The sequence below is a fragment of the Lynx rufus genome, unplaced genomic scaffold (genome assembly GCF_022079265.1).
Source record: "Lynx rufus isolate CCGP_SWC_20201006 ecotype Redwood Valley unplaced genomic scaffold, mLynRuf1.p SCAF_12, whole genome shotgun sequence".
NCBI classification, from domain to species: Eukaryota; Metazoa; Chordata; class Mammalia; order Carnivora; family Felidae; genus Lynx; species Lynx rufus.
In genome coordinates, this window is record NW_025814826.1 from 7,735,310 (window position 1) to 7,807,398 (window position 72,089).

General features: G+C 43.4%; 1 protein-coding gene and 1 pseudogene across 1 annotated transcript; one reads left to right on the top strand and one right to left on the bottom strand.

Annotated features, from left to right (window-relative positions):
* Positions 1-22,149, top strand: part of LOC124507520 (etoposide-induced protein 2.4 homolog) — a 24,282-nt pseudogene extending 2,133 nt beyond the window's left edge.
* A 5,888-nt stretch (positions 22,150-28,037) lies between these two features.
* OPRK1 (opioid receptor kappa 1) lies at positions 28,038-54,896 on the bottom strand. The gene is made up of 3 exons (XM_047073722.1): positions 54,640-54,896; positions 39,265-39,617; positions 28,038-28,570 (listed from the first exon to the last, which is right to left on the bottom strand). Exons 1-3 carry the CDS (start codon positions 54,894-54,896, stop codon positions 28,038-28,040), a joined length of 1,143 nt encoding a protein of 380 aa, XP_046929678.1.
* Between the last annotated feature and the right edge of the window lie 17,193 nt (positions 54,897-72,089).

The following is a 72,089-nucleotide window of genomic DNA, read 5'->3' on the forward strand; positions in this document are numbered from 1 at the left end:
ACCTGTCAGAATGGCTAACATGAACAACTCAGGCAACAACAGATGTTGGCGAGGATGTGGAGAAAGAGGATCTCTTTTGCCTTGTTGGTGGGAATGCAAACTGGTGCAGCCACTCTGGAAACAGTATGGAGGTTCCTCAAAAGATTAAAACTAGAACTACACTACGACCCAGCAATTGCACTACTCGGTATTTATCTGTGGGATACAGGTGTGCTGTTTCAAGGGACACGTGCACCCCAATGTTTATAGCAGCACCATCAACAATAGCCAAAGTATGGAAAGAGCCCCAATGTCCATCGATGGATGAATGGAGAAAGAATAAATGGTATATATATATACAATGGAGTACTACTCAGCAATCAAAAAGAATGAAATCTTGCCATTTGCAGCTACGTGGATGGAACTAGAGGGTATTATGCTAAGTGAAATTAGTCAGAAAAAGACAAATATCACACGACTTCACTCATAGGAGGACTTTAATATACAAAACAGGTGAACATAAGGGAAAGGAAGTGAAAATAATATAAAAACAGGGAGGGGGACAAAACAGAAGAGACGCTTAAATATGGGGAACAAACAGAGGGTTACTGGAAGGGTTGTGGGAGGGGGGAGGGGCTAAATGGGGAAGGGGCACTAAGGCATCTACTCCTGAAATCATTGTTGCACTATATGCTAGCTATGTGTAAATTAAAAAATAAATAAATGTTTTAAAAAACAATCAAAATGCAGCAGATTCCTGAAAAGATTTTTATTTCCTTCTCAACTGCCTCCAGAGAATTTAGGCCAAGGGTTTGCGCCAGGAAGAGAGCGAGGGATACAAGCAGACAAATGTTCACCTTTAGCCCGGAAGGCTGACCTACAGCCTGAATAGCTTCCAAAAGGATCATATACGTGCTGGTTGCTACCTTCTTAAAGGGCCTCACGACTGCCTGTACATCTCACTGATCGTTAACAACAAACTGAACGAGAAATCTTGCAAAAGTATTTTTACGAGTCGAAATTTGCAGGAGACATTTATGATCTAATACTCCTTGTACATCCCCCCTCCCACCCACCTTGAGCACTAGGCATATGACCACCAGCCTCACACAGCAAAAGTGCAGTTGTTTCTGCTCGTGCCACTAAAGTGAACTTACGAAGCGGCACCGTGAAACATCTCAAGAACTCTTTCCTAGCGTTGCAGGCCACAATCCTGCAACTCTGTCACCATAGATAACTGCATTACGGTCTGAACCAGGTAGGCAGCCTGGGGGAACCCAGCAAGGCCTGTTTGGTCAACGTCCTCTGTGTCGTATTGTTGCCAACTGGCCCAGCAAACTTTTGTTTACCACACATTTCCTCTCTTGCACCTGCCACTGAAGCGCTCTCCTTTCCTTTCCTTGAAGTTCCAGACCCCTGCCCCCTTTCTCTTCAGCTCAGAATGACACATACACTTCATTCTGCCTATCTTTCCACCCATAATTTCATATGTACTAGGAATCCACACACACACGAAATTCTGGGTGGATTCCTGGTACCTACGAAATTAAGTTCGGTCTTCTGTTCACCTGTATCAGGTCAATTTGATGCTTAGTTCAGCTAGAAGGACCTTCAGGGGCAGAGGAAATTCTTCTTCTCTGACACTATGAAGTTCATTCACCGGACGTGGGGAGTGAGGAGTATCTCAGTTGTTGCTAGACGTGTGTCACTCAGGTTAGCGTCTGGTCTCCCTTGGTCCACTGGGGCAGGGGTGGGAAGCAGCCCGAAGAAAAGCCTCCTCACAGAGAGATCTGCTAGATTTTGAGGAATGATTTTCTTGCTTCTCCTGGAAGGAGAAAAGGTGTTCTCACTCATGCATTTAGAATTCTCCAATGTCCATCAACTGATGAATGGATAAAGAATGGAATACTACTCGGCCGTGAAAAACAATGAACTCTTGCCATTTGCACCAACGTGGATGTAACTGGAAGGTATTATGCTAAGTGAAATAAGTCAGTCAGAGAAAGACAGATATCATATGTTTCCACTCATATGCGGAAGTTGAGAAACTTAACAGAAGACCATGGGGGAAGGGAAAGAAACAAATATATATAGTTACAAACAAAGAGGGAGGCAAACCATAAGAGATTTTTAAATACAGAGAATAGGGGCACCTGGGTGGCTCAGTCGGTTAAGCGTCTGACTTCAGCTCAGGTCATGATCTCGGGGTTCAGTCCATGGGTTCGAGCCCCGCGTCGGGCTCTGTGCTGACAGCTCAGAGCCTGGAGCCTGTTTCAGATTCTGTGTCTCCTTCTCTCTCTGCCCCTCCTTGGCTCATCCTCTGTCTATCTCCCAAAAATAAATAGACATTAAGAATTTTTTTTTTTACTAATAAAAAATAAAAATGAATACAGAGAACAAACAGGGTGGAAGGGGGTGGGACGGTGGGTGGGTAAATTGGGTGATGGGCATTGAGGAGGGCACTTGTTAGGATGAGCACTGGGTGTTGTATGGAAGCAATGAATCATGGGAATCTACCCCCCGAAACCAAGAACACACCGTATACACTGTATGTTAGCTAACTTCACAATAAATTATATTTAAAAAATTAAAATAAATTAAAATAAATTAAAATCCCCCAGCTTGGGGAAGCACCAATTCTGTACCAGCGTCACTGCACACAGAATGCTCAGAAAAGCTGAACTTTTCCAACGCTGGAAATTGGAAATTAACTGCCAGCCACTGCCAGGTCTATCTGGTATTTCGAAGGAATACTGGGGGCTATAAGTAGAAATTCAAGGAGTAAACTTTTCAAATCCCAAACCTCTGATTGCTTGGTGTTTTCCTTGTCACTTTAAGCAATTAAGCATAGGGGTGAAGGCGGGCAGATATCCAAACAAGTGCATAATTTTAAAACGTCACAATTAAGAGACATCCAGGTGGCTCGGTCGGTTAAGCCAACTGTCCAATCTGGGCTCAGGTCATGATCTCAAGGTTCGTTCGCTTGTGAGTTCAAGCCCCACCTGAAACTCTCTGATCGGTTTCCCTGTGTCTCTGCCCCTCTTCTGCTCACATGTACATTCATGCTCTCTGTCAAAAATACACTTAACATGGGGCGCCTGGGTGGCTCAGTCGGTTGAGCGGCCGACTTCAGCTCAGGTCACGATCTCGCGGTCCGTGAGTTCGAGCCCCGTGACGGGCTCTGGGCTGATGGCTCGGAGCCTGGAGCCTGCTTCCGATTCTGTGTCTCCCTCTCTCTCTGCCCCTCCCTCATTCATGCTCTGTCTCTCTCTGTCTCAAAAATAAATAAAACGTTAAAAAAAATTAAAAAAAAATACACTTAACAAATAAACTTAAAAAAATAAAATGTCACAATTAAACATGAGCGAGTATCCCCTCTACCAAATCCCACAAAAAGCAAGTCTGTTACTAGGTATTAATATAACCTTTGGTAGCTCACTTTATCTAGGGATCTCTGTTGCTCTCTGTGTAAAATGAAGCAAGTAAGCTGATAAAACCCAAGATCTCTTTTTGCTTTGAAATTCTCATCTACCTTTTCTACCTCTACAGGCTGTTCCAGACAGAAAACTTAACTCTAAAGAAGTTCTAAGGTCTTCCAATAATGGTCAACAAAGGTAATTTAAAGACATTAAAACCTTGTAAAAGCACAGCAAACCAATGGCTCTGAGATTTCAAGGTCTAGTTCACTACTTACTGGAAGAAAATTAGAGCAAAAAATAAAGAAGCAAGGATTATGGCTAAAAATAGAAAAAGAGTGGGTGGCAGAATATATAATTGTATAGAAGTTTGAGAAATATAAAGGCTGGCAAATGAACTTAATATTAAAATGTCAAAGAAAGAGTCTGGAAGGGATAATTGAAGGTCAAGAGCAAGCCAGAGAACCTTTGGCTGAAGAAGCCATAAATATACAGAACAGGAAGAAATACAGGAAATAAAAATCTATTTAAAATGTTTATTTAAACAAATGAAGGCTATAAAGCATGTGCCGACTAAAATAAGGAAGAGGAGGGGCGCCTGAGTGGCGCAGTCGGTTAAGCGTCCGACTTCAGCCAGGTCACGATCTCGCGGTCCGGGAGTTCGAGCCCCGCGTCGGGCTCTGGGCTGATGGCTCAGAGCCTGGAGCCTGTTTCCGATTCTGTGTCTCCCTCTCTCTCTGCCCCTCCCCCATTCATGCTCTGTCTCTCTCTGTCCCAAAAATAAATAAACGTTGAAAAAAAAAATTTTTTTAAAAAAATAAAAAAAAAAATAAAGAAGAGGGAAATTAATTCGCATTCACCGAATACCTGTTATGTGTCAGGCATTGGGCCAGGTGGTTTACACAGCCTAGTAATTTAAGAGTTCACTGGAGACTTGAAAAGGGAAACCGGGAGAGTCATGAATAATTACTGTTCATTATGCACAAGCCTGGGGGACTCAAAAGAGTCTTGCTCGGTGGTCCTACATTTCGGTAGGACGTCAGCATAGGCTTGTCATCCGTAGTTTGAGGTTTCTCAGGTGAGCGTGATACATAGCCAGGCTTGAAAATCACATCCTTTACCCTGGCAGGTTCACATTCGATCGGTGAACACAATACATCACTGTCATTGTGCACAAGAGAGTGGAAGATTGCGGGGCTGTGAGGAGACCGTCCCGAGAGCTGGAAAATGGAAGGGAGAGGGGAGATCAAAGCAGCCCCAGGGGCTGGACCAGACCTGACCTACTGAGGAGGTCTCGCTAAGGTGGTGAGGATTTCAACCAGGATGAGACTAGAGAGGAAGATATTGTCATAACTGACTAATCTTCACTGCTGCTCGGGGTAATATCAGTTCCTGGTAAAGCAGGGCTGGAGAGTGACCAGGTCCTTAGGAGAGTCATTGCCAAGTACAAACCACCATAGACCACAGTTCCATCCAGGTTTGTATCCAGGATGCTGTGAGGTGTGCGAACAGGTGCCCCAGGCAGGTGACGGTGTTGAGGTCCCACAGCAACTGGGCAGTACAAGGGCAATTCTTAGATGTGTCACAGGGAGAGGGGACGGAAGTAACACGAATGAAGCAGCTCAACGGGAAGGACCTAAAGTGAGCAAACAGGAAATGAGAGTTTGAACTACAGGGTTTGAAAAGAAGAGAGGATTGAAGTCACACAACAAAGGACAGGTCAAGAGGTCTTGGTGACAGGCTGTGGAGAAGCAAAGGCCCTGTGGAAGCTTCCACAGAGCATTGAAGCCTTGCTGACTGGGGTGTTATGGTAACTGGGCCAGAAATAGGAAGTATTTCTGGAGAGAGGGTTTGGCAAGAAGAAAAGAGTGAGTCAGAGATACTGGGATTTGAAACTACAGAGATGAGTCAAAGCCCCAGGTGGTGTTTGGGGATCCGTCCATAAAAGCCGAGAGAGACGCTCAGGTAGGGGGGCAGGGGGACGGAGACACAGAGAAGCAGCCTTGAGGGGAAGGCCTGCAGGTGGGGGGAGCACACACGGCAAGAAAGAGCAGAATCGGGACTGAGAGGGGGCAGCTCCATGCGGGGAGGGCAGCAGGAACAAGGAAGGGACAAAAAGCCATCAGATCAAGCAGGAAGTAGCTAAGTGGGTGAGCCCGGGTGGGTCCTGAGGATGCCCAGGAGCATCCTCATTGACTGCTGGGGGAAGAAACAGCCTCGCTCAGGCCTTAACCTTCCTCTTCAGTGAAAGGGGAGCTACCAAGTGATCTCTTAGGGCCTTTTGTCCTGTGGCATGCTGTGTGGAACCAGAGTGGTGGGGCAGAAACCAGGCTGTGCAGAATAATAGAGCTCTTTAAATGGAAGGCAGCAGGGGGAACACGGTCTTTTGCAGAATTTTTAAGGTGAAAGGAACTTGTACAAGTAGGGTCAAAGGGGGGGGGCAGGGACGACAGGCGCAGAGTACTGACCTGCGTTCCAGGGGGAAAATAGAGCATGCGAAAACGGTGGGCATGCTAGAATCAAATCAGCAAAAGAATCCAGTGAGGGGTAGCCTTTCTCTCGGGTAGTCTCTGCGAAGCCTTCTGGTTCTTGCAAATCGAATCGAACCCACTAGAGCCTGGAGAGGCAGGAGAGCCAGGACCACGGGGGGTCTTGGAAACCGAGAAAGTCCTTTTTGGAGAGGATAAATACGCATTTAAAGATTTCAAGGTTTTGGTTAACTGCTTATGATTTACCACGGACTAGCAAAAACCTACGTGCTCACATCCATATGCTGCGTGGACCTCGTACTTTACATAAGACTGTTTGCTCCACCACTAATGAAGTCGGCAGGCAACAGTCTCTCGATATATAAAGTGCGTGTGAGATTTCACATTCACAGACCTCAAGGGGAAACGAAGTTTAACTGAGCAATAAAAGCCTAGAATTTCGGCGGTGTGCTGGCAGCGACAAAGCTCACAATTTCTTTATTATCGTGCTCTGTTTCACTATAAAATTGTTCCGGGCAAAACGAACCTTAAGTCTATGGGCCCTACAATGCAGCACACATTTAAGGGCAAACAGTGCAGAAAAATCTCAGCAGGTAATTATCCAGGTCATTTAATGGGCTAGGGCCTTTAACAACGAACAGAAGATTTCTGCACCCCCCCCCACCCCAAAAAAAGATTTTCTCAGAAAAAGAAGATTGCTTTTTCACAGATGATGATGTCATTAAGAAAGTGTTTTGGGTTCAAGAAGGAAAACCTTGGGCTTGACAAAAACTTGTTGAACTGTAGCCCAGAAAATCTGCCCGGATTTTGGTTTAACATTTACCGAGTGTATCTGACATACAGATCAAGACAGATATTGGTAACAGAGCTCAATGCTGTGAGATTAGAGTTTCTGAATTTACCTCTTCCCTTAGGTCACACAGACTTTAGCTGACGCATAGTTTCCTTCCAAAAGGCAGTAATTGGCCCTTGACAGGCTCCTTAATTCACTATAAAACAAAGACAATAGGGAGTCTCAATTTTGGTATTCAGGAAAGTTTCTTGGTTGCTAACCCGTGGACAGTTCACAACAACTGGTTTCTGCTTTTTGGATTTTTTTTTTTTTGTTTGTATAGAGCTTGATTGTTTATAAATCATCTCAATAGAAATCATCTCATTATCTCTTTATAATCATCCTGAGATGTAGTCACTATCCTCATTTTCCAGGGCATTTTCTCCGTCACACAACCCTTTGGCTTGTTCGTTCATTTATTTAACAAACATTTGTCTGTTACAAACAAAGTACAAAGAAAGTACAAAGAAAGGAAATACAAAAAGCATGCCTTGGGCACAACCTAATGAGCTCCTGTACAAATAGTTTGAAAAAAAGAAAAAAAAATGGTTTGAATCTTCTTAGTCATAATCCTCCAAAAATGACTCCTAATATCTCTAGCAAACTAAATGGGAACCTATTGATATGGCATTATAGTTCTGGCCTGGTTTTACTAAGAAACAGAATGAAAATAAATACAAAGTGTCAGTGCGATATTTTCTGGAATACTGAGGTGAACTGGGTGGGAGATGGGATGGAAAGATTCCTAGGGAATGAGAAATTTGGGGAGGAGACAACACGAAGGGAAGGGCAGGAGGTGGGCCGATCGAGTCGGTCTGAACATATGAGATTTCACAATGATTATTCCACCTGGACCCATGTCATGTCAGGAAAAGAGTGACCGCCTCCTCTGAATCTACAAGCATAAGATCTAACCTGAAATTTAAGATGGAGACCCTCTTGGAAATATTCAGAACATGTGGTTGACATAGACATGTAATCGACCCTCCAGAGCTGAATTCAATGTTGAACCCATGGACTGTTAGTTGGTTGGACCTTTAAGATTTCTCCCTGGTCTTTAGACTCACAGGAATTAATATAATGAATCTTGGACCTTTTTTCTGGCTTGTGATTTTAATCTGTTTAAAATTAAAACCATACTAATGTTCTAGAAGAACTGTACATTCTCAAAATTTAAGTGTGCATTCTCTATACTAAAATGATTATAAGAACCACTCCATTTGATTTGTTTATTCAAATAAACAAAGAGAAGTCTTTTGTTTGTTTGTTTGTTTGTTTGTTGTTTTTAGCACCTGCTAAGTACAAGGTGCTTTTCCAGGTTCTAGGGAGAAAATAAAGAGTTTAATTGTTGCTTGTTAACCCTGAAAATATAAATGTAAAGTACTTGTGCCACATAAGACTCTTCATTGAACTTATTTGGGCACTTCGATTTTCCATACCTAATATTTGGTGTATTCATTAAGGCAGAGTAAGCATATTTAATATTCAAGCCACAATGTTTAACATGTCAGTTCAACAAATACTTGTCACACATATTCCATGGATTCTACACCATGCTAGTCTCTGAGATACACAGATGGGTAAACCTCCTCTCATCATTAAACTCATTGAGACCCAGAGCCATTAACACCAACCACACTACAAAATGTCCTGTGGTGCTTTAGAAATACAAGGACCTCTCACTGTATTCCTCCACGTTGATTTCGGAACAGGGCTTGGTATCTATTATTTTTTATGTCTCGTGGAAGATTCCAATACCCAGCCAGTGAAAAGGATCGCTAGCCTCACGGAAATTATTTTGCTTATGATCTATTCTTTATTTTTCAAAGCACCATCTACATGAAGCTTCTCATAAAACTAAACCTACACCAGCCCTATCACCCAGCACTTTTACTCCTTGGGTTACTCAAAACAAATAAATCCACATGTCCACAAAAGGACATGCACAAGAATGTTTATGACAATTCATAATAGTTCACATGCCCAAGAAAAGGAAAATGGAAAAAAAAAAAAAAAAAACAACCTGATATACTCAAACAATGGAATACCCGCTCACCAATACCACTATCAATACACATAAAAACATGAATAAAACTCAAAAAACACTATGCTAAATGAAAGAGGGATTACACAAAAACCTGCCACCGAATCATCCTATTTCTCTGAAGTTCTAGAACATGCAAAAGTAATTTATGGTGGAAAATAAAACAGTGATTGCCTTGAAGGGATTGGAAGTTGAGAAAGGCCAAGAAGGACTCTCTAACACGATAGCAATATTCTATTTATTAACAGAGGTTTGGTTACACTGGGACATGTATTTATCAAAACTCAAAGCATGCTGCCCTTAAGAAAAGGAAAAAAAAAAAAACCTCAAAAGAAAAAAATTGTAAACAGATCTTGAGCTCTTAATGGATGTCATGTATGTTGAAGTATCTAGGGGAGGCATGTACTGAAGCAGCTTATAGTGGTGGACGTAAAAATGAGATTGATGGATGGAGATCAGGACGGATAGATAGATTTAATAAAACAAATAGAATAAATTATTAATGTAGAGCCTACGTGATGGATATAAAACTGGTTCAACTTTTTGTACATTTGAAAATTTTTATAATTATCAGGAAAAATTGTACGTGCACGTCCACAGTGTTTAAGGCGTCTAACATAACTTCAAGCACCTTGTACGTGTTAACCCATGCAATTTGCGTAAGTCATGTGACAGAGGCCAGTTGCGCACCGAATCCACTTTGTCATCTCCCTGTTGGTGCAGATGGTTTCCAACCAAGCATGTGCTTGCCTGTGGTCACATGACTGAGCCTGGCCAATGGACTGGGAGTGGAAGCGATGGCTACCATTAGGAGGCCTGGCCCGTAGGCACCTTTCCCGCATGAGACTGGATGGAAACCTCAGAACCTTGGTGCCTTCTGTTGCGGGTGATGCCCTGACCTATGCTGGCCTATCAGAAATATTTGTCTTGGACTTCTTGTGAGCTCAGAATATACTTCTTATTATATGATAGAGATTGGTGTATTAGTTAGTACTGCCTTAGTTCGTGCCACTCTAACTTGCGTATCATTCTACCGCGTGGGTACTGATAGTGTCCTTATTTAACACATAAGGACACAGCCCACAGGTAAGACAGCTCAGCGGCCACCCTGGGATTCAAAGTCAGGCATTTTGGCTCCAGGGTCTAGACTCCTGAGTATTGCACTAATTCTGCCTCTTCCTTCCTTGGAGTGGAGGTACTGGTAAATAATTGTTTGTTTCTCCTTCAAGCAAGTGATGTAACTCCGCGACAGAGGATCACCTTTCAAAACACAAATTGGTATTCCCAGAAGCAGACTTGTAATCCTGCTCCTTGTCAGCTGGGCCGGGTGTCCAGTGTCTGGGAGGAAGGTCGAAGGGGGCTCAAACATCAGCAGCACTGACCTTTGCACATACTCTATCGCCACTGTTGCTCTAAATAATTAGGAAGGGGGAGGGGTCCCCAATCTGTTGTCTATAGCTCACTGACATCTTTTTTGACCCGAGCTTCCTCTGGCCCCTAAAAACGCATCTCAAAATCGGGAAGATTGAGCTTCCTCCTTGACCTCCACTTGGTCGTAGCTCGTCCGTAGCGATAATAACAGAAAAGAGAGTTGTTCCCCCCAGATCAATACTTGATATATACCATGTGTATTGATTTACTGAACTCCTGGTAAGGAAGCAGGTGCCCACAGGGCCCAAAATGCAAAATGGAGATGCCAGAAGACAGCCTCTGGTATTTTGCTGGACGGAATTTTGATAGGTTCACCATATTGCATAGAAATAACGATGAAAATACAACACGGGTCCTCTACTATGCACAAAGAGGCAGGAAGCGGAAAAATTTACATATAAACCTATTACATTACTGTGGTGTCTCTGGAACTTGTACTAACCAGCAGCCTCCTAATTACCAGATGCCATGCAGCTTGGAGTTACATTTAGGAAATTGTTGAGGTTGCCAGATTCACATTAAAAAAAAATAACAAGGTACCCAGTCATATCAAATAGCCTTGGGAACCAACACAGAAGCACATGAAACTCAGCCATGCCCTTTCTGTTTTCCTGTTTGTTATGCTTTATCAGGTCACTGAATACGAAAATAAATCAATACAGATCTTTACTTTTTTTATGTATAGTCGCAGGCTGCAAGCCAGCAAGCAGTCTGGTGACAGAACTATTGGCGATTGTTTCTGAATATTAGTGGCTAAAAGTCAACAATTTGAAATTCCAAAGTACAATCTTCAAAGATCTCTAGATCTTTCTCAAACTTTACTCCTTCAACTTAACCTTTAAAAATTTTTCACCGCTGGAGCCTGAGTAAGCCAGTGGCATTTTGTGATGGTGTTGACACAGCTCTCAGTGTCTTCCATTCGTGGAAGTTTGCTTTGCAAGCTTTGGTCAGCTGAGTCCTCAGAGATGACCATAATCGCTGACCACAGTCATGGCTCCCAAGGTCTGCTCTCTTGGTCACTGTGACAAAATAGAATTGGATCCTAGACTTTTTGCTCTGCTCTACCACAGAATTCCTGAGGGGTAAATATTTATTTAACCCTCCAACTTCCACATAGTGTCCCCCCAAAACTTCATGTCTACCCATAACACCAGAATATGAAAATGGGGCTTTTGCGTCTTCTTCAATTTCTTTCATAAGCTTTCGATAGTTTTCAGTGTATAGATTTTTTTCACTTCTTTGGTTAGATTTATTCCTAGTTATTTTATGGGTTTTGGTGTAATTGTAAATGGGATCGATTCCTTGATTTCTCTTTCTGTTGCTTCATTGTTGGTGTATAGGAAGGCAACCGATTTCTGTGCATTGATTTTATATCCTGCACCTTTGCTGAATTCATGAATCAGTTCTAGCAGTTTTGTGGCAGAATCTTTTGGGTTTTCCATATAGAGTATCATGTCATCTGAGAAGAGTGAAAGTTTGACCTCCTCCTGGCCGATTTGGATGCCTTTTATTTCTTTGTGTTGTCTGATTGTTGAGGCTAAGACTTCCAATACTATGTTGAATAACAGTGGTGAGAGTGGACATCCCTGTCTTGTTCCTGACCTTAGGGGGAAAGCTCTCAGTTTTTCCCCATTGAGGATGATATTAGTGTTGGGTCTTTCATATATGCAGCAACTTCTCACTCAACACATCTCCAGAGGCAAGGGAAACAAAAGCAAAAATGAACTATTGAGACCTCATCAAAATAAAAAGCTTCTGCACAGTGAAGGAAACAATCAGCAAAACTAAAAGGCAACCGATGGAATGGGAGAAGATATTTGGAAAAGACATGTCAGATAAAGGGTTAGTATCCAAAATCTATAAAGAACTTATCAAACTCAACACCTAAAAAACCAAATAATCCAATGAAGAAATGGCCAAAAGACACGAATAGACACTTCTCCAAAGAAGATACCCAGATGGCCAACAGACACATGAAAAGATGCTCAACATCACTCATCCTCAGGGAAATACAAATCAAAACCGCGAGGAGATACCACCTCACGCTTGTCAGAATAGTGAACATTAACAACTCAGGCAACAACAGATGTTGGCGAGGATGTGGAGAAAGAGGATCTCTCTTGCACTGCCGGTGGAAATGCAAGCTGGTGCAGCCACTCTGGAAAACAGTAGGGAGTTTCCTCAAAAATTAAAAATATAGCTATCCTACAACCCAGCAATTGCACTACTAGGTATTTATTTACGGGTGTGCTGTTTCGAAGGGACACATGCACCCCCATGTTTATAGCAGCACTATCAACAATAGCCAAAGGATGGAAAGAGCCCCAATGTCCATCGATGGATGAATGGATAAAGAAGATATGGTGTATATATATATATACAATGGAGTATTACTCGGCAATCAAAAAGAATGAAATCTTGCCATTTGCAACTCCGTGGATGGAACTGGAGGGTATTATGCTAAGCGAAATGAGTCAGTCAGAGAAAGACAAAAATCATATGACTTCACTCATATGAGGACTTGAAGACAGAACAGATGAACACAAGGGAAGGGAAGCAAAAATAATTTAAAACGGGGGGGGGACAAAAGATAAGAGAGTCTTAAATATGGAGAACAGAGGGTTACTGGAGGGGTTATGGGAAGGGGGATGGGCTAACTGGGTAAGGAGCACTAAGGAATCTACTGAAATCGTTGTGGCACTATATGCTAACTGACTTGGATGTAAATTTAAAAAATAAAATTTAAGTTAAAAAAAGAAAGAAAATAGGGCTTTTGCAGATGCAGTCAAGTTAAGACGAGGCGTAAGTGGATTAGAGTAACCCATGAATCCACTGCGCCTGGTGTTTTTACAAGAGGAGAAAACACAGACAAAATGACACACAGGAGGAAAGCCATGTGATTGTCCTCAATTCAGGGAACACCAAGGATCTCCAGCAGCCACCAAAGGCTAGGAAGAGGCAAGGAGGGAGCCTCCCCTAGCGGCTTCTCCAGAGAGAAGCTTTGGCCATTGGTTCTGCCAGTGCCTTGATTTCAAACTTCTTGTCTCCAAACCTGTGAGACAATAGCCTTTGTTGTTCGAAGCTACTCAGTTTGGGGTTCTTTGTTTGCCAGTCCTAGGGTCTCGTACAGAAAACGCCTGGTAAAGAGATAACGTTTTCGAAGATTTATTACTAAGTATTTGACACCAAATCCACACAGGTACACGATGGGTTCCTCTTTTTGCTCCCAAGCTACCCTCTAAATGCAAAAAGGAGACGACCGTTTTTGCCGAGGCAATAGCTAGTCGACTGCGGGACATTTGTCGCCCTCCACTGCTGTGTCTTAAGACATGAAAGCCTTGCTGTGGTAAAGGGTAGTCAGAGAGTATGACCAGGGCCCTGGGACCTCTTCCTCCAGTGACCAGCAGTGTCTTCTGAGATGGTGCCTGTGACACTGAACCTGAGATCACCCTTGTGGTTTACGGTCTTTTTTTTTTTTTTTTAATTTTTAATGTTTATTTATTTTTTGAGAGAGAGAGAGCGAGCGGGGTAGGGCAGAGAGCGAGGGAGACACAGAATCCGAAGCAGGCTCCAGGCTCTGAGCTGTCAGCACAGAGCCCGATGCGGGGCTCAAATCCACAAGCCGTGAGATCATGACCTGAGCCGAAGTCGGAAGTCAGATGCTTAACCGACTGAGCCACACAGGTGCCCCAGTTTTGTAGCTTTCTGATAGCAGTGACATAAAGGTCATTTGTGCACTATAAGAAGACCTTTTCTTTCACCTACTTGCATTATATATGCAGAGCACTCTTGACCTTTAACTGAGCTTAGAGCCAATATTAAAGGACACATTCAGTAGAGCGGGCGCCAAATTGTCCTCCTACAACACGGGGGCTTTGGATTTCCTCCGCATCTGAACCAGGCTCTTGGGAGGCTGACAGGACATCTCCAGGGCTCAGAAAACTCAAGTATCTTCACTGGCAATTTGATCTGCTCCGTGGTGATGTCTCCTTGGGTTCGTCTTGACTGTTGACAGTCACTCCGGCTTTCATGATTCTGGATGATCCAGACAGTTTTGAGGAGGAGTATTCCTTGGGAATTTTCTAGTGTTCCCGGCTCATCACATCATCAAGAGTGCATACCATCAACATGACATATCATTGATTTTGGCCTCAGTCACCCGGCTGAGGTAGTCAGTGTTTGGCACGTTTCTCTACCGCAAAGTTATGCTTTTTCTCCCTTTCCATTCGGTACCTTCTGGAAGGCAGTCACTGTACCCAGCCTGCACCTAAGGAGTGGGGGGGGTTATGTAGTGCCTCCTTGAGGGGGAAATAGCAACATAAAGTATGTAGCGTCGGTCTCTTCTCTAATACTTTTTTTTTTCTTACGCAAACTCTTCCAGCTTTAGTCACGGGAAGACCACCCAGTCAACCATCAGTGTTCTTTTGAGATCCCCTCGGAATTATGGCTTTATATATTCATTTGGAGCGCATCCTCACTTCCCGGCACTAAGGCTGTACCAGGCCCTTCTTGTATACTCCCCACCTCAGTCCTAGAATCAGCCTTGGTCACTTGGACTTGAGGATACTATTAGAAACCGTGGTCTGGGTACGAGATGTGCTCCTTGCTACCGGGCCTTCCTGTCTTTTGGCCTTTCTCAGTTGACAGAGTGAGGAAATTGATGTCACAGGACAATACAAGTATATCCACATAACGACACTTTTCTATGTGTAACTGTCTCTGTATCTGTATTAACGTAAACATGGGGTTAGGTCGCGGTCTCCATCTCATTGCCACATAGGGTATTCTAGCGTCCTCCCCTTGCTTGTCTGTAAGCTCCCACTCCAACTAAAAAAACTGGGCTCACACCATCGGCCATCCATGCACTTAACTGCTCAACCCCAGTATACATGTGTGGCCCTCTGGGCATTGCTAACTCTTATCCTCTTGGGGAGAAAAAACGTTATCAACCCGAGTTCAGTGCTTACATGCAGTTCCTTTCTCTCTAGTCTTACAGACTCTAGTCATTTCCGACTGGTCAACACCTTTTCCCCCACCCCTTCGGTGAACTTGTTTTATACGTTTGTCATACAGTTAGAGTCTCTTGTCACGGTTTGCATTCCTTCCCGGGACCCCCCAACCTCCTAGGTCATTCTTAAAATTTGTCTACATTAAAGTTCGCTTGTTGTAACGTAAAGTGCTGAGGGTTTTGACATATGCGTGTTATCACACAGCCATCATTACCGTATCAGGGAAATTATTTCACTGCCCTCCAAGTCTCTTGTGCTTTACCCATTTAATCTTCTCTCCTGTCCCTGGAACCCGTAGCAGTTAGCAATCTTCTTATTGCCTCCATAGTCTTGCCTTTTCCAAAATGTCACATAACTGGAGTCACGTACCGTGCAGCTTTTTAAGAAGGCCTTCTTTACCTTGGAACTATACATTTAAGTTTATCCATATCTTTTTCGTGGCTTAATAACTCTTTTTTTATCCCTGAGTATTCCATTATATGTATACACCATAGTTGTTTGTCCATTCACCTGTTGAGGGATAGTTTGCTTGCTTCTGGTTTTCAAATCACTTGGGTACATATCTAGGACTGCGATCGCTGGTTTGTATGGTAACACCGTATTTACCTTCGTGAGAAAGAGGGACTTCTGGCACCAATGTTTTATGATCCTACCAGAAGGTAGCATTAGTTGCATTCTATAGTAACGGTTAATAGTAATAAAATACAAAATATGAATATGGGAATAGTGAACATTAACCAAGGTATACCATATCAGCACCATTCCTCCCCTCCAGAGTATTCCGTGAATTAATACTTTATCTTAACTGGTGTATTTGGGATTAACAACAAATTTACATAGTAAAATACGTGCGGATTGTGACTCCGTCTCAGAGATCGCAAATAAATCAATGTATTTTCATGCTAATAGTCATTAAGAATTCATTTTCTCTTTCAGCGTTTCAAGGAATATTCGTTGGCGCATCTCTGTCATTGAGTGGGATCTGTTTGTGGCAGATATTTCAATGTTGCATGGTCATGCGACATCAGCCCAGGGGTTTATGCACTGACTTTTAAAACTGATTATAGATAGGGGCACCTGCGTGGTTCAGTCATGATCTCACTATTTGTGAGTTCAAGCCCCACGTCCGGCTGGCTGCTGTCAGCCTGTCCGTACAGAGCCCACCTTGGACCTTCTGTTCCCCTCTCTCTGCCCCTTCCCCACTTGCACTCTCTCAAAAACAAATAAATATTTAAGAACTTGATGAAAGACAACAATATCGTACAATATACCTGAAAGTTGTAGAAGAGCGGTTCTTAATTGTTCTCACCGCAGAAAAAGTAATGGTAATTATGCAACATGATGGAGGTGTTAGCTAACCTGGTCATAATGGTGGTAATAATAATATCACAATATAAAAGTGTATCACATCGACATAGTATATACTTTAAAGCTATACAGTGTTATATGTTAATTATATCTCAATAAAACTGAGAAAGAATTGAGACTTTTTGGGAAAGAAACCTGGTGATATTTGGAATTTTCTGGAAGTTTTTTTTCTCAGCTTGTCTAAAAGGTTTCCAAACTACACTTCAAAGCACCGTGCTGGGCTCCGAGGAAATACACATTTTGTGTAAGACTCCAGAGCTGGACTCAAACGCTTGTAATTGTATGCAGGTGACTAAGGGAAAGGGATCGGAACACGTTCCAAAGTGTTTCTAGAAGATAGTTTAAGGTAAGTATCATATGAATGAAACAGAAGAATGCCACAGGAAGAGTAAAGATGAAGAAAGTTCTTCTTGTGGGAGTGACCAATAAGGTTAAGAATCCCACAGTTGAACAGTATAAACAAGTGGCCTTCTATATCTCAAAAAAAGTCCTTAAGTGCCAACAGGAATCTTGATCCCATTTGAAAAAGATGCGTCTTAAACCAAGCCTTTGGTTGGTGTAGAGAGGTAACTCTCGGATACCATATGAGTGGCCTGCTATTAAAATTAATTCTTGACAGTTTTTTAACAACTGGACAATGTTACCACTCAGATGATAGTATTAGTATTTTATGAAATTGTTCTCTGGCTCTCTCATATATCTGTGTACGGATATGTACATATATGGAGAGTTGTGATTGAGAAGTATTTAATAAAAGTCACGTAAATCAATATGAAAATTTACCATCCAATGCAAAATATTTAAAACTATATTTCCGGGAGTCTGGGTGGCTCAGTCGGTTGAGCTTCCCACTCCAGCTCAGGTCACGAGCTCACAGTTCGCAAGTTCGAGCCCCGTGTTGGGCTCTGTGCTAACAGCTCAGAGCCTGGAGCCTGCTTCGGATTCTGTGTGTGTCTCTCTCTCTCTCTGCCCCTCCCCCACTCACTTTCTATTTCTCTCTGTCTCTCAAAAATAAATAAATGTTTAAAAAAATTCAAACTATATTTCTTTTTATTTTCTACATAAACAAAACTGTATGTGTGTATGTAGCATAAAACTGCTTTCCAAATGATGTAAGTTCATGCCATTTCAATCATTTCCAAATCATTTATTGAGTCTTAGAATTTCTTTTCCATGTAGCCCATTATACTGCTGGCTTATCACTGGGTGTCCAGTGTAGACCAAGCTGTGGTGAAGGAATGGCTGGGAGTGAGGGTCCGCTCTTGGGTAGCAGTGGCTCTCACAGGCCCTGTGTTCCTGCCCACGGTGCCTCTACCAACGCCACCAGCCTGCCTCCTCCTTCAGTTCTCCTTCCGGGATGGCGGTCACCCTCAATGCTTCCGGTACCCTTTCCCCCTGTGCCTTCATGCCAGCTCATGGCCTCTGCTGGGAATATGCCATCCTTTTAGGCTCTTTGCCAAATGGTATGGAAGAATTTGCAGTTTGTGCCTCTATACCAGGGCCACCGTTTGGGTGTGTGTGTGTGTGTGTGTGTGTGTGTGTGTGTACAGATAACAGATACCTATGTACGTTAGATAATGAAATAAATGATCCTATGCATTTAACTCAGTTACAGTCTTTTGTTTGTGGAGAATAGTGGAAATAGAAGCTTCTGCCCACCCCAACCCCTCTGCCTTATATTTCTGTCTAAACATATAAGTCTTGAATGAAAGTCACTGTAAACTAGAGTCCAAACATTTAGAGTTTTAAAGAGCTGACTATAAGCTCTCCTGGGTTTTTATTCTGTAAAGCTTTAACGAACCTGCTCCTATACCTAGTCATGTAATCTAACACCCCACTTGCCACTAATTCAAATAGAATAAACTACTAATAAAATAAACAAATAATGCCGAGAGCACATAATTATGGGCTCTTTGATGCTTTATTTGGCCTATTAAACTTTATATAATTTGCCAAGGGAAATGTATTCAACATTGTCCCAACAAAGTGCATACATCTATTTGTTTTTTTTTAATTTTTAACTCAATATTAAATTAAAATTAAAAATTAAAATTAAAATTAAATTAAATCAAAATTAAATTAAAAATTAAATTTTTCAAACAACCTGATCTGATAACGGATTATCAAAGTAGATCTTCTATCTTTCTTTTTCTCGTGCACAGAAAAACCAAGACAAAGAACTGTTAAGTAGTGTTCAAAGTCACAAAGTCAGGAAATAAAAGTGATTCCAAAACCACATTTCTCTGGCTCACAAAAACATGACCTTTTAACGTTCCCACCATATTGTCGGTAATAACACTTGTATTATTTGGTACAGCATTTAGAAATAGGAAATAATATGCAATGATTAATTTAATTTTTATAAACTGTTACGGTGGGGAAACCATCCATACCTAAAAGAAACTTATTTTCTGTTTTCTTATAAAATGTCTACACTCGTTGCTTGTTTGCATCATTAATGAATCCATTACAGTATTATCTCTCAGTACACAGCTGCCTTTTTAGTTATGTCCATTTTCTGCTGTTCATGGTCCAGTGGTAGCTGGAGGGAAGGAAATCTAATATGAGTTTCCTAGAAGCCCTGGCATTTATATATTTCTATTCCGGAGGAATAGAATAGAATTGGTGAGTTAAGAAGGTTTGGAAGAAAGACGAACTTCTCAGGATGATTCTTTTCATCACGAAGAGCAGTAGTTTTTTCCCTTCTGCTGTATGGAGAGGTGGGCAGGGAGGTTTTGAGGGGAGGCAGGTAGTGAAATCTGCTTCTGTCCGTGTGTGTTACGGTGATTTTAGAACTAAAGTCCTGCCGAACACAGTGCTGTACAACAACCACCTCGTTATGCTCACTGATTCTGCGGGTGAGGAATCTGGAGACGGGAGGATGGCTCACTCTGCTTCACAAAGACTGGGTTCTCGCCAGGAGTGACTTTACAGCTAGCGACCGGACTCCCAGGGAGGTGTCTTCATTTGTCTGGCAGTTGAAGCCATCCGTTGGCTGGGGCCTCAGCTGGTCTCTTTCACTTACCCATAGCTTCTCCCGTAGCCTCTCTACAGGGGCTTGTTGGGCTTCCTTATAACATGGCAGCTGGCCCCACGAGCAAGCATCCTGAGAGAGAGGCAGAATTACGTGGTGTTTTATGATTTAATCTCAGAAATCACATGGCGTCGGGGTGCCTTGGGTGGCTCAGTCGGTTAGGCGTCCGAATTCGGCTCAGATCACGATCTCACAGTTCCTGGGTTCAAGCCCCGCATCAGGCTCTGCGATGACAGCTCAGAGCCCCGAGCCCGCTTCGGATTCTGGGTCTCCCTTTCTCTCTGCCCCTCCCCTGCTCGCACTCTGTCTCTCTCTGTCTCTTAAAAATGAATAAACGTTAAAAAAATTTTTTAAAAAGAAATTGCATGGCTTCATTTCCACCATATTCTGTGGATTGAGAGAGTAACACTGGTTTATCCAGGTTCAAAAGAGGGACACACACCTCACAGGAGATAAGAAGAATTTCAACGTATTCACATTGCATGAAGATTACTTGGAATGAAAGATATACAGCCATGCCATTTTGGAAAATACAGTCTGCCACAATGAGTCAAAGCTTAGCATATGCTTTGTTTTATAAGCTGTCTGATTTCCCAACAGTGGAAGTACGAAAAGAATCAATGGTCTGGGAGTATTTGCCAGTTAAACTACCCATATCCTGGGCCACTCACTACAGACCAGTGAAAGTTGATTGTATACCCATTCTTGATGACTGGATCTTTGCTCCTTCTGTATTCCTATGATCTAGAAAGTGTGGCATAAGACAGCTAATGCTCATCGACTGCCAATCATTTCCTAACCTGCTCCATGATAGTGGTAAGAAAGGCAGTAAGGAAGCCCATTCAAGTGGACGTTGCCTGGAAAACCAGCTGAATCGCAAAAAAGGAAATGCTGAAAATCTTGACCAAATCAATTCAGTAATAAAGACAGTGTTGACCTTCAAATTATTTTTTATTATCTGACAAAATATTTGAGGTTGTGTGCACCCACATATGCAGGGGTATTGTTAAAGTCCTTAATTATTGTTGAACTGATAGTTGAATGACATCATCAAGAAAATTTCCACAAGTCAGAAACAAATTTGCCTGCCTATAGATCTCAATGGAAACACCCTCTTTTCCTTAAAAAGTAGGCCTTAGAAACAGACGCTTATGTACTGAGGAACAATTTCAAAATGTAACTTGAAACACAGATTTATTTTTTAATCTGCAAATAAAGTTGGAAGTGCGTCAGTATCCTAGAATAAAGAAAGCATACTGGCAAAGACCCTTGAGAGGGTCATCTTAGTAGTGTGCCCATCTAAGTGGAACTCAAAAATGAAAACAAGCTACGGAAATATCCAAAAGCTCCGCCCCCCCTTCCCGCCCAAAAAATCTATTCAGTGTTCACCGTGTACTACTCTTCAAATTATTTCAAAACATGAACATTCTTAATTTTCACTGGAATGGAAGTATGCTCGAGCTGGCATACATCACGGTCTTGTGTGGGGTTACAAAGAGGAACGGCATAATTCATAGGTACACAGACTGAAGATACATTATTCATGGCTTTCCCCCTCATCGCTCCCGGATCATAATCTCTTCCCCATGCCAATGAAATGCCTGTCATCCTGCAAATGATATCTAATTTAGCCCTGAGAGTTCCGGGATACATTTTGGGTATAAATAGCCACCATGTGACCAAGTCTCGCCATTACACAAGACATAAGGAAGTAGAAGATATCGAAGATATGGAGGGTATACGAAAACGATGGATTCAGTCGTCGTGGTAAGCAATTGTACACTGTGGTTGTTATTAGCAGTGTCATTTTTAGTGTTATTTCTAACATCTGCAAGTACTCCTTTTTTTGCTCACAGATGTCTGTCACCTTGTATTATTTATAAAATATTCTCAGTGCTAGAACTCTTCAAAAGTATGGCTTAGTCTGTGGCTTATGCGTTACATTTTACTAAGCGTAAGACCATGTCATGATTCTTGTCTTAAGATAAAATTTGTACATTTGAATATTAATTGCTACCCAGAATCAATACTCAAGAATCGAAATGTCTTTAGTGTGGGTTTTCCTCTTGGCTCTGCATAAATCTGGAGGCCCGTTTCCAGAATGGGAGAGAAGTAACACAGCTGTCAGAACTTCATGTCCCCCAACCCTGTGGCAGCCCATGTTCATGACACTGCTCTTCTCACTCTCTGCTCATCCCACACGTCCCCTCATTCTCCACCTCCACCCACGAATACCTTTCACATGCACACTCCTTTCAGAGCTGCTGTGCCCAGTTTTCTGTTCTCACCAGATTCTTCCCCCTTTCTTCTTAGGGAGCCACTGAGGAAAGAGCGAAGGTTTGACCGGGTTTCTCTTTCCACAGTTGTGTCTTTACTGCCTGCTGGATCTCACGTGGCCATAATGTGTCACATGACTGTGGGAAGCAGCCCACAGGGAATCTCATAGAGAGTCGTGCAATTGTAAAAGTGGAAGAGACCGTGGAAATAACGGAATCCAGTGTTTCTGCAGTGCGGCCAATTGAGGATAATAGTAATTATATTAGCTAACACTTGTTGAGTATGGACTTCAGTTGCAGGAGCCCAGTGATTCTGTGTGATAGACATTCTTTTTGTCAGTATTTTACAGAGGATACTGTCATGCAGAAAAGATCCCCATCTTGCGCAAGACCGCACAAATCTCAACTGGAACTGGGAGTTAATTCATCCATCTAATTCCCAAGTCTCTGCTTAGTGTTCATCCCCCTGATAGCTTCTTTTGCTCACCAACCGCCCAGAACACCGATCCTGAGAAATTCCATCGTTCTGCATGTAATAATCACATTTTCCCCCAACTTCTTGCCACGTCGTGAGTGGCACTGGCAAACTTGACTTTTCCATCTCATGCAACTAACTTACAGGCTCATTGAGAGTATGATCTCAGGACATAAAAACACTCAGTATAACAATAAACATGAGGTTTTATAATGATTTGTGCTAGCCATAGCAGCACTGTTGTTTTTACATCAAAAGTTAGCTGATACTTTTCTTCAGTAAATAACTCTTAGCCTCGAAAGGCGTATTTCGGGTGTGAATTTCTGGTTGAGGTACATTATGACATTAGAAATACCAAGTTGTATTTGTAACTTCAAGGACACGGAAAATCTACGGCTTCGATGAACTAGAGAGTCATCTGAGACCTCACAGGTGGTCACTAGTCCTTCTTTCCCACATCTGACGTGGAGTTTCTTCCCCTAAATAACAGTTGAGGAAACGTTTCTGATGAAGTTGTAGGTCACCTCCAACAGCAAGGAAAGTATTTAAGTTCTGAAACGTATCCATTTTATGCCCTCCCAAAGCACAGATCTGTATAGATTACAGGTTTATTACACGTAATCTAGCCTAGTAGGCTAGTAGTCTGTCCTGCTAAGGTCTCTTCCACCAACCAAAAATTATTTATCAGAGGTCCAGTGGAGGCTATTACGTAGTCACCTGTCTTTGCTCCTGTCCCACCTGTAAAGAGCACGAAGCGAATGAATTGGTTGCAAACCAGCTGTTCTAACTCCTCCCTCGTTCCAATGTCCAATAGACATTGTTGAAAGTAACTACACTAGATCCTGTAGTTTGGTCTGTGTTTTACATACACCTTTCTAGCACAGTTCATAATTCTCAGTGTCGCATCCTCTGGTATAATTCCAAGACTATATTGTTCCCAAATTATGTGGCTTTCAAAATACAGCCTTCCCTGACTATTTGAAACTCACAAAGTCACTTACAGCATTTACTAGTTGCCATTTTAATGATCTTCAAATACTAGAGTACTGCTATTCTAACTATTCTAGTAATTTCAAGTATAACATAGAGACATAGAGAAAATACCTTTAAAAGTATGTCTACGTAAATGGATAGATAAACCTTTTAGAAAAGGTTGCATTCATTGATCTGTGCCCTCGTTGCAATGCATTGCGATTATTTCCTTAATGACGTGTTTTCCTTAGACTGGAAGTTATCAAAGGTGTATCTATTTTGTATACTTATGCAGAATCTGGCATAGTTCCTGACATAAATACAAACATCCTCTCAAGCAACAGCTTTCCCAAATTTTTTAATATTTGTTTGTTTCGTGTTATCACTAGTTCCCACAAACCTAGTGACTATCCATAGGAATGTATCATGCAGCAAATTAATTACAGAGAGAAGGTATCGTAATGCCTGAAACTTACGGCATATTGAGCTCCAATCCCCAAGGAAATTGTGTTATCAAATCAAAGATAAATACTAGAAAGAAATTGGCTATTTTAAATGAAAGTAGGACTTGCTAGTGTGTTCTCCTCAATTAGCTAGAGGCATCCCTTTTTTTTTTTACCTCCCTTTCCCTAAGTGTGTTTCCACTTACACACACACACACACACACACAAACCTTTGTTTATGCGTGCAAATGCCATGAGGTTTAGAAACAGGTAATTCACGATAGTAGTGCAGCCATACTGTTTTGGAAGCAAGGAAGGAGAGTTTGATTTCTTTTTTTTTTTTATTGATGGGACAGTTTCATTCTGAATATTTTCCATAATGAAAAAGTGGTTTTCCATGAGGAAGGCCATGTGTGACACTGATTCTGGAATCTTGACAGCATTACTGTGGAAAGCCATGAATTCTGAGGGATTGGTAGGTTTCGGAATTCAAGATCACGGTTTAGATTCTTACATTCTGTTCCTTTCCATTAAATATCCACGACATTGTCATGGATGGAAAATCAAGGCGATTGTTTTTAGTTTTGAGAAACAGTTAACATTGTTCTGAAGTACAGCATCATCAAAGCCATTAAAGAAGAAATGATATATCACAGTAATTGACCACTGTGTTTTGAGCAGGTGCAATTTTTATTTTTCCACAAGGCACACAATCTTATATACAATGCATACTTATCACCTTCCAAAATTGCAAGATATAAATAATATACACTGAAGAATATATGAGTATACTTTTGTTTCAGAGAAGAAAACGGCCTTAAGACAAACAGGTTTATGTCCTTCAGGGGTGGGATTTTCATATTTATGCTGAATCTGCCAAACAGCTCTTGTTGAGAGAATAAATCTCATTGGATGGACATACAGCCTTGTCATAGTTTTTCCTTAAAAACATCTCATTTAAAGCCAGTGTATTCCTTGTTTTAAAAGTGTATTTATTTTCAGAGAGACAGAGAAAGCACAAGCAGGGGAAGGGCAGAAGGAGAGAGAGAGAATCCTAAGCAGACTCCTTGCTGTCAGAGCAGAGCCCAACACAGGGCTCAAACCCACAAACCGTGAGATCATGACCTGAGCCAAAATCAAGAATCAGACGCTTCACCGACTGAGCCACCCGGGCGCCCTCCAATGCATTCCTTTTGTTCCAGCCCATTTATCTTATTATGTCCCAATACTAGATGAAACATCTATAACTTTTCTGATAATGGGTCTGCAGACTCAAGAACTTGTATTTCTCGGTAATTCATCACAGAATGGAACAACTTTCTTAGGATTTACGTGAATATTCCCTCATGTTTTTCAAAACTAGTTTTCCAAACTGCTTCTTTTTTAGTATTATGCTTTGAGTTTTGACTTATGTTCTTTGCAAAGGGGAGCCCTTAGATTCTGGAGTATTTCTGAGACATTAATGGTGGTTCCAGTCTCCTTCCAGTTAGAATTCTACGTTTTCACCCTCCTTGATGCATCCTGCGTGGATGTTTCATTTCTCTCTATTTTTTTTATGACCCCCTCACTAGATTTGACCTTCCAGAAGTCACCAGGGTGGGAAGATGGGAGTTTATGTAGAGCTGACCTCGAGATTAGATACACACAATTCTGGTCTCAAAAAGACATAGCAGACAGTGTGCCCTCCTCGCTGTGATGGGACAGCAGGACACAAACATACATTATCACACACACACACACATGTGCACATGCATGCACACATGATCACACACACACATATACTCACAAACACTCACATACACAAACATATATACACATTCACATACATGCACACACACAGGCAGGCATGCAGAGATATACTCACACTTTCACATATGCATGCACACACCGTCAAGCACATGCACACACTTATGCACACAAAGACACATACGCCCATGTAATTACTCACGCATGCACACGTGTGCACACATACACACTTTTGGCAAGTAAATACTTTTGTGTAAGTGGTATTTTTCCCAATATATATGACTCACTTTTTCATCCTTTAAAGTAGTGCCCTAAAATGACAAGCCACTCTCTCTCCTCTTCCAGTTTGCGGAAATTGGTGCCCACAATAATAGAGAAATTTGTACAGCCCTCATGGGCACTTAGAGCTACTTCTTGGGCTGCAAACTTAGATATAAAAACGAGCAGGATAATCTGGCTAAAATTCAGAATCCAATAATGGCCATAGATGCCATAAGGGCACACGGGGTGCTAATTGAAAGAAAACCCATTACTGTAATTTCATTCCATGATTGTGTCTCTATTATATTTTTGTACCACTTAAGAATCCTTCAAGAAACCCTCCCGGGTCTTAGTGTTCCGTAAAGAGATTTTTATATTTCTCACACCAGTAGGGTTTGTTTCTGGAACTACTCTCTGTATAAATACCCCTCCCATATGATAGCCACGATTTTTAACCATACGGCGAATGCCAATCAATATTTAAGCCCTTCCTACCTACATTTTGTTATAGGAATACAAAGCCACCGGAGAAAATCAATGAAATTTAAGAAGCCCTCAAAGGAATACTTCGTGTTCATTAGGAACCTTGCCTTTCTGCCTTACGTCATCTATTAGATGCCATGGAAATCTGGAATATACACAAATATCACTGTAGTAAAATTCTGAAGCCATAATATAAAACCCTCAGGGCAAGATTTGTTTCCAAAAGGAGAGAGTATATACACAAGACAGAAAGTACACCATGAACGGAAAAGACTACTGTGATGGTGCCTATGAGCACGAAAGCTGATACATTTGATTTCCCACTAAATTCCAGGGGATGCTGCCCTAGGAACATAGAAGAGATTGGGTGTTATTTCTAACTTATCCATTTCTTCTGCCCAGGCAAATTACAGAAAAAGCCATTACCTCTGAAATCGTAAGTTTCAGGGGGAAAGAAAGGAGACTATGTCATCTGGAAGTTTTGGCCAAATTATCCTAAATGTGCTGCCCACGACATTATCCTCAGCTGGTATACTCTTCACAGAACACAGTGCAAGGTTGTGTCCAAGCACCGCGGGGGACATCACGTCCTCGTTCAGCCCACACTTCGGAACGTTTCTACTTCCTGCTGAAGGCCACACGATCCTAGCCCAAGATTAACAAGGGCAAGACCCCCTCCCTCCCCGGAGAGAGAGAATTTGGTAGCAGCTATATATTCACGAAGAGACGCTGCATGTAGATTAGATTCTGCCAAGTCAACAACCGGGGAATGAGTACCATATTTCATAATTGATTAATACGTGCGTTGTGAGTACCGTTGAAGGACTAAATGGCACTCACGGGTCTGAAAAAGACGGCACCTGACCAACTCCCAGAAAGAAGCTTATGTTGTCCCCAAATGTCTCAGCGTCAGCTCTAACTCAGGGGATTCGTGTTAGTATGCCCTCGGGAGAGTGGCTGGCTGGAAGGCAAGCCCATTTCTTACTCGCCTGTATCTACTATTATTTACAGGTGTAGTTATATACATTCTTGGTGGTATTTGAAGACACGCGTTGTCATGAAATTATTTAGCTGAATGGCATGCTGAAAAACCGACTGTGGCTTCTAAGAAACTAAACTCGGTTGGAAACCACCTTTGGTCTGTTGAAAGTAACTTCACACGTATCAAGGTAACTTCCTGTTATACGTAAGCAGACACCTCAGGTGTGGGTCTGAGCCCTGCCTCCGCCGGAATCCTCACCGCACAGCCACGTGAAGTGCGTCCACAAAGCATCAAGCGAGCGGGGCACGTGCCCTAGGAACGGTCCTTGTTTGTATTCAGGTGGTCGTCGTCAACGTCAAGCATCTGGATTGGAGGCCCACTGAGCTCTGAAACCAAGGTGTTGTCTTGTCCTGTCTTTTTTCCTCAACAGAGCTTCTGGAACCGCGTTGCATGGGAAGGCCGCAGCAGGTGGGGCCCGGACTAAATTTAGGTAACCAGAAGAGAAAAGGCTTCTTTGTCCATCAAAGGAACTCAGAATCAGCCGTGCTTCCCTGCCCTAGAAAGGGGCTGGATTTGCTTACTCAAGTCTTCTCCGCTCCATCCCTACAGCCTCGATGCTTCCGCTGACGTGGGTCGCTAACCCAGCCAGCATCGTAGGACTTCAGACCACGAGACTTCTAAAAGTTTGTTAAAGATTCTACCTTTCCATCTCAGACTTCGGTGCTGATCTGAGTTAACCCTAGATCATTAAACTCTTCTCTTCCCGAAGAACTGTAGGAAGACATCTCCACGACTAGTCATACTGGTTTATTTGTCCCATCAACATCCCTCATGTAAGCAGGGTCCTGAACCGCGTTTCGGACTCTACTGGTGCTCTGTCGCTCCGTCCTCGTGTTAACTGGAAAGCAGAAGTCCCTAAAACACCGCTTGAAGTTTTCATCCAGAAACGCATAGAGAATGGGGTTCAGGCTGCTGTTGGTATAACCCAAGGCGATGCAGAAGTAATAGCTAGAGAGGGCAGCGGTGCTGTGAGAGGCATTCCCCAGGGCCTCCACAAGGATGAAGATGTGAATGGGGGTCCAACAGATGATAAAGACCGCCACCACCACCAGGACCAGCCTGGTGATCCGACGGAGGTTACGATCTTTCTCTCGGGAGCCAGAGAGGAGACGCACGCTCTTCAAGCGCAGGATCATCAGGGTGTAGCAGATGATGATAATGAGGACAGGGATCACGAAGGCGAAGACGAAGACACAGATCTTCATGAAGAGGTCCCACCAGGAGTACTCGTCATCCGGGAACTGCAAGGAGCACTCGATGACATCCACGTCTGGACAAGGTGAACAAAACAAACATAAGCACCAGAAGGACGTCTTTTCTTATGACCGTGGCTGCAGAGTATTCTAAAAGTGAGTGTCAGGGGCGGCTGGGTGGCTCAGTCGGTTGGGCGTCCGACTTCGCTCAGGTCACGATCTCACAGACTGTGAGTTAGAGCGCCACAGGCTCTGTGCTGACAGCTCAGAGCCTGGAGCCTGCTTCCGATTCTGTCTCCCTCTCTCCTTGCCCCTCCCCTGCTCGTGCTCTGTCCCCCCCCCCCGCCCCCCACCTCTCTCTCTCTCCTTCAAAACTAAATAAACATTAAAAAAATTTCAAAGTGAGTTTCAATACATTTGCGTGCAAAGGTACAATTACGGTGAGATGATATTACCTGAAGCAGATCACCAAATTGGGAATGAATGCTATATATGAAAACTACCTTATCTTTGTGCTTATTACAATGAAGCCATTTATTGGTGACATCACAATACTACGGAATAAACGAGACAAGCTCGCAATAGGAATTATGCGGTTGTGGAGCCCAGTTTAATGTGGACGACTTTCAGAAGAGCTAAATTGATCATTTATAGCATAAGCCCTTACTTGTATTTCCATTTATTAATAATTCTCCCAGACCCACGGCTCTGGCAATAAAAGCTAGTATCTATTTGTAATAAGTGATGAAATATTTCGAGTCTAGCCATTCAATTTAGCAAAAGTCAACTTGCCTGAAAGCATCAAGTGATTTATAAGAAATCATTATGTGTGTCAGTAAAAATTTATATAAAAAAAAAAATGTGTCCAAATATGAACCAGGAATTGTGACTTAACGGAATCAATTGATTCAGGGCATTGTTGAAACATGAGTAAACTTTTGGAAAAGAAAGAGAAGGAGGAAGAAAAGAAAAAGAAAACAGAAGATGGAAGGGGAGAAGAAGGAAGAAGAAAAACCTCATGAACACCGTCATCAAGGAAATTCGTAAGCCAGAAACATTTTTCGTTTTACTAACATTGACTATGTAACAGATAAAACAAATATTTCAGATGGCCACTTGGAAAATGGAGTTATTTGCTCTGCTTCTCGTGGCTGCACAGCATTCTCTGTGGAATGGCCTTACGATTGGAAAGAGCGGAGACCAGAAAGAACGGAGACCCAGGATAAGCCCTTTGATGATGCTTCCGCGGGGGGCCTGCTCACCCCTCGGGGGCTCCCTTTCTCCCCAAGCATCAGTGAGTCCACATTTTGTCCTCTTCCGTCTGAGCAGTCGTTGGGCACAGAGCAGGCAGACCTCTTTGCCTTGATCCTTCCTTACCGGTAAGTAATCATTAGCAATAAGAGTGTAATTTTCATAATGATAATACTTTCTTCCCACATTGGGCATCTCTACGTCAAAAATGGCAATAGGATATTTTTAGAGAGGTGAAACAGTTCTATTTATGTTTTCTAAAACGTTTGGATGTGATCTTAAGCAAATATCCCTTAGGAAAAACAAAAGGCATCGTCTTAGAATTTCAATTAGACATATTTTAAAATACAAAGAATATAGTTATTTTGGCCAATTAATAAAGATGACTTTCTTAGAAATATGTCTTTCATCAACCAGATGCCAGATCAAACCTTTCATTGGTAAATGCAAACTTCCAGAATAACTTGGGATTTTTGATCCTCTAAAAAAGTCATTGTTTAAACCACTATTACTATGAAGACTATTAGAAAAAAATAAGCATCTCTTTTAATTTTTGCTTTTAGTGTTTATGGGAATACTAACAGTTAAAATCATTTTTTAAAATCATCCCTATTATCACTGAAAAAAGTATTTGTTAAACAACTTTTGACAGGTGACAGATTGCAAGTGATTTGTCTATTGAGTCTAGCCTCCTCAAAGGTAGGGAATGTGTCTAATTTTTTGTTTTATTTTTTCCATGCTTAGTTTTTGTGTATTCCAAGATTGTCTCTTTCTTGAGGTCGGCCTCAGCTTAAATGTCACATCAAAGACATTTATACAGAGGCCACAGTCCTCTCCCTTGCAATCTATATTCTGTTTACATATTATACTCACCCTATTTTTAATCATCATATAATGACAGAAGCCAGACAGAAGCCCTCCTGTAATAAATAATATGTTACCTTTCCTGATGTTTTTCTCTCCATCCAGAATGCAAACTACTTTAGGGTAGATACCCAGCGTGTTTTATTCAATATTTAATCCCTGCTGATAGGGTGGTGAGAACCACAAGATGCTTAAGGAATACAAATTGTTAAATAAGAACATAAAGTGAGGGGTGCCGCAGTGGCTCAGCCGGTTAAGTGACCGACTTGGGCTCGGGTCATGATCCCGTGGTTTGGGAGTTCGATCCCTGCGTCGGGCTCTGTGCTGACCGCTCAGAGCCTGGAGCTACTTCGGATTCTGCGTCTCCCTCTCTCTCTGCCCCTCCCCTGCTCATGTTCTGTCTCTCTCTGTCTCTCAATAACAAATAAACAAAAAAAATTTTTTTAAAGAACATAAGGGGCTGAAGCAGTAAAAATTGTTAAATAAGTGAATAAATGAATATCACGTGGAAACCCTCGAAAACAGGGACTGATTACAGTAGTTATTCTGGAAAAGCAATCTGCTAAGACAAGTCAGGCAGCGTAAGAGCTGATATTTAATTTGGATACATCTTCTAACTGTGAGTATCAGCTTCCTCTTGAACAAATGATCTTGCACGTAGTAGGGGGCAATAAATATTTGCCAAATGGGTGAAATAGTCAACTACAGCTGCTTTTACAAGACTTTGGGAAACATCCAGTGATAGAGTTAGAAACATCCTCCGGAAATGTCAATGAATTTAAGTTTATCCCAACAAAGAGAAAGGAGAATACGGAGGCAATCAACAAGGAAATTCAAGTCCAAGGGCCCCATTTTTACAAACTGTTCTCTTTTGGGGAAAAGAATGCATCTTTAGCCTTCGTGATGCACACAGGCCAAAAGTGAAGGATACAAAAGTATGTTCCATGCAAATGGAAACCAAAAGAGAGCAGAAGTAGCTGTATTTACATCAGACAAAACTGACTTCAACTTAGAAACTGTCTTGAGAGGCAAAGGAAGTCACTATATAATGATACAAGGGCCAAGTCACCAAAGCGGATGCAATAATTGTAAGTATATACGCACCCGACATTGGAGGACCTAAATATATCTACCATCTATTAAGAGAACTGAAGGGAGACATAGATAGTAATAATAGGGGACTTCTATATCCCGCTTTCAACAATAGATAGATCCTCCAGATATAAAATCAAGAAGGAAACACAGACTTGAACAGCACTATAAATAAAATGGACTTAACAGACACATACAAAACATTCAAGAGCAACAGAATACACGTTAAAATATTAAACATTTAATTAATAGTAATATGTAATTATAATATTAATATAATGTTTAATACATTAATATTTAATCAATATTAATTAATTGATGTTAATGTTTAATTTATTAAAATGTTAAATATTTAAATATTAATGCACATGAAATATTCTCCAGTTATCGATCACACATTATGCCGCAAAGCAAGTCTTCACAAATTTAAGAGGACTGAAATCATATTAAGTGTCTTTGCTGACCGTGTCAAAATAGAAACCAAATGGGAGGAAAACTGGAAGATTAACAAATATGTAGAAACTAAATAACACTCCTGAACCACCAGTGGGTCAAAGAAAAAGTCAAAGTAAAATACAAAATGCTCGAGATGAATGGCAATGCAAATACAACATACCCAAACTAGGGGATGGTGGCAGAGGCAGTTCTTAGGGGAAAGTGCACAGTGATAACCACCCCGCGTGAAGAAAAAAGAAAGATCTCAAATAAATAACCTACCTTTATGTATTAAGGAACTAGAAAAAGAAGAACAGACAAAGCCCAAAGTTGGTGGAAGGAAGGAAATAATGAAGAAAAAAGCAGAAACAAATGCAACAGAGACCAGGAAAACAAAAGACAATACATAGAAACAGACAACAAACAGAAAATGACAAAATCTTTTCGAAAAGGTAAAGAAAATCAAAGCCTTAGTTCGACTCAGAAAGAGACAGAAGACTAGGCGAAAGGAAAGACGTAACTGGTAACACAGAAATACAAAGGATCATAAGAGACCACTATGAACGATTACGTGTCAACAAATTGGAGAATCTAGAAGAAATGGATACATTTCTAGAAACATACAACCTACCAGGCTGAATCATAAAGAAATAGAAAGTCTGACAGATCAATAACAAGTAGATTGAGACAACATCAAAAACCACCTAACAAAGAAAACCCAAACGACAGATGGTTTCGCTGGTTAAGTTCTACCAAGCATTTAAAAAGGGTACCGATCCAGGGGCTCCTGGGTGGCTCAGTCGGTTAGGCATCTGACCTCAGCTCAGGTCATGATCTCACGGTTCATGAGTTCTAGCCCCGCGTCGGGCACTATGCTGACAGCTCAGGGCCTGGAGCCTGTCTTCGGATTCTGTGTCTCCCTCTCTCTGCCCCTCCTCCACTCACACTCTGTCTCTCTCTCTCTCTCTCTCTCTCAAAAATAAGTAAACATTAAAAAAATTTAATTTTTTTTTTCAACGTTTATTTATTTTTTTGGGGGACAGAGAGAGACAGAGCATGAACGGGGGAGGGGCAGAGAGAGAGGGAGACACAGAATCGGAAACAGGCTCCAGGCTCCGAGCCATCAGCCCAGAGCCTGACGCGGGGCTCGAACTCCCGGACCGCGAGATCGTGACCTGGCTGAAGTCGGACGCTTAACCGACTGCGCCACCCAGGCGCCCCTAAAAAAATTTTTTAAAAAGGATGCCAATCCATTTCAAACTCTTTCAGAAGTTGAAGAGGAGGGCCCACTTTCCAAACTCATTTTACAAGGCCACCATGAACCTGATACCAAAGGCAGACAAGGACACCACAGACAAAGACACCACAATATCTCTGATGAACAGAAATGCAAGCATCCTATAAAACACTAGCAAACCAAATTCAACAGCACATGAAAAAAATCATATGCCAATATCAGGATTTATGCCTGCGATGGAAGCAGGATTTATCCCTGTGAGGATTCCCCAAATCCAACAAGGTGACATCACATCAATAGAATGATAGATAAAAATCACGGTCATGTCGATAGATGCAGAAAAATATCTGACAGAAATTCAACATCCACTCACGATGAAAACTCTCCACATATTAAGTATGGAAGGAACGTAGCTCAACATAATAAAGACCGTGTATGGCGAGCCCACAGCTAACATCGAATTCAATGGTGAAGGATTTGAACGCTTTTCCTGTAAGATCAGGAACAAGGCAAAGACGCTCACTCTCACCACTTTTATTCAACATAGTATTGACAGTCCTAGCCAGGGCATTTAGGCAAGAAAAGAAATAAAAGGCATCCAAATCAGAAAGAAAGAAGTAAAATTGTTTGGGGAGGACACAGTCTTACGCGGAGAAAACCCTACAGACTCGACTAAACCACTTTCGGTAAAGTTGCAGAATTCAAAAATCAACATAGGACAAAAATCAGTTGCATTTCTATACACTAACAATAAGCTATCTGAAAAGTAAATACAACAATCCCATTTACGTTACCATCAAAAAAGAATAAAGTACTCACAAATCAATTTGTAAATAAGCCTAAAAGATCTGTATACTGATTACTGTAAAACACTGATGAAAGAAATTGAAGACACAAATAAATGCAAAGATATCTTATGTGCGTGAATCGGAAGAACTAACATTGTTAAAATGTCTACACTACACAAAACAATCTATGAATTCAGTGCAACCTTTATCAAAACCCAATGGCATTTTTCACAGCCTTAGCCAAAATAATCCTCAAATGCCTACGGAACTACAAGGGACCCCGAATAGTCAAAGCAATCTTTTTTTTTTTTTTTAATTTTTTTTTTCAACGTTTATTTATTTTTGGGACAGAGAGAGACAGAGCATGAACGGGGGAGGGGCAGAGAGAGAGGGAGACACAGAATCGGAAACAGGCTCCAGGCTCCGAGCCATCAGCCCAGAGCCCAACGCGGGGCTCGAACTCACGGACCGCGAGATCGTGACCTGGCTGAAGTCGGACGCTTAACCGACTGCGCCACCCAGGCGCCCCGAGTCAAAGCAATCTTGAGCAAGAACAAAGCTGGAGGTATCACGCTGCCTGATTGTGAATTATATTACAAAGCCACAGTAATCAAGATAGTCTGGTACTGGCATAAAAAACAGACACCTATTCCAATGGAATGGATTAGAGAGCCCCGAAATAAACCCACGCCTATACAGTCAAGTAATCTTCCAATAAGGGTGCCAAAAATAGAAAATGGGGAAAGAATGGGCTCTTCAATAAATGGTGCTGGGAAAATGGGGTATCCACGTGCAAAAGAATGCACTTGGGGCCTTATACCATACACAAAAATCAACTCAAAGTGGATTAAAGACTTAACTGTAAATAAGACCATAAAACTTCTACAAAAAACGTAGGGGAAAAGCTTCTTGATAGCGGTCTTGGCAATGATTTTTTTTGGATGCGACGCCAAAGCACAAGCAACAGAACCAAAAATCAACAAGATTGCATCAAACTAATCCAACCTAGAAAAAAAGAAGAAAAAAAAAACCCTCTTCTGCACAGCCCAGGACACAATCAACAAATTGAAAAGGCAGCCTGCGGAATGGAAGAAAATATCTGCAAATCATGTATCTGATAAGGGGCTAATATCTAAAAAATATAGGAGATCATACAACTCAATAGTGGAAAAGCAAATAATCTGATTTAAAAATGGGCAAAGAACCTGAATAGACGTCTCCCCCAAAAAAGACATACAAATTGCCCACAGGTATATAAAAAGGTGCTCAACACCACTAATCAACAGGGAAATGCAAATCAAAATCACTTCAAACCTGTTAGGGTGGCTATTATTTAAAAAAAAAAAAAAAAGATGTGTTAGCAAAGATGTGCAGAAAAGGGATCCTGTTGGTGGGAATGCAAACTGGTGATACACACACACACACACACACACACACACACCAGAATATTATTCAGTCTTTTAAAAGAAAGAAATCTTGCCAATCGTGGCGACATGGATAGACCTGATACACATTGTGCTAAGTGAAATAAGCCAGACAAAGAAATACAAATCCTATATGCTCTCCCTTATATATGGAATCTAAAATAATCAAATTCACAGAAGCAGAGACAAGAATTGTGCTTTCCAAGAGCTTGGGGCAGGAGGAACAGGGGAGACAATAAGTCAAAGGAAGGGTACAAAGTTTCAGTCATGCAAGTAAGTAAGTTCTGGGAATCTACTATGTAGCCCAGGTTCTGTAACTGACAATGTTGAACTATATACCTGACATTTGCTAAGAGGGAGGAGACCTTAGGTTAAATTTTCTTATCACACAAGAAACATAATAAACAAGGCAAGAAGAAACTTCGGGAGGTGGCAAAGGTCTGCGGTCTTGAGGGGATAACGGTTTCACAGGTATATAGCTATCTCCAAATGCACTGGGTTGTTTACATTAAATACGTACAGCTTTTTGCACGTCAACCGTAATAAAGTGATTTTTCTACAAAATAGTCTTTCTTCTGCTTTTATATTTATATTAGAGGGTCGCGGCTTTCTTTTTTGGTATGGGTTCCAACGTCTCCAGGCTGTCGTAATTATAGAGTTAGTTCTAGTATCTAAACTAAAGCTTTTGTGGTGTTTGTTAAGAATATTTTTGTTTCTGCTTGTAGCCATTACAACAACTTCGTTATTTAGTCGTTATAATAGGCAGACCATGATTCCCAAAAGACATGGCGTGCACATGTATACTATGTAAAATGTTATATTTAACATCTTATGCCCAGAAAGTGAAAATTTTGCTGTACACAAGAGCCTTCGATATTGAATGAATACCCTGTCGGATGTTGGTAAACATAGCAGGAAGGCAGGACCTGTTAAAATCGTTACGTCAGGTCAGATGCTAGCGAACATTGATCAAGTGCTTCCCAGACACACGCACTGCTTTCCAGCTTTCCAGCTTTCCATGCACGGACTCGATGGATCTGGAAAACACTCTAGGAGGGAGACACTGTTATCTACCCCTATTTTGCAAATGAGGACATTGAGGTACAGGAGTCTGAGTAATGTCTCCAAAGTGATACTGTCCATAAACGGGGAAATCAGGATTCGATTCCAGGCTATTTGCTTTCAGAATCTGTGCTCTTAACCAAAAAGAAGCCAGGAAGAAACCCAGAACATTAGCTGAGATTTCTTGTCCAGATGAGCCTGGGCTCGTGAAACTGACGCCTGATTTCCTTCAGTGAGCATTGTCCGCAAACACAACACTATAAACTACCAATGCCATTCAGCTCTAATTCAGGGCACAGAGATTGTGTAAAAAAGTCCTCTTCATGACCCAAGAGTCCTGACACGGAGTGTCATCCAGCACTCCGAAATGAGTCCAGAGACAATCTTTCATCACATAAAAATCTGCTTTAGAAATAAAAGAAACTAAGAAAGAACAGAGCCCTCCGACGAGACTACTTTAATTTTCTCCCATTTTCTCCTCTATTTCTCCTCTATTTCTCCCTAGTTCTCCTCTGTTTCCTGCACAAATTAATCTTCTCCCAACACTGGTTGATCCCTTGTTCCACCACATCTGCACACATTCATCCACAGCAGCTCCTTCCTGGAAAACCTACATCTACCTTCATTTTTCTCTTTCAAAAGCCAAACTGAAATCCGTTGCTTCTAGGATGTCATTTTCTGACAGTGATTAGAGGAGTGTAGTGGTTAAGTCTGCAAGCATGTCATGAAATATCAAAATCAGTTCTTTATTTACCATGGGGAAAATCACCATCTTCTTTGACTATCTAGCCCATTCTTCTAGTCCTGGTGGTGTCTACATGGCCTCTCTTCTTGAATCCAATTATTAAGTATCAACACCCTAGGCTCAGAAGGGTTTCTTGCAACTTTATTTCCATTTGTTGTATGCAGGAAGAAACAAAACCCTGTGTGTAATCAATCGTATTTTAAAATGCTTCTCTGATGAAGTTTGACATGTCTTAAAATTTACCCAAGTATTATAGCTTAACATCCACCATGGCGAAGTTGGAAATTCATTTCATTGTTTAAGAGGGGAAAGATTGTATTTCATCAAAAATGTGGACTGTGCCAGGGGCGCCTGGGGGGCTCGGTCAGTTGAATGTCTGACTTCGGCTCAGGTCATGATCTCACGGTTCGTGAGTTCAAGCCCCACGACAGGCTCTGTGCTGACAGCTCAGAGCCTGGAACCTGCTTTGGATTCCGTGTCTCCCTCTCTCTCTCTCTCTCTCTCTCTGCCCCTCCCCCACTCACGCTCTTTCTCTCTCTGTCTCTCAAAAAATAAACATTCAAAAAAAAAATTTTTTTAATGTGGACTCTGCCACGTAAGCTATGATTTTAGCACCTGCCCTTTCTTTGATCTGGCAAGCCCCCCACTACACGTATTCAACTGTCTGTGTCCCCAGGTATCATGAGCCTCCCTAATAAACTAGAACATTTAGAGAACTGCTACAGCAGTAAATAGCATTTATAAAGTCCAAAGTGGTGGTTCTGCTCCCTTCTTCCCAAGGAATCTCTAAGCAAAACTTCCCCAGCAGCAATTCTCACCCAGGCTACAGGTCGGAGTCATCTGGGGCCATCTAAAACATCTTGACCCCCAGACGGTACCTCAGGTCAATTAACCCAGAGACCCTCCAGAGGTGAGACCCGGGCATTAGTTCAGATGACCCTTGAACAACATGGGTTTGAACTGCACAGGTGCACTTATACACAGATTTTTTTTTTCTAAATACAGTACAGTACTATAATTGTATTTTCTCCACCTTATGATTTTCTTAATAACATCTTCTTTTCTCTAGCTTACTTTATCCTAAGAATATAGCATAGGAACATATACAAAACATGTTAGTTGACTATTTATGTTATCAGTGAGGCTTCTGGGTCAATAGTAGACTATTAGTAGTAGTTAAGTTTTGGGGAATCAAAAGTCAGACATAGATTTTTAACTGCATGGGGCTGGTGCCCCCCCAACATGGTTCAAGGATCAACTGTATTTTCTAAAGCACCCAGGTGTTAGAACCACCATCTTAGAAATACCGGGGAAACATCAAGTGTCCTGTTTGCATTGGGTGAGAACTAAAATGTCCAAAATCTAAGTTTTGCTGATGTGTGCTATCCTCCATCTGTGAACCCGATTTTGAACGGCTTACAGCCAGATGAAGCTATTATGATAGGGACGCGAAGATTAAGGCCTAAAGAAAAAGAGTAAAGGGCCAGCATAGATGTCTCATGATTTAGGGTCCTCTTGTGGGGAGAAAGAAGAGGAGTGAGTAGGTGTATCTTAGAATCGCCAGGATGCAATGTAATTGTATTCTCAAAATCCACATGCCTGTTTTCATCCCCACTCCTCCAGATTCTGATAAGCACTTCCAGAATAGCAGATAGGCTGGGCATCTGTATCTGGGTAATGTCTTTATCCTCTCCTGTGTGGAGATACGGACAGCACAAATGGTTGTGTTTCTCATCTTCCGTGGATTTAGGCATAGTATTTCCACTGGCTTTTGGTTTCTCCCCTAGCTGTGTGTCCTACTCACTTGCACATCAGGAGTTTACATCATTAGAAGTAAGGGTTTTGCAAATGAGGTGACAATGATGGTCCTTACCTTCCCTGACTTTGGTCCCTCCAAGGACTATCGCGGATATGCCGACAGATGACGATAAGAGCCAAATACAGATGTTGATGATCTTTGCTTTCATGGGTGTGCGAAAGTCTAAAGCCTTGACGGGGTGGCACACAGCAATGTACCGGTCCACACTCATCATGGTCAAGGTGAAGATGCTGGTAAACATGTTATAGTAGTCAATGGAAATGACAATCTTGCACAGCACGTCCCCAAATGGCCAGGAATTCATCAGATAGACGGTGCTCTGGAAGGGCATGGTCGTAGTAACTAAAGCATCCGCCAACGCCAGGTTAAATATATAAATGTTGGTTGCTGTCTTCATCTTTGTGTATCTAAAAGACAAGAAACAAGGTCATTTCTCTTCATCTTCAGGTCAAATCCAGGTGTCTAATATGCAAAAGGGCTGTTCTAGACATTAGGAGTAGTAGAAAACAATGGGCAAAAGTCTCTGACTTTACCTAGCTTTTATTCTCGTGCTGTGTTCAAAATATAATTAAATTTAAAAAAGGCAAAGGATAGCATACATAAGTAGATGAATACACATATAGATCTTTTGGACAGACTTGTGTATAATACAGGTCTTTATTTTGTGACTGGCAATTCATTTTAACCCTGGAGCTGCTTGGCCTTAAGCATTTTTTACATAATTTATTTTTTCCCTTTCCCTGAATAAAACAAAGATAAAACTTACTCAACTTTTCCTCGGGGTCATTTTGAGAAATCCGTCATTGTGATTATGTCTCTTGAAAATCCAAAATGGTCTTCTTTTTTAAATTTAATTTTAGTTTATTTAAATTTTAGTTAACGTACAATACAATACTGGTTTCAGTTGTAGAATTCAGTGATTCATCACTTACATACAACACCCAGTGCTCATCCCAAGTGCCCTCCCCTCACCCATCTAGCCCATCTCCCACCCACCTCCCTCTGTCAACCCATAGTTTGCTATCATTAAGAGTCTCTTGTGGTTTGTTTCCTTCTCTTCCCTTTTTCCCCCATGTATGTTTTGTCTCTTAAATTCCACATATGAGTGAAATATATGGTGTTTGTCTTCCTCTGATTGACTTATTTCGTCTAGCATAATACATTCTAGCTCCATCCACATCACTGCAAATGGCAAGATTTCATTCTTTTTGATGGCTGAGTAATATTCTATTATGTATGTGTATACATATATATATATTCTATTTTATATATATATTCTATTACATATATTTTATTTTATATAAATATAAATAAAAATTTATATATATAGTTATATATATTCTATTTTATGTATATATGTATATATATACATATATATATACCCATACACACACACACACACACACACACACACACACACATATACCACATCTTCTTTATCCATTCATCAGTCGATGGACATTTGGGCTCTTTCCATAGTTTGGTTACTGTTGATAATGTTGCTATAAACATTGGGGTACATGTACTCCTTCAAATCTGTATTTTTGTATCCTTTGGGTAGATACTTAATTATGCAATTGCTGGATCGTAGGGTAGTTCTGTTTTTAGTTTCTTGAGGAACCTCCACACTGTTTTCCAGAGTAGCTGCACCAGTGTGCATTCCCACCAACAGTACCCTCTCTCCAGTTTTCACTTTGAAAATAACATTCAATTTTGGGATGAGCACTGAGTGTTATATGTAAGTGATGAATCACTAAATTCTATTCCTGAAATCATTATTACACTATATATTAACTAACTTGGATTTAAATCATAAATAAATAAATAAATAAATAAATAAAATACTTTCCATCTTAATGGCTAAAACACAACTAAGTCTGTTGATTTTGTTTGCCAGTGTGCCACTAGTTTTTTCATCTTAAATGCATTACGTACATAAAGCAGACTGAGTTCTTCTTTATACACATCATGGCACTCAATGTAATCTAGCACACTAGGTGAGAAATAACTCAGTTTTTCTTTACTCTCATCTTGAGAGATTTTTAAAGCACATAAGTTGTTTCCTCTTCCAACTGAGGGGACAGTAATTTTCAAAGCAGGTCAAGAACGACTGCCTTTAAGCCCAAATGATTCTTTCCATCATAACATGGAAGTTTAGAACAATTCCATTTTCAACTGAAACGGAATTAAAAGGATCGTTTTACGTAGAGAACACTCCCTCGGGGATCTACGGGGCAGGAAATGTTCCAAATGCTATCGGCAGGTTTTCAGAGGCCAAAGGCTAAGATGCGTAGGGGAAATCCATGTTAATTACTTTCCACACACCTCCGATTTGCAGACCTTATCGTAAGTAATTCAGCCATGCCCCATGTACTTTCTTAATGTTATGGCTTTGGCTTTCATTGAAGGGCATTTGTAAGGAGGTGTCTTATGGAGAACTACTGCTTTGGCTACAAAATCAAAATCAGTGGTTATTATCGATCACTGCCAGGGTGTCTCTCCACACATAAATATCCACATAAGAAATGTCTTTTAACGTGTAGTGACAGAACAGCTGGGGCTCTCCTGGGAGGCAGAGTGGTCTTCCGTGAAGTCATCATCCTGCGTCTGGGCTCAGTGTAAAACTTTCCTGAGTTTCAGTTCCTGTTACATAAAGACAATAAAATCAAATGGCCATAAAGGCAGTAGATGACCTGGCTCAAAATGTGTGACACACAGGATCATACTTCATTCTCATCGTCCCACCCCCTCCCCCCCCCCCCCCAATCCTCCCCTGGTCTCTCCTCTTCTTGCTAGGAAATGGCCTGTCAGTGCTTGGATGAAGGCACGGTCAAGACGGCCACAGAGTCAGGAGCTGTTGGTTTCCAATTTCATGCTCTGCCATCTAAGCAGTGCTCTAATCTGGAGAACGAGGAGTTTACTTTAAAATATGTCATATCTTCCCTTTACAGTTTTCACTCAAATATTACTAAGTGGCCTGTAAGTTCTAGGAAGTGATTAAATGTGTCTGACCAATGCTCAGGGCTTAGGCTTTATAAAGGCACAGGTAACTAGGGAAGGTCCACTTGCTGAGACAGAACAAATGTTTCAAGGGAGCAAGACGGAAATAGTATCTGTTCAAATACTGTCTTCTTTAAGATGCGGTTTTATGTTTGAAAAGCGCATCTTACAGGCCGACCTCCTATTCTTTCCATTTTCTCCCCCACAAATCCCTGATATTAACAAAGATTTTAGCAAGCAGTGCCTTTAACTTCTGCTCTCGGATTTAGTGACCTTGATACTCTCCTCTTACTTTATGAAGTTAGACAGACGTCCCCTGCCTTACACAGTTGCGTCGACCTGGGTTCTGGTCCTTATGTTTCCCTCCAACTGTTAGATTTTGGACATGTCACTAAAACCTGGGCTTTGGATTCTCAACTCTAAAATGAGGAATATAATGCTTATCTTAAAGAGCTCCTGAGATAACCACGGACTGCCCCTGCTCCGGAGAATATGTCTAATTTACTCCATGGTCTTCACCTCCTCTCCCTCTTTTACGTATGTGGAAAAGCCATCAGTTACGACCAGAAGAGAGGAACCTAGTTTTTCGTCAGAGCCATGGTTTAGCTTGAACACAAAAGATAATAGTAAAAATGATGCCTGCGACCTTATACGCTGGAAGAGTATGAATGGAATGAAAAAGGAGTTATGATAAAAATGTAACATGTCCTTATCAGTAACTGCCAAATTATGGAAAGGGCCCAAACGTCCACTGACTGATGAGTGGATAAAAAAGTGGAATACACGATGGAATATTACTCAGCCATCAAAAAGAAGAAAACCCTGCCATTTGCACTGACATGGATGGAACCAGAATGCATTATGCTAAGTGAGATAAGTCAGAGAAAGACAGACGCCATATGATTCCACTCATATGTGGAATTTAAGAAACAAAACAGATGAATACAGGCGGAGGAAAAACATGAGAGGGGGGCAAACCATAAGAGACTCGTAACTATAGAGAACGAACTGAGGGCTGCTGGAGGCGAGGTGGGTGGGGGTTGGGCTAGATGGGTGGTGGGTATTAAAGAGGGCACTTGTTGTGATGGGCAATGAGTGATGTACATAAGCGATGAATCACTAAATGCTGCTCCTGAAACTAACATTATACTATATGCTAACTACCTAGAATGTAACAAAAAGCTGACACATTAAATACAATGTGCACCTTTAAGCAATCACAAAATGATGAGTGATTTGCTCTTAAGCCTTCCAAAAAGACTTTCAACGAGTAAATGTATGAAATTGCTTAAGCCTTGAGCTTCTAAAGAATTCAGATCTGGTCATCAGATCTCAGAAGAAGAGAGATGAGCACCTATAAGAGAAATGTCTACAAATTACACAAAATTTTAACGAGACTCGTCGAAGCAAAAGTCCTTGCTCCCTGAGAAACAAGCTTTTCTCAGACCATTCACGTGGGAGCTACCTCGTCGAAGCAAAAGTCCTTGCTCCCTGAGAAACAAGCTTTTCTCAGACCATTCACGTGGGAGCTACCACTGTCACCCCCGGGGGTGACACCTACCAAAGACCTAGAGATGGTCCTGTGCCCTCCTGCCATGGACAACCCCGTATCTGCCAGCATGCTGGTGTCACCGCATCACTCTGGTTTGCAACTGGTTCATGTTAACGATGACAGTCTTGATACCCACTTATTTCAAACACTCCCTGCATCAGACTCTGCTGTACGTCCCACAGATGCACCCCACTCAGTCCTCACCCCAGCTCCACGTGGCAGGCATCAGTATCCCTATTCTACAGCTGAGGCCACTGAGAATCACCAGACTTCCGTGCATTTCTCAAGGTCATATGGTTGTAAAAGGTATTGCAAGGGGCGCCTGGGTGGCTCGGCTGGTTGAGCTGTAGGACTCTTGATTTCGGCTCAGGTCATGATCTCATTTACCACACCGAAAGGGAGAACTGACAGGTATAATTCTGAGTAGTGAATAAACTACGAGTTCAACGAGGATTTGCTGATGGTCCTTCAGGCACGTTACCCGACTGGATCCTGGGACAGCGCGATAAGACCCTCGTGGTCAAAGGCGGTCTGGTTGAGGACTCGGGGATTGTTTGTGTTTCATCAAATGGAGAGAGTAGTTAGTCCTTTCAATCAGGTGTCCCTGGGCGGGACGGGGCCGGGGGGGGGGGTGGAGTAAGCTTTCTTACTATGAGAAGATATGAAATTATGTTCCATTTCCTCCACACTGCTTTACAAAACTTTGCGAGTATTTCGAGTAAAATGGCACCATCTGGGTGGGAAGTTTTTGGCTCGTCTGGAGAAGCTGGAGGGGGGCTGGCAGTGAGTGGTTGCACTTTTTAGCTTACGCCCCACAGGAGCATATGGCACGAAAAGAGCAAAGTCTGTGGGCTGTCCCTGCGACACTTGCCAATGTTACAAACCTGGAGATGACGATAAGGGACACGGGTCGGGCCATGAAGAAAGCCATCGCCTGGCAAAGCGGCACAACGTGTCTCCGGGAGTAAGAAATGCTCCCCAGCACACATTACCTCGAGACCTTCCTATCGTAGTTCCCTACAGAGAATTGAGGGGGGAGGTGCTCTTAGATTGGCAGTCATACACGAACAGGGTTTTGTGCTGAGCCATCAGGAACCAGTGTCACCAGGCGGGGGGTTCTGGGAGAGCGCGGCACCTGCCGTGAGAAAAATGAGGCACGAGCGGGAGGAACACTGACCTTGCAACACAGCAGTCGTGAGACGGTTCCTCGTCCTTCCCATGCGCCTCCTGTGCTCTGACAATATACGGGTAGAAGAGCCCATATTTGGGTTAGCAGCATCCCTTCCTGTTGAGGTACACTGCCCAAGTGCTGTTTGAATTGAAATTTAAATGATGCTTCTTCAATCAGGAGCTCTTTTTTTAGCTTTGCGACAGCATAATACAGCCAGGATCTTGATGGGTAATCATCATCGATCTTTAAATACACACACAGGTTTTCCATTTTGCGGATTCCAGGCATTTTTAGCTCTTACCTACAATTGCCCCCCACGCTGACAATACACACACCCTCTCTTCTCTCTTGTTAGAGTCAAGCTTCCTCCCCTGTCTTTATCGTTTCATTATTTCAACACATTTTTAAGTGCTCCATACCCAGCAACATACCGGCCATTGAGCGTGACTGAAAGACTCAATATACAGACCGCGCCCCCGGGGAGCTTTTCAACCAATGGAGTCAAAAATTACCACAGGCACTAGAGGGACAGACGGAAGGGAAGGATCAGTGTGTGGGGAAGAGATCGGGGCACATTTTAAAGAAGAGAAGACCTGGACAGGATCTGGCGCTTCGCTGTTTCTCAGGGGTTCGTGGAGTGCACACCTCATGAGTAAAGGAAGTCGGAGCTGTCATTCCAAAGTTTCTCCAGGAGGCAGAGATTTTATCAGAGAAATCATGTGGTTCTGTGAATTCTGCTCCTTCCAGCAGCTCAAGATTGAAAAACATTCTGGTAAGTGTGGTTAAGTAAGCATCATGAGGGTAAAAATAATAATAATAATAATAATAATAATAATAAAAACCTTTGAGATGAGCAAATGGGGCATGATTCAGGCGACACGAGTATAGAACATTAGCATGCCCCCCTCTGGACAAAGGCTGTCGGGTACTTTATCGTGTTGGAGTTTTTCCACAAGCAATGCCCATTGTTTGGGTGAGGAAACAGTAAGGAGGATGTAAATGGCTTGCCTCAGACCACAAACGAGTGAGACAGTGGGAAGTAAGAGCTGAGCCTTCTGAGTAGCCATGAAACCACAGCGCCAACAGAATGAAACAAACACCCGAGTGGTCATTTTTCTGAATAGACCCCTTTACTACGGCAGACACCTAAGGGCCAACAGAATGCACCTGAAGAATGGCTGTTTGGTCTGGTGAACCAATGTCTCCTGACCCACAGGAAGCTGGCCGCCATATTACAACCCTGGGGCCGTAGGCACTAGGGTCTCAAGACCCCCAACACACCAGGCTCAGGAGAAGGGCATTTCTCTGGACAGTCCTGTGAAACCAACAGCGGAAGACTAGCACAATGAGAGACGTGTTTTGACACTCTCTTCTCTCTGTGGCCAACGAGCATGATTTATTCGTTTTCCAGATTTAGAGCCTTCCAGATTTTATGTTTTAAATGATCACAAATGATGGCTTTACCAATGTGAATTTTCAGAAGAGTTCATTTGAAAACACAAGGAGTTTGCCCCGTGAATTCTCCAGATGACTTTCAGTTCATCCCGATGAAATTAATTGGCTACCCAACATCTTTTTGGATTATTTACTATTGAAATTATGGTTCTTTCCTCAGGGGTAACAGCTTATTGATATTTAAGGGAAGGAAGGGAAATTCAGTCACTTGCTCCGATGATCTGACTCTGCAATTGAATATACTCACTATATTCACAGAGTCACTATGTGAATTCGCTATGTGAATTCACAGACGCACACGGATTCATGTAGGTGGTCACGCCCCTTCAGTTCCCCAGAATTACTCACCCACGTGCAAAGAGCAAAAGCTATAGGGAGTACAGTGGAGCAGACTGTGTCCCCGCGTCCCACGACTGTCACCACCTCAGTGACCACGCTGGCAGTGAGATACAGCTGGAATGGCGGACATCTGTCATGTTGCATGGCCGGCAAGGCTGTCCATGCGGGCGGTGGGAGAATGCAGAGTGGTGATTTCACTACAATAGCTGGTGCCCTGGACCTGCTCATTCTCTGTTGGCCATGGCCCTGACTCCCAGAACGAATGGTCTAGTGTACCCAGCTGTGCGCTACCATGCCTAACGATGTCCAGTAGAAAACTACAAACCTCAGACGACTGACGTGTACCAATCGTCAGCTCTCTGGACACTCAAGTATACAGATATCTCAAATGACTTCTTCCAATTTTATACAGAAAACTGACATAGCTAAAGAAAGCCACAGGATGCTGGTAGAAAGGAGAGAAGACTACCCTCCCGCTCTGGCCTCTACCAGAAGGAAACACCCCCTGCACTAGGTGAAGAGAGTTTAGCCCCTGGTGAAGTTAAACGAGTTAATCCTGAGAAAATCGTTCCCATTGTTAAAGAAAATGCTCGCTCAGACCTCTAGCCATTGTTAATCTGAAAGCTTCCCTCCCCACCTTTGGATCAGCTCCTTTGGGATCTCTGAATTCATCACATAGTCATCACATGCTTTCTGCTTTTCTCCTCTTTCATCTAAAGTCTGGCCTGCTGGACCAGGGAAGGAGGTAAGCGTTTAAATAAAAATACGCACACACGTACACACACACACACACACACAAGCCTTTTACGGTATTATCCCTACTCCTATAATCTACTCTCTTACGTAAATTTCCTTTATCTCAGACATAAGCTGGCGTCCCCTCCAAAGAAAGAAACAGAAGTTGCCTGATTTTCTGTGGGGGGATAAATAAATCTTTTGTTAATACAGTTTTGAGCCGGCATTATTTGCACCACTCAAACCACATAAGCCAAACCTTAGAGAAAAGGAGAGAAGACTGCCCTGTAGCCACACAATGTTACGATTTTGCACTGAGGACAGAGCCCCCCACCCGCATCCCCCGGGGGCAAGAGGAATTGAGTGCATCTGGAAGTTAATCTGCAGTGAAGAAGGTGCCAGCTGCACAGTTCCCACCGAGAACTGCTCAAGAGATACAGCCGAGTGATTAATGGAGAGGAGCAAACACCTCCCAGCCAGAAAGAAGTCCCTCCTAAAACCAACTATAAGACTGTCACCACGGAAAATTGTAAAGACTCATAAAGTCAACAGAAACAGGAAGTGATTTTGAAGAGTGCAATTGTGCCTGGAGTCTGCTAAACGTTAGGACCTGGATAGCTGATGACCAGCTTGGTTTTCTTTCTTTCTTTTTCTTTTGTATTCGGGGGGAGGGGCAGCTGGTTAGTCCCTGATCTCTGCCGCCGTCCACAAGGATTCGGATTTCCGCTACAATCACGTTCCACAGGGAAGAAACTAATTCCATTTTGCTAATCCATATCACCAATTGCAACGAAACCGATTCTCTCTTTTCAGAGCTTGTCAAGTAATAATTACTCCGAGAAATGCAAGATGGGCACTTTTGAAAATGACTTCTGGACCGATCTTTACTAGGCTGACTTGAAAGGAAACGTTTAATGCTGATTCCAAGAGAGGGCTCAGGATAAACTAGAACATATTTTTCAATCAAAGCCTGAGGTAAGGCTGATGTCAGACAGGGGGCAGCACAAGGTTAATTATACCCACAAGTCTCTGCCTTGTCTTCAACGCCTCTCCAGGTGTAGTCTGGCGATATTATCCAAGGTAGGCTACGGTGACATCTGAGAAAATCTGGAATATGTGTACATATAAGTGCAGCGATGGATGGAAAAGAGGCAGGCACGGCAGCAGACACTCTGACTGGGTCGCCTCACTTCTCATACTTCCCCACTTTGGTGACAGCCACACCCTTTTCTGGGACTGACCCAAGTTCAACCATGGGGCCCAGATGAACTCAGGGGTGACCTGAGTCAGTATATGCCACGTAACCTAAGGCGGTCTCGGCACAGTGGGACTCCTGTCAGTGGCTTGGGGAGGAAACACTATGTCCCCCAAGTTATGAGCAAGAAAACAGGTGCCTTTGTAAAAAGAACAACCTGTGTGCCCAGCAAGCTTGGGTGGGTTGGCTGCCTTTGGAGAAGAAATTTGAGTTCAGGAAACAGAACCATATCCAGACTATTTTTGCAGTTCTGGTTGTTGTTTGGTTGGTTGTTTTGATTTGGTTTTTGTTTTGTTTTGTTTTGTTTTCCCAAGCCCTTACAAATGTCCTTTTAGGACACTTCAACACTGCCCAGGTTGAACTGTAGGGACGCAAAAGTCTTCTACTCTCAGGGCAAAGGTAGCAGAGGACTGACACCCTACAGGTCTTTATTGTGGTAGCAATGAAGCAAGGAAAACTGATGAGAAAAGAAAAAGGCAAACCTTAAGACCAAGGAACAAGCAATTTTGATTCCTTCTATTTTTGCCCTAATAATTTTGCCCTTGTTTATCCTTACGTTTTACTCAACAAGATGCAGACCTTCGCAAGAGTAAAACTTTTCTTTAAATTCAACAAAAGAGAACGTATATACAAAACTATCATAGAAATCGAAGCTTGAGGAGGGTGTTTTCTTAAGGGGCACGGAGAGGGGACAGGCAGTGTTTAAGGTGGAATCGTGTCCCCTCAGATATACGCAGTCAAGTCTTAACCCCGGTACCTAAGAATGTGACTGTATTTGAAGACAGGGCCTTTAAAGAGGCAAAGTGAGGTAAAATCAAGGTATAATGGGATGTGAGGGTGGGCACTAATCCAATATGGCTGGTGTCTGTATCAGAGGAGATTAGGACACAGATACACGACGTTAGACCCTGTGAGGACACAGGGAGAAAAGGGCCATCTACAAGCCAAGGAGAGAGGTCTCCGAAGAAACCAGCCCGGCCGGCACCTTGACCTCAGACTTCTGTCCTCCCTGTGAGAAAACAAGTTCTATTGTTTAAACCACCCAGTCGTGGGTGGCACTTTGTCATGAAGGTCCTAGTGGCCTGAGAAGGAAGTTCCACCTGGGGCCAGCAGCCTGCCTCTCCTGACACCTGCCCTACGGGTTCCAGACTTGCTCAGCCAGCCCCACAGTCACGTAACCCAATTCCTTACAACGAATCTCTTCACGTGTACGTCTCCTACTGGTTCTGCTGTTCTGGTTGATTCCTGACTAATACAGAGAGTATGCAAAGTGAGGACAGAAGCTCCGAGAGAAGCCTCTGGAAAATACGACCAATTGAGAAACACGAGAGGAAGAGGGGTCCGTGATGCAGACAAGAGAAACCCAGAAGGCGTGGCAGGGAGTCAAGGACAGGGTGCTATCTGAGAACGCGACGGGCATAGGATTGGTCGAGCATGCCAATCTCCCCAGAATGGCGTGCCTGGATGGCTCAGTTGGTTACGTGTCCGACTCTCAATTTCAGTTCAGGTCATGATCTCACCATTCATGGGATGGAACCCCACAGTTGTCAGCACAGAGCCTGCTTGGGATTCTCTCTCTCCTTCTCTCTCTGCCCCTCCCCAGTATGCTCGTGCCCTCACTCTCTCTTTCCCTCTCTCTCTCTCCAAACAATTAAATAAACTTAAAAAAAAGAAACTCCACAGAAGTTAGGGGACAGCCAGCCTAAAATGAGCATCGGAAACATGATGATGCTCTAACTTTGGTAAAAGAGCGTCAGGGAGGGAACCCGACTGCCCTGGGCTGAGGAATGGATGGCAGACAAAGAAATGAGCAAGAGGGATTATCCCTCCAAGAAGCTTACCTACAACACACAGGAAGATGAGAAGCCATCAGCTAAGGGAACCCAGAAAAGTAGGAGGGTCATGGACATTGATTACCTGTAAGATGACAGAGGTTTGAGGATGTCCCGATGCTTACGAGACAAAATCGGTGGAGAGATTACAGATAGCGTAGGAAGGAGATCCCTGACACAGCAGACTCCAGAAGAGCAGGAGGTGAGGAGATTCAGCTCACAGGGGCAGGGAATTACCCTGGACAGAAAGAAGGAAACGTCTCCACTGAGATGGCAAGGAATGGGGGGAGGGCGGCTGCCGAAACACATATGTAGGAAAAGTGCTCCCAGAAGCTGGATTCTAGAGTCTCGGTGCACAACTGGATCAGACCATTCCCCTGACCATGAAGAATTATGGTCAGGGAGAGGGCTTAGGCATTAGTATTGATTAAATTAGGGTTGGGTTTTTTTTGTTTGTTTGTTTGTTTGTTTGTTTGTTTTTAAGTGAGAAATGGAAAAAGGAATTGGCTCTTTCTGGAAATAGGAGAGAGACACAGAAAAACCAGGCAGACTTGGGGTCAGATACACTTGAAGGCGGCGACCTGGCCTTGGCAAAGGTAACAGTGACTTTATTCAGCAGAATTCAATTAGCTGTGTAGAGGAATCAGGAAGACAAGGTCGTGGCTTGATCCAGGGTGAAGCTTCGGTGGAAGACAGAGGCAGGACAAGAAGGCAAGGCAGTTGAGTGTATTGGCAAGGGAGGTTGGACTGATGCCTCACAAGGTCCAGGTGAGGCCAGAAGAAAAGAGAGTCTGGGAGCAAACGAAGGGCTGCTGGGCAAGAAGGCATCCACAGGTTTGCAGGATGGCACAGCAGGAACTGAGCTGAGCAGAGGACTAAAGCGCAGGAAGGACCTGGGTCAGGCTGGCTCCACAGTTAGCAAGGTGCCACTTCAGTCAGTTTATTTCATCAAGATTAAACGAAATAACGCACACGAAGTAGGCAGCTTTACCGGCCTGGCAGACCCTTAAGTTTTGGTCCTGTCTGCTACGGGGGAGACAGCTGTATGCGTGGAAGTTGTGGGAGGATGGAAGTTTAAGATGTCCCAGGTGAGACCGCCTGGCGAGACCCGGGTGTGGGTGGGCATCGGGGCGTGCCCTGCAGGTGAGGGACACAGGAGGCGGCGGCGAGCACACAGGGTTAGGATCCTAAGCGCCACGCCCGTGGGCACACCCGAAGTGTCAGCAGGAGCCCAAGACGTAGATCCAGGGCCAAGGTAAGAACCTCCCACCCCAGGGCCACGAACCAGAAAGCCTGGGGAGAAGGGAGGCTGGGGTGCTTCGTTTTAAGGTGCTCACAGTGACAAGTTACCGTGCCCTCACATGAAGCAGTTAAGGCAGTTGGTACTAAGACATGACGAAAACCTCGAAGCTTCCAATACATTCAGAGGATACTGGGCGACAGTTCAGGTACCCAAGGTGGGAAAGCTATTTGTCAGACGGGTCTAAAAAATAATCCAAGCCTTTTTCCACAACCCTGACTTTCTCCCCAGGTCTGAGCTGGCCATTTCAGACCCGTACCTGTCCTGACATCCAAGCATCTAAACCCCGTCTCTAGAACGATGTCCCAGATGACTGAACCATGACCCTTTCCAATGTATAATATTTTAAAAGCGTCGTTCTCCAAAGTGATCCTCAGTCTTTTCAAACAGCGTCGCTCAGTCCTCAGCACGGAAGATGAAAGCCGCGTTTGAATCTGCACTCCGCCTGGGCTCTCAGTTCCCCTGTGAACACCACAGCGCCCCCCTTCCAAATCTTCAGCTGCTTCTTCGGAGCGAAATAAACCCGAGGCCACCAACTTTTCTTCTGAAGCTTTATTTTGCAATTCTTTGACCCTCTCCCAGTCTGAACTGATTCTAAACACTCCTTAGTCCTCTTAGCTATAGATGGCAAGCAAACCAATGTTTCGGTACGTTGGCATTCCAGGACGATAGCATAACCCCTCACCTTTCATACTTCATCTCCAAGTAGTTGGGGCTGGGGTGAGAAGACGAATGGTGTTGCGTGAACCAGCTAACTTTTTGTGTATGTTTAGCTGGATGTATTCCCTTCTAGCAAATTTTATTCCTGGATATCTTTTGGAGATACGTGTATACACACACACACACACACACACACACGTACATATAGACAATTACATATCACATGTTACATAAATATATGAATAATTAATAAGTATACTATATTATTATTTATAAAGGTGATTATTAATTATATACAATTACATGTAATTGTTACATGCATTTATGTTTCATTTCTATTTCTATTTCTTGTCTACTGTTCTCCCACGGAGTTGTCTTTGCACACATTTTAAGATTCTTCATTCCTTTTTATCCTACTCTGCAGAGCTATATAAATAGTTGTTAAGCAACTAAGAAGCTCTTCTCAAACTCAAAACTTCAGGTGCTCATTCAAATATCAAGAAGATGTTTTTGTTTTACCGGTGCACTTACATATGACATAAGTAGGAACAGAGTTGGTTTTGTTCCTAGCATCTTCTTTTTGTGCAGCAATGTTTTATCACAAAACCACAGCCTCTGAACCAAAGATCTCCTAAAAATTTTAATTGAAATTGAGAACACAGCTGTCTTTTCTTTGCTTTCAGTTGCCATAATCGTCTTTCTAATGGAGAACAGCCCTGAAATTACTAATGACTTGAAAAAACGATGTGCTTTTCAAATCTCCCCTCCCTCTGTAGCCTTTACTCCTCACTGATAGAATTCCTGTAAAACACAATACACAACTATGGAAACCCAGGGTACCAAGGTACAAACGCTAATTGTAGGTGAAATGAGCTTTATAATATTTGGAGGCTTAAATGATGGGTTTTAGGTCCGGAGCACAGATGAAGATAAAAAACCTGAAACTCTGAAGACTAGATACACAGATAAATACATGGGCATTTTATGATGATGATGATATCTCAAGACTCACGCTACTAGAGATAATGTTCTTAAAGTTCATAATAAATAAGGAGCTAAAGTGAGAATTTTTTTAAAGTAGTTTTTCTTCATCCTTCAGCATCCCTGAAAAGAGTGACTTTGTCCTTTATCTCAAAGGAATGGAAACCCCTTATCCACTCTCCAAGGTGCATTTCCAAAGCATTACATCTTCCAGAAAGTAAAACACACATATTTCAAAGGGCCTGCAGGCCAAAGTTGAGATTTTTTTTTTCTTTTCTTGTTTCTTTGTTGAAAGAGACCAAAATAAAAATCATTTCACCTACCAGAAAACTAGCCTATATACGTGGGTATTTGGGTATTCATTACTAGAAACCGACTTCCATGTAATTCTACCAAAGAACAACGTAATAGAACCTTCAGTTTCCCTCGGTGGAAAATAAAAAGCAAAGCAGTTTTTGAAAACCTCCACAACCCACACTTCGGAGGATAAATATCAGATGGCTTATTTACAAAAAATCACTGATATTCTTAATAAATGGGATGACATTTCAGTACTAAAAGGGCTCAGGTGTGGATACCAACAACCCTAAATAGTATATTGGCTTTTGCTTCATAAACCGTAACACCAATCTGATGAGTCACAGGAAATTCTGAAGTATCTCCAGTGCATTCGATGGGCCTGAATCTCACCTTAAGAAATATTCACGGAGGGCAAAACCAAGCGCTCCAAACTGGGGCAGGCAACCAGGCAAAAAGGCCAGGCAAAGGAACTTAGCTCCCTTTCCAGGAGACGCTGACCTTGCTGCGCACCCTAGTACTTTCCCTGACCACAGTTTTCAGCAAGGGCTTGGGGGGGCAAGAGGACTGTCACTCAAATCCTCAAAACACCGCTGGCGGCCCGATCTGCGCAGTGCGAGCCTCGCAGTCCCCCACCAAAAACTCTTCCAGGAGATCCCTTACTTCAAGGAGGCCACGCTCTGAGACTCTCCGGAGCCCGGCAAGGACGGGTTAGAATCCCCGCCACCCGCTTGGCGCCCCACCCGGCGTCCGGGTGACTAGACCACCCCACCCACCCCCGGGAGCCTCACTCCCCCCGCCCCCACCCCGCCTCCCACTCCAGCCGCGACGGCGCCCACACCCCGCGCTCACCGGATGATCACGAACATGACCAGGGAGTTGCCCACCAAGCCCACGACGAACACCACCGAGTAGACCGCGGTGATGATGACCGGGATGGCGGGAGAGATGTGCGCGGGCTCCAGCGGCGCGCCCCCGGAGCCCCCGCTGCTGTTGCCGTCGCTCTCGGCCCAGCCCGGCGGCCAGCCGCTGCCGTTGGGGGGCAGGCAGGTGCTCGGGGGGCAGGTGGGACCCGGCTCCCCGCGGAAGATCTGGACCGGGGGCTCCATGGCTGGCGGCGAGGAGGGGCGGCACCTGCGGGGCTGCGGGAGCGCGAGAACCGGCTGGACCCGGAGAGGCAAACTTTGCCGCCCGCGGGCCAGCGCGGGGAGCCCGGGCCCCGCCGAAGGCCCCCCCACCCCGCCCCCGGCGCTCGTCCCGCGCTCGCTCCCGGTCCCCGGCTCCTGAAACCCGCCCCCAACCCTTCCTGGGCACGCCCCCTCCTCCCCCCCCCCGCCCCCCCGCGGCGGCACGGTCCCCACCCGGCCGCTCTGCGCCCCCAGGGACCAGAGAGCCCTGGAGCACACAGCCCGCGCTCGCCGGCCCCGCTCCTCGGAAGTCGGAAGCCCAAAGCTCACCCCCGGGTCCCGGAGGCGCGCGCGGCGGTCCGGGGCAGGTCCTGGCCGGGGCGGCACGGCGCGCTCCCGGGGCCGGCTCGGCGCTCGCGGTCGCCGCGCACCCGCAGCCCCGCGCTCAGCCCAGCGCCGTCCCCGCGGCTCCCGCGACGCGCGGCGGCTCAGCCGGGAGGACGCGGCCCGGACTCTGCCGGCTCGCCGGCCCGGGGGCGCACCGAGCGCGCGGGGGCGCTCCGCCCCGCCCCCGGCCCCGCCCACTCGGCGGGGGCGGGGCCAGCCCCGGCCCCCCCGCCCCCACCGAGGCTCGCCCCGGGTCTCAGCCGCTCTTGGATGCCCCTAGGACCCAGCCGCTGTGCCACTGAGCTTTAGTGGTAAGGAAGGGGCTGCCCCCTCAGGGCGAGTACGCATCTGGAGTATTCAGAAGAGTCTCGAACCACTGTCGCCTTCGTTCCCGGGGACGAAAAGTGTACTTCTGTGTATTTGGATGACCCATCCAAATAGCAAAGTAATCGTTAGGCCAGATCGTAAAACACTGATGACTTAAAAATACATCAATAGAGGGGCGCCTGGGTGGCTCAGTGGGTTGAGCGTCCGGCTTCAGCTCAGGTCACGATCTCGCGGTCCGTGAGTTCGAGCCCCACGTCGGGCTCTGGGCTGACAGCTCAGAGCCTGGAGCCTGCTTCGGATTCTGTGTCTCCCTCTCTCTGCCCCTCCCTGTTCATGCTCTGTCTCTCTCAAAAATAAATAAACGTTAAAAAAATACATCAATAGAATATTTCTGTGCATTCGGTTCCTTCTAGTCTTCTCTGAGATGACACGGACGACACGTGACAGGTGTTACTTACCTGCGGATGAGTAACTCCCCTTACGCAGGCCTCAGTGTCGGTCCGGGAGTTGACAAACTGTCTCCGCCTCTTTTATGAATCCCGGCAACCATCACATTCTCCTCACCTTTCCATCACGAGGGTGCCTTCTCTAGGAAACCCCCAAGAACCTGAACCCCCATAGGGAAATTCGGTCATCATCATTTCCGGGCATCACGCTGCCAGTCCAAGGGGGGCGCTCGGATTCCGCTGGGGGAAAGAGGCCCTCGGGCAATGGGACCCAGGGGACAGTGAGGAAGAGGAAGGCAGACTAGGGTGGGCTGCAGCAAGGGAGCCAGGACTCAGCTCGGAAGTGAAGGTCCTGAAGCAAGAGTGGGGAAGTTCCCCTTTCCCAACGGGATATGGGAGCCAGGACGCCAGGAGACCAGGGTGCCTGAGTTTCCTAAGTAGATTCCTCCTCCAAGGCTGACTGACTTTGGAGACAAACATGACCCTCCACGGCTTCCCCCCAGCTCAGAGCACCACAATGGCGCATACAGTCGTCCCACTCATCAGCTGACAGCCGAAGAGAGCTGCAACCTGGTTCAAGATATGGTGACCCCCTAAAGAGGGATTCGATCACCAGAGTCTCATCACAGCCTCGAAACGCAGAGCTCTTTGAGGAGTGTGCTTCAAAGAAGCACAAGGAAGCTCTCTTTTGCCCAGCAGAATCCCTCCGACCCCGGGCGGGCACCATAGGAGTTTTGAAAATTACCGAATCTTACGTGTTTGGGGGTTTGGTTGCAGATAGTCACTGGAAAATGACACCTGCTTTCACAGAACATCAGAACCGTGGGCTCTCCGTGTGTCTGAGGGTCCGTCTCTGTTAGGAAGATGGCGGCCGGTCTTTTCCAGATGTCTGGGGGCTCACTTCTTGCCACAGGGATCCCAGACTGCCACCAAAGCAACCCAGGAAGACGTTTTGTTTGAAAAGTAAGCAGTGTCTAAGTAAGAAAGAAAGTAAAAGACGTATGTTAAAGGAAAATTAGCTGGGAAAGGCAGAATTTATCTATCTATCTCTGACTTCATGCATTAAAGATATATACAACTGTTTCTGTACAACGTACTTTTGAAAGGGTATTCACAATACTTAATCTTCGTCTTGCGCTCACCACTTGCTTAGTTTTTGCTGTTGTATTTAGCACACAGGTGGCTCACACAACTGGTAACTGTTCTGCGTTGGGCTCAAACACAGGTATTTCTGGCCCTGTGTAAACCAGCTGATGACACAGAATGACTTCATGTAAGGGAGCAAATGCGGAGCCACTCTTTCCCAAAAGACAAAACAAAACGTATAGAGGAGGGGTTATTTGTCAAGGACTAAAAAAAAAAAAAAAAGGAAAAGAAAGGTTATTACTTGAAAAGATTTAGGTGGTACAATTAATTCCAATGATTTGAACTTTTGACTTCCCCGCGTGTCTCATAAATTTACACAGTTATGTGTGTGGAGAGGTTTGCTGGGCCCTTCTAAAATGAAAGCAGAACTCATTCTGGGACTTCTAAGAAGATGATGTTCTCATTCTGATCATTAATAAGAAACCTCTGGTAGGTGGGACAGTGTTTTGAAGGCAAAGGATTGCTAATTATGGTAAAAGCAGTTTTGTTTCATTTGAATACTCCTGTGGGTTTTTTTTTTTTTTTGCCCTTTTTTTTTACCGACCTAATGGCCCAAATAAAGTGAACCCAAAATGCGCCGAGCATTAAGAAACCTTCAGGCAGCGGCGGTTGCCGGGGGAACGTGGCCGGTGTCTCTGAATACAGTGGGGAAGGCTGCTTATGCGTGCTCAGGTTGTCAGGCGTATGAGATTTTATCATGATGTCGGAGAAGAGCTTAGAAAATAGCGAGGACAAAATAAACTGCTCAAATGCTGTAAACTGCATATGCACTGATATGCAGCCCGGGCTATTCAACTGACTACCGCTTTATCCTTCCCTCCACTCTGCTCAATGCAAACAGTGTGCCTGCAACCGCACGGAAAGGCCTTTTAAGGCTGAAAATGGGTTTTCAGGCATTCTCGTGGCTTAATGTCTTGGGTGATGGGTGCTTTGGCACTTCTGTTGTGTAGACTGGGGAACCCACCGGTACCCTGTGATCAGCTCGCTTTTTCGTGACTCTAACAACCTGCAGTGAGCGTGTAGCTGGAGGGAAGTCACGTTTGCCTAAGACGCCGGGGGTGGCCAGGGGGGCCTAGGAAGAGCCAGAATGCTCCGAGTCACTTCGCTCTTCACGCATCGGATGTTGTCACGTGTGTCCCCAAGTGGCAGGTGAGCAGGCCGGACTGGAGGGAGTAACAGCAAACAAGACAAAGGCAGTCCTTTCCCGAACGGGTTGTGCAATCTAGTGTGAGAGAATCTAATTTTTTTTTCAAATGTTATGAAAAATTAATAACAAGTACCGTGAACCCTGGCAGGGGTTTTATAGGAAACATGTTCAAGGAAACAAGGTAGCCAGCAGCCAAGGCAACACGTTTGTGCACAATAAAAAAGGGCCCCCCTTCTTCGAGACACTTGACTAACACCTATCTGCAAGTTGCCATTATGAAGATTTAAGCCCCCTTCATGTCTCTGTCGCGAAGACATCCCGTGAGTTATCGTAGGCGTACAACCTGCACCTGTGCGTGTTTTGAGGGCCCTCAGCCCAGATGTCAGGGAACCTTACTTACTACAAAAGCATCAGGGAAGCCCCTCAGGACCAAGTGGCGTTGAAGCTGACGCTTAAAGACCGTGGTAGTTCTCCAGGTGAAAAGGGAAAAAGGGACCCTTCCAGGCAGGGAACAGCGTGTGCAAAGAACATACACGAGCAGGAGTGGGGCACATTTGTGGAACTAAGGGGAGTCCAAGGAACCCGAGCCTGGGGGCCCAGGGAAGTGTGGCCCAAGATAAAATGGCAGTCAGGGTCAAGATTACACTGAGCCCTAAGAGACAGGTGGTGAAGGTCTTGCATCTCGGCGTAAGACGCGTGAAGAATCTCAGGCGGAACAGCACGCTCGGACATGGGATTTTCGAAACCTCACTTATCTTTCATTTGTAGGCCGTACTGGAGGAGACAAGAGCAGATGTGAGAAGCTCCTGAGTGAATCCGGCTTCATGTACTGTTGCCCCTACAAGTCATCTTAGTGTGATGCATATCTGCGCGGTATATACATGAAGGGTAAACTGAGGACTTTCTCATGGTCCTGGAGCTGAGGCTTAAGCCTGAAACTTCTTACCCTGAACAACTTGATTGACTTGAGTCCACCGCTTTGAAAATTCAGTGCTGGTCCCACGACGGGCGCTAGGTCGGGGAGGGAGAGAGATTGGGGCAACACAAGGCAATAAAGGGCGCGTTATGGCACGTTTGCGGTGTTCGCAGGAGGGGCGGGGGTGCGGCGGCGAGGGTAGGGTGGAGCATGGAGGGAGACGTAAGTGAAGAATGCACAGTCTGAGGGGTTATGAGTGGATCGCAAGGTCGAGGTGGTGGCTGATGGGTTTGAGGAGGGAGCGTTTGGAGAGCAAGCAGTCGTAAAACTATTGTGACGGTCGAGGTGAGAGAGGATCCGACCCTACAGCAAGGTAATTGCTGAGCAAATAGGGAACATGATGGTTTTGAGAACCATTTAGGAAATTAAATTGGCAAGACTTGTAGTTTGAATGAATATAGAAGTTAGGGAGGAGGAAGAGCCTAGAACTACTTTAGGCTTATGCTTGGGTGACCAAGTGGAGGACGACACCATTAACTGAAAGAGGAAATACAGGAGAAGTCGCAGCAAGCTTGGAGGAGAACGTAATGAGCCCGGAGTCGGCAAAGCTGCGTTTGAGGCCCCAGGGAGGCATTGGCGTATGTGGTGCAGGGGGGAGTCTCTAACGCTGGGGAGAGTCAGTGCTGGAGAGATGGAGGGCAGTTAGAACCAAGGAGGGAATAAGGGTGCCAAGGGTAAGGATGGCAAGGAAGTCGAGCTGATGAGACAGTGCCGAGAAGCCACACCCTTTCACAGGGATCTCACAAAGAGGACTGATACAACGGGCGTGAACGAAGGAGGAGAAAGAGAAACAGAGTCAGGGAGATCTAGGGAAGGGAGCACTTCAAGGAGAGGCGATGAGTGTCCGCACGACAGAGAATGTGACATAAGATATGTGACAAAGAAAAAAAGTCACTGGGGGCCTGGCATGATGTGTCATTAAAATCGTGCTTGCTGTCTGTGCATTGGAACGGAAGGGAACAGACAATAAGACATAATGACGGTCTGAGGAGCCACTCGATGTTAGGGTTCTCTGTTGAAGGAACGCTTAGTCTGGAGAAGAGGACTATGTCACCTGGCTTGTGGAAAAGGCACCTGCCTCTACCCTGCCCACGGCCGTTCCTCGCTTTGTATCTCACTGTGGACACAGAAAGACCCACCTGCCGGGCCAGCCACCAGGAGGGAGAACTGTGCACACTGCATGGTGAGGGCTGCCCTCTCCGTATTGGACGAGGTCCCAGGCTGCCATCTTGTGTGGTCTTTAGGAGTCAAGGACCCAGCTCTGAGGCACGAGAATACCAGCCTTCCTGTCTCCCAGAACCACGTGGATAACCTCTGTTTGCCCCATACCTCCACTCTCTGTCTTCCTCACCCTGCCCTGTGTCCGGAAAGTACTGGTCAAGTCCAGGTATGGAAGGTACCCCGGTAAGAGATCACAGGGTGGGTGGAAAGTGAAGTCCTAGCAAGAAGTCCTCCTTTTTGCCGCTTCAGCCAAAAGGTAGAAGAACCTCCCCCCCCCCTCCTGCTTCTCCCACTGAAGTACTCAATTCATCTTCCTCTCGGTTCCCTCAGCTCTTTCCACACCTTATAGATATCTTTTCGTTGGGAGGGCACTTGTGGTGGTGAGCACAGGGTGACGTGTGGAAGTGTTAAATGACTGTATCGTACAGCCGAAACTAATGTAACACTGTATGTTAACCAACTGGAATTCAAACAAAAACAAAAAATAAATAAATAAATTCTCTCAGTTCTTAAGTTTAAGGTAACTCGTAGGACCCACATGCCCCAATTCACGCAACGTCTTTGCTGGTCACAGGCACCCTGCTGCAAGGAGCTGGGCAGAGGCACCCCATCACACCTGACCCACCCTCACCCAGAGAGAAGGAGTTGGTTGCCTTTCTTTCAGCTCATTTTGGAAGAGGACACTTTTGTGTTTGATGATCTGTCTTCCCTCAGGCTCTCGTGGAACCGAAAAGATACTGTCTGGCCCAGCCTTGACTTTCTTGGGAAGAGCTCACCTTTTGAGTTGTCTTAGAATGGAAGAGCCAGTGCATTAATGCCACAAAACGCCATCAACACGGAGGCACCCCAGCGAGAGATTTCCTCTCCCTTTTAACCGTCAACATTGGACATGTTTCCATTGAGGTTAAAACATAGTCCGGCTCCACACCCTGTAGGTCCCGACCAAACTGGGGGTTGGCCAAAGGGTGTCCTCACTGGCTGTTGTGGAGAGACGTGGCCAACTGATCCAACGCTGACGGTCCATGGGGCCACACGTGTTGAAGCCACATTGTGGCTCAGCTGATTAGACGCTATGTGAATTATCTGGAGAAATTAGAACATTTTTATGTGGTTCCCAGTAACATCATATCTCATATAATTTTGCCTCAAGCTTCTTACAGGAACATGTTAGAACTTAAGGGAGTCTTTCTTTTTTCTTCCTTTGGTCGGTGTGTTTTCTGTCAAACTGATAGGATTGCCGATCTCCAGCACCGCCCAATTAACACCTTACGTTAATTGTCACCGGGCCTGCTATTCTGGGAATTATGCTCAGTGTTTGCATGCTCCTCGTTTGGCTTAGAAGGCACACAGTAAAAAGGGAGTCCTCCCAGGGGACCTTTTCATGGATATCTCCTGAACGGTCTCTTCATCTCTGATGCAATCTACCCCAAATGGGTCTAGAGAAGAGGAGGGCGTCCCTCCACTTCCACCTTCACTGCCCCCTCTCTACTTGAAAACCCTGCTCTGGAGTATAGCTGAAGGCACTTCAGATCTTAAACTTCCGAGAGCTGAATCGGAAGAGCCGTTTTAAAAACATGAGCACATTACTGGTGTGGTTCATGGTTCGTACAATTATCGTATGATTTCACTTTATGCATAAAAACATGAGTTCCAAGGGAGAGCAAGGTCAGGAGATTTTCATCTAGAGATAATCATAACTACTGATGCACAACGTAGCGAGCAAGGACATGTAGAGCACGTTTACAAAAGCCTGTCGATTGAGGAATTGGCCAACAACTAGTTTGAAAGATAACTGGTTTCCCAAGAACTGAGGAAATCGTTGGTCCCAGAATAGCCACTTTCTGCCTTCCCCTTGAATGGCTCAGGAGAAGCTGAACAGACACCCCAGAGTGTAGCCAGGGCATGCCACGAACACAAACCCTCCTCCTCCCCACTCATCCGGATCACTCAACCCCACCAAAGTCACTACCATATGCAAAGAGTGGAAAGTATTTTGATTGAATAAATATTTGTAATAATATTAGTACTCACATTCCCAATAGTGTCTGGCATCTATAAAAACATATATTGACTGCAAGAATTAAGGAGAGTCGTTGGGGCGCCTGGGTGGCGCAGTCGGTTAAGCGTCCGACTTCAGCCAGGTCACGATCTCGCGGTCCGTGAGTTCGAGCCCCGCGTCAGGCTCTGGGCGGATGGCTCGGAGCCTGGAGCCTGTTTCCGATTCTGTGTCTCCCTCTCTCTCTGCCCCTCCCCCGTTCATGCTCTGTCTCTCTCTGTCCCAAAAATAAATAAAAACGTTGAAAAAAAAATTTTTTTTAAAGAATTAAGGAGAGTCGCAGGTTTGGGGTGCCTGGGTGGCTCAGTCAGTTAAGCGTCGGACTTCGGCTCAGGTCATGATCTCGCAGTCCACGAGTTTGAGCCCTGCATTGGGCTCTGTGCTGCCGGCCCAGAGCCTGGAACCTGCTTTGGATTCTGTGTCTCCCTCACTCTCTGCCCCTCCCCTACTCGTGCTCTCTCTCTCTCAAAAATAAATAAACATTAAAAAGTTTGAAATAAATAATGGCAGGTTACATGTTACATTTCACAGTGACGACACAAAAGTGGTTGGATAGGCTTGAGACCAGAAAAGGGGTTGATATAATCTCAGCATGTGTTTGAATGGTAGCGTTAACTCAAGACAACGGTCACGTTTGATTTACCTCCTATAATAGCATTTTCTCTCCCTTTTTCTTACATACTCCTTAAAGGAAAATTATGAGCAAAGTGATAGAACTCAAAGGTTAATCAATTTGGAAAAAACAAGCCGGTAGCTTCCTTTGCATCTTAGGCAGCGTGTGTACATTTATTAAGATCAATAAACTCACTGAGCTTAACAGAATTTAGAAGTTCATGACTCCAAAAGGTTCAGACGCAGAATTAGCTTTGTAATTGAAGGCAGTGCTTGCCAAAAATGTCACATATTTTGCAGTAAGTTTTACAATTATTCAGTTAGCACTCAGAGTCTAGAAACAAAATCCCCTGAGTGGGGAAGCCACAATAACTCATGACATCTAATAATACTATCTCTGACTGAATCCTTTGTCTTTTAAGAAAAAGATCTCCATTTTCTAGCATTTTTTACAGCATATGCCATTCAATTTAAAGGCTGCGGACTACACTCAAAGAGTGATATTTAAAAAGAAGATCAAAGCCTAGTTCTACAAACTACCAGAAAAAGGGTACAGAATATTTGAACACCCTAAGAAAGAAAGGGATAATTGCAATAATATTTCAGGTGACACAGCAGTGAATTTTGTCTTTTATTCCTGATTTCTTCTTCTCCATTCCCTCGACCCCAGTTTAATATTTCAGGTGACACAGCAGTGAATTTTGTCTGCTTTTATTCCTGATTTCTTCTTCTCCGTTCCCTCGACCCCAGTTTAACAGAAAGTGAAAACAAAAACATTTGAACAGCAGAGGGAGTAGGTGCTATAAAATAGTACTTTGGGTAAAAAGATGAAAGTAAATAAAAATAGAATTCCCATACAAAAATTTTCAACAATACTGCAAGATTGGAACCTAGTTTTTGCTTCAAAGGACCTATTTTTTGCGGATTTCAAAATCTTTGCAGTATATCAAAGCATCTCCTTGTACTGATGGCAATAACCGTGTCATAAATTTGTACGAAGCTTTGATTTGGTCAAAGTACTTCACACGATGATATTTCATCAGGTTGTGATAACTTCCGTGTACTTTATGCAGAATAACCCTGTCCCTGTTTTATAATCAAAACACAAGCTCTGAGCGTTTAAGCCACATAACTGTGATCATTTAGTAAGTGGAGGAACCAGAAATAGAATCGTTCTTTTGAATCCCACCCAGTGATCTTTTCACCTTCTCAGGATGCACAAAAATTTTGGTTTGAATGAAAGCAGAGATGAGTCGTAGGAGTAAAATTAAAATGTGAGAGGAATGGCAAGTCTTTGCCTTGACATCGAAGCGTGAACTGTGGCCTCGTTGTCTATTGTGCAAGAGGTAGTTAGTTATGTATTGTGAAACAGGCAAATGGTTACGACTGAAATTACTTTGAAAAATTTCATCAATGTTAGTATGTTAAACTCCCCTAAAAAAGAAGTATATTTAGACAACTAAAGGAAGTACAAGGAAAGACTGGTCAATTCCACAGTAAAGTCAATGAAAGACACTGACTACGTGAATATGTTTATTTGAAGAAAAGTAATTGATACAACAGGATTACATCACGCATGTGGAAGTAATATAGTTAAAAATAGAGTGCGATGTATCAAGTTTAGGTGGTAAGTAAGAAAATGTCGTTTATCGGGGTGCCTGGGTGGCTCAGTCCGTTAAGTGACTGGCTCTTGATTTTGGCTCAGGTCATGATCTCAAGGCACATGAGTTCAAGCTTTGTGTCAGGCTCCGTGCTGCCAGCGAGGACCCTGCCTGGGATTCTCTCTCTCTCTCTCTCTCTCTCTCTCTCTCTCTGTCTCTCTACCCCTTCTGCGCCCCTTCTCTCTCTCAAAATAAATAAATAAATAAATGTTTAAAAAGCAGAAAATATCATTTATAGTTTAAGATAGACAAAGATTTCTTTTTATTGGCTTAGAAAGATTGTTACTTGCTTTGGTAATATGAACCAAATGTCCAAACTACTTACAAAGGTGTTGAGAAGTTTTGCTCCTGCCCATGTTATCTCTTTCTCCCCTCTTCTATACCCATGCATACAGGTAAGCTACTTTTTGAGTTTTCTTTGTGTCCTCTTTTTTTTTGTATTCCTTTATGCAAATGCAATTAAATGGCCTTCTCTCCATTTTTACACCGAAAATATTCATCGTCCTGCACCACGTGATTTTCATGTAGCATACACACGGAAGACATTTCTCTATCAAGACATAGTTTTCTCATTCTTCTCAAGATCGCTTACCTTCGCCGGAGCATTCCAGTTTGGGTATGGCAACAAGGCCTTCACACATATAAACTTGGATTCGTTTCATCTCCCGCTTCCAGAAACAATACTGCGAGTGTGTTTGTATGCCTGTGCATGCATGCAGGTAGGTTATGTTCCCAGAGGTTGCACGATTTGATCAGAAGGTAGACAGAGTTATACTGCAAACAGCTGTTGACATTTTCGGAATATTTGATCAGCTGTTAAAAACTGACACTTCGGGGCGCTTGGGTGGCGCAGTCGGTTAAGCGTCCGACTTCAGCCAGGTCACGATCTCGCGGTCCGTGAGTTCGAGCCCCGCGTCGGGCTCTGGGCTGATGGCTCGGAGCCTGGAGCCTGTTTCCGATTCTGTGTCTCCCTCTCTCTCTGCCCCTCCCCCGTTCATGCTCTGTCTCTCTCCGTCCCCAAAATAAATAAACGTTGAAAAAAAAATTTTTTTTAATAAAAATAAATAAATAAATAAATAAAAACTGACACTTCTAAAAGGTACATTGCTTCAACTGACAGTCAAATACATTATAAATGAGGGTGGTGCATACTTCAAAATGAAGCATTTCCTATTACGTAATTATGTTTCACTATGATCTATGCTTTGGAGGTTATGGCTGTTGTATCAGTATGGGGGGGGGGGGACTGTATAATGGGTCACCGCTGCCTAGCTATTCCCAACTTCATGTTCAGTAGCATCACATTTTTCTTTTTATTTATTTTTTATTTTTTTTATTTTTCTAGCAGCATCACATTTTTAGCTGAAATCAACAATGATAGGAATAGTTACACCTCAGAACCTGGCAAATGTTACAAATGAGGGTTTTCGAAGTGTTTAGCAGAGAGCTGACTGTTAAACGTTAACTTGCATCCCTCTTATTGATGACTTTAATCTGATTGCAATCCGTAACAGTTTTGTAGACCTTACTTTGGTAAACTGAAATGAAATAATTTAACTTATACCTGATTCTCACCTGCCGCTGAATTCATTTATTTTTGAGACTCCCTACCTTTCATGGCCATATAATTATTTGAATAAGCTCAATAAGGATCTCGTGGCTTCACTTGATGTATAAAAACATGAGTTTCAAGGGACAGCAGGAAGGCCAGGAGCTTTTAATTCAGGATAACCGTAACTAATTATGCACAACTTAGCAAGCAAGGATATGAGGGCAAATTTACCAAGACACTGTCCATTGAGGAACTGACCAGCTGTTACTTTGGAAGACAACTGGTTTCCCAGGAACTGAGGGGCTCTTTGGTCTCTGAACAGGTGCTTTCTGCCTTACCATTGGATGCCCCAAGAAAGGCTATGCAGACACCCCAGAGTGTGAACAAGGCATGAACAAAGTGGGAATTTCAACAGAGAGATAAAAAATATTAAACCACACCAAACAAAAACTACAAAGCTAAAGAATACAGCAATTAAACTGAAAACTGCAATATAGAGGTTAAATATCAGACTAGATCTAATGAAGAAAGGGTCAGCCAACATGAAGACAGGGCAGTGGAATTCATCCAATTAAAAGAGCAAAAATGAAAAAAAGAATAAAGATAAAGGGATACTATGAAGTGGTCAAATACACATTATAAGGGTGCTAGAAGGCGAAAAGAGAGACAAAAGGCAGAAAGCTTATTCAAAGAAATAATGACAGAAAATTTTTCTAACCTGGGGATGGGAACAAGCATCCAACTAAAGAAATTCCAGAAAGTTTTAAACAAGGTGACTCTGGAGACACTCACACCAAAACACATTATAATTAAATTGTCAAAAATTAAAGGCAAGGAGAGAATCTTAAAAGCAGCAAGAGAAAACACAACTTTTACAAACAAGGGAAGGCCCGTAAGACTATAAGATTTTTTAGCAGAAACTTTGCAGACCAGCAGAAGTGGGATAACGTATTCAAAGTGCTGAAAGGAAAAACCGAAAACCAAAAACCAAAAACCAAAAACCCTGCCATCCAAGAATGCTCCACCTGGCAAAGTTGTCCTTCAATTGCTGAAGGGATTGTCTTTCAAATTAAGACAAATTAAAATTAAAATTAAAATTAAATTAAGCTAAAAGGAATAGCCTTTTAGCTTCAAAGAAAGCTGAAAGAATTCATTAGCATCACAAAAAACTGTTAAAGGTAGTTCTTCGTGCTGAAGTGCAAGGACATATTATGAAAACATATCATGAAAGTATAAATCTCACTTATGATAAAGCTAAATATATAGTTAAATTCAGAGCCCTCTAATATTGTACTGGAGGTAGGTAAATGGTTTATAACTCTAGTGTGAAGGTTAAAGGACAAAACTTAAAAATATCTACAACGAGAGTAATTTGTTTCTGGTAAACTCTGTGGTAAACAGTGTGGAGGTTCTTCAAGAAATTAAAAATAGAACTTCCGTATGATCCAGAAATCCCAGTTCTGGGTATATATCCAAAGAAACAAAACCATCATCTTGAAGAGATATATGTACTGCTAAGTTCAAGGCAGCATTACTTACAATAGGCAAAGAATAGAAATAACTTTTAGTGTCCATTAGTGGATAAAGGAATACAGAAAATGTGAAATATTATTCAGCCTTAAGAAAGGAGGAAGCCCTAGGGGCGCCTGGGTGGCTCAGTCGGTTAAGCCACCGACTTCGGCTCAGGTCATGATCTCGCGGTCTGTGGGTTCGAGCCCCGCGTCGGGCTCTGGGCTGACAGCTCAGAGCCTGGAGCCTGTTTCCGATTCTGTGTCTCCCTCTCTCTCTGCCCCTCCCCTTTTCATGCTCTGTCTCTCTCTGTCTCAAAAATAAATAAACGTTAAAAAAATTTTTTTTTAAAAAAAGAAAGAAGGAAGCCCTGCCATTTATGACAGTGTGGAAGCATGGTGCTAAGTGAAATAAGCCAGACTTAAAAGCCAAACACTCTATAGTGACACTAAAGCGTAAAGATTAAAAGGAAAAAAAAGTTGACTTCATGGAAACAGAGAGTAGAAAAGCAGTTGCCAAATGCTGAGAGATGGGGAAGTAGGGAGTTTTGGCAACAGGTACATTTTCAGTTATGAGATGAATGAGATCTGAGGATGGAACGTGAAGGCTATACGGTTAACTGAAATTTAGAACTGCAACTTGCAAAGAGAGAACTTAAATGTTTTCACACACAAAGAGGTGATGGATGTGTTAAATCGATGTGGTGGGGTCCTTGCACAATGCATGCGTATACCCAATTTTTTTTTTATTTTTTTAACGTTGATTTATTTTTGAAAGAGAGAGAGGCAGAGCGTGAGCGGGGGAGGGGGCAGAGAGAGAGGAAGACACAGAATCGGCAGGCTCTGAGCTGTCAGCACAGAGCCCGACTCAGGGCTTGAACCCACGAGCCACGAAATCATGACCTGAGCCGAATTTGAACACTCAACCGACCGATCCACCCGGGCACCCCAGTACCCAATTTTTTAATGCTTATTTTTGAGAGAGAGAGAGAGAGAGCGAGCAGAGAGAGAGGGAGACAGAATCGAAAGCCAGATCCAGGCTCTGAGCTACCAGCACAGAGCCCGATGCAAGGCTCAAACTCAGGAACTGTGAGATCATGACCTGAGCCAAAGTCAGACACTTAACCCCCACTGAGCCACCAGGCACCCTGTCTATGTATATCAAATTATCCAACTGTATTTTAAATAGCTTAAAATTTTACTTGTCAATTCTACCTTAATAGAAAATAACTAAATTTAAAACTATAGTCTCCTTGCATCCAAAGGATTGCCAAAAGAATCCCAGAAAACATGCAATGTAGGATTCACTTTTGTCTCCTACTCTTTGCCCAACTTAAATGGATCTGCCTAGCTATATTACGAATAAAATTTAAGGAATGTACAAGTATTATGTAAAATAACTTTGCTCCAGAAACTTATTTGATTTTTTAGTGACACATATCAAGGTGGAATTTAAAGAAATTATACTACTTACCTAAATAATTGTTACGTATTGCCATCATTAAAATGTAAAAAGTTGAGGGGCGCCTGGGTGGCTCAGTCGGTTAAGCGTCCGACTTCAGCCAGGTCACGATCTCGCGGTCCGGGAGTTCGAGCCCCGCGTCGGGCTCTGGGCTGATGGCCCGGAGCCTGGAGCCTGCTTCCGATTCTGTGTCTCCCTCTCTCTCTCTGCCCCTCCCCCGTTCGTGCTCTGTCTCTCTCTGTCTCAAAAATAAATTTAAAAAACGTTAAAAAAAATTTAAAAAAAAAAGTAAAAAGTTGAATAAGGGTTGTCTGAACTTTTTCTTCTTTCTTCCTTTTTCTCCTTGTTGGAATATATTGTAATTTGTTTCTGTGACTTAGTGGAAGGTAAATGTGAATGTTCCTCGAACTTTTGAAACAAAAAAATTTCTCCAATTTAAAAATACAGGCTTTAAAAAGTCAATCAGAGGTACTTAACTAACCTTGTGGTTTTTGTCTCTTATATTCTGATTTCTTCACCATCATCCTGATGTATTATGTGAAAGGTGAATTAAACTTCCTTGCCACAAGTGTGTTTCTTCCTTTTTCTCCTTGTGTTTTTGTAATTTCTGTTTCATGGACGTTACTTCCGTATTTCTGATGTGCTGCTATTCATGGCTATTTACCAGTATTCTGCTTTCCTTGCAAATTTAACTTACTAACATTAATGTTGTTCTTTCTGTCCTGTATTTCATGTTGTCTGACATTAACATCCAGGAAAGAAGAAGGTAAGCAGTTGGCCTGCAATTCATGTCTCTTCAGTTACAGGATTTGGAGGACTCCCCTGTGTCATATGGAGTCAGATGGCCATCTAAGTACTTGTAACCGTGCCATAATAGATGCTGTAGAAAATAAATTAATGGAAACAGCTAGAGTAAACACCCTTGTTTATTAAATGCTTTCAGCACGATGTTCCTGGCCTAGGATTGTTTGTGGCAAATAAGTGCAGAATCTTTGGATGCATGAGCCATGGCTTCCTGGAAAATGACACACAAATTGGGTACATCTGAAAGGGAAGGTGTTTCGGAACTTAAGTGCTCCCTCCTAAGCGCGTAAGGTGATCACGTGCCTACTTAGAGATTTTATCTTTTGAGCAGACCATAGAGTATGTCCGGGATAAGAAGGAGGGATCTGGAGAGTGTGCTAATCTCCTGGACACCTCGATGCTACAACTGTGATATTTGATGGCTCATCTCTTTAAAATCACTAGTCTATTCGACACGGGGTCAATTGTCGGATTCATGTAACTGATTTGATGATTGAATCCTATGTGTTAGCACATCACTACCCCTGATTTCTTTTTTTCCTTTGCATTTGTCCAGTGTAATTTTTCATCATTTTATTTGTAACTCTTCTGAATCACTTCAGTTTAGGAATGTCCCTTACACATCACACAGACCTGAGGTTTGACTTGTAATTCAATTTGAAAATCTTTTGTACATTTATAGGTGAATTCAGCTCATGTGTGTTTATTCACTTCACAGATATGTTTGGCCTTAATTATCTCAGATTATTTTGTGTTAAATTTTTTGCTTTCTGTAGTTTTTTTCTTGTAACTTTTCATAGTATAGGCTTCTTTCTTTTTCTTGTCTTTGTTTGCTGTTGTTGTTGTTGAGGTCATTTTGTTTATTTTTTATTTTTTTAATATAATTTATTGTCAAATCGGCTTACATACAACATCCGGTGCTCATCCCAACAAGTGCCCTCCTCAGTGCCCATCACCCATTTCACCTCTCCCCTACCCCTCCCCCATCCACCCTCATTTTGTTCTCTGCATGAATTTACCCAAGGGATACAGGAGTGCTGATGCGTAGGGGCATGTGTATCCCAATGTTTGTAGCAGCACTCTCAACAATAGCCAAATTATGGAAAGAGCCTAAATGTCCATCGACTGATGAATGGATAAAGAAGATGTGGTTTATATATACAATGGAATACTACTTGGCAATGAGAAAGAATGAAATCCTGCCATTTGCAGCAACGTGGATGGAATCGGAAGGTATTATGTGAGCAAAATAAGTCAGTCAGAGAAGGACAGATATCATGTTTTCACTCATATGTGGATCTTGAGAAATGTGTCCTTGTTTTTTTTTTAAATTTTTTTTCAACGTTTTTATTTATTTTTGGGACAGAGAGAGACAGAGCATGAACGGGGGAGGGGCAGAGAGAGAGGGAGACACAGAATCGGAAACAGGCTCCAGGCTCCGAGCCATCAGCCCAGAGCCCGACGCAGGGCTCGAACTCCCGGACCGCGAGATCGTGACCTGGCTGAAGTCGGACGCTTAACCGACTGCGCCACCCAGGCGCCCCTGTTTCCTTGTTTTTTATGTGTAATTCTTCTATTACTTAGAGTGGATTATGTGTTTGTATTAGTCAGCTAGAGATGCCATAACAATATACCACAGACCGGGGAGTGTAAACAACAGACATTTATTTTCTCACAGTTCTGGAGGCTGGGCATGCAGGGTCAAGGTACAGCAGGGTTGGGTTCTGGGAAGAACTCTCTTGGTTCACAGATGGCTGCCTTATCGCTATGTCCTCACATGACCTTTTCTGTGAGCATGTGTACAGAGAGAGAAAGCTCTGGTGCCTTTTCCTCTTCCTATAAGGACACCAGTCCTATTGGAATTGGGTCC

Excerpts from the sequence above, each read along its gene's own strand:
- OPRK1 (XM_047073722.1), bottom strand. The coding sequence starts at position 54,896 with ATGGAGCCCCCGGTCCAGATCTTCCGCGGGGAGCCGGGTCCCACCTGC. Across the intron at positions 39,618-54,639 it reads GTCATGTTCGTGATCATCCG|ATACACAAAGATGAAGACAG; the intron begins GTGAGCGCGGGG and ends CTTGTCTTTTAG. Across the intron at positions 28,571-39,264 it reads AGGGACCAAAGTCAGGGAAG|ACGTGGATGTCATCGAGTGC; the intron begins GTAAGGACCATC and ends CACCTTGTCCAG.